The 62271-nt window shown below is 34.5% G+C and overlaps 1 protein-coding gene across 1 annotated transcript; it reads left to right on the top strand.

Annotated features, from left to right (window-relative positions):
- Window positions 1–1573: 1573 nt before the first annotated feature.
- On the top strand, window positions 1574–43616 carry LOC133333304 (uncharacterized; the record flags this gene model as incomplete). The annotated part of the gene is made up of 3 exons (XM_061541619.1): window positions 1574–1649; window positions 38345–38739; window positions 43411–43616. Coding segments are annotated over 3 exons (677 nt in total), but the record flags the coding sequence as incomplete, so codon positions are not given.
- Between the last annotated feature and the right edge of the window lie 18655 nt (window positions 43617–62271).

Raw genomic sequence — 62271 nt, 5'->3', positions numbered from 1 at the left:
CAAGGGCCAACTGAGGTGTGGATTTATTAAAGAATATTTTTCAAGGGCCAACTGAGGCGTGGATTTATTAAAGAATATTTTTCAGGGCGAATAGACCCTACACAACTATGTATTATAGCTTTGTGCAGCCCCAAGAGTTTTTAACGCCGCGACATATTGGTCCTAGACCCACCTTTAAGTATACCGATCGTCATATCGCAACTAGCTGAGTCGACTTAGACATGTGTGTCGGTTCGTCCGTCCGTCCGTCCATTATAATTTGTAAACACGATACAGGCCACAGTTATGGACCAATCTTCACGAAATTTTGCATATAGGATGGGTTCTGGCCAATAAAGACCCCTATTGTTTTTGGACCAAATACTTAATTTTTGTGGGTTTTTCTGGTCGCTCTAGAGGCCGCAATTATATTCAAAACATCACGAAATTTTAAATGGATAAGGGGATCAGGCCAAGGAATAAGTATGACTGTTTTCATAAAGTTCAGTCAATATTTAGCGGGTTAAATGGACCCTGACTTTTGTGCGAAAAATGACAAAATTTGTAATTCTATAGCGTATATATTTACCCCTGAAGGACATAGACCCGAGAAGTGGATCCAAGAGGAGTCGTCGGCCTTTAAATTGATACCAATTATATTGTCGTATGTACTCGGATGTGGGTGTTACCCGTAAATATGTAGAGGTGCTTACGTATTTAGATATTTTTTAGCAATCCATTACCACACTATAGGGTGGAAATATAACGCTGATCGATTTGAAATTTTTCATGGGGTTCCAGTTATGGTTAAGGACAGCGCTTATAATTTAAAAGAATATTATTTCAAGGACTACCAAGGGCGTGGATTTTTAAAATAATATTTTTTATTACATCTTGAATTTTTAGCGAATACTTATTGAAGAAATACCAAGCTTTGAACTACCCTCCAGTAATAATTTGGATATAATAGTCTTCTTGTGAGATTGAAGCCCCACCCCAAATTAGTATCTTCCTCCAGGTAATGAAATTAACACCATAACGAACTCGAAATTGTGCTGGAGGGCTAGAGGTCAATTTACCGTGCAATTCTATTAACGACAGACTATAAACAACTCCCAAGTCAATTGAAAAGAAAAAATATTTTTAAAACCAAAAACACAGTATTCAACACTATGTTGGCTTAACATTATAACCTTGTACGTGTTATATTTGACTGTTTCCAATTCCCAGACATGATAAATTTTTTAGCCAGACAAGGGGTTACTCTAAATATACAATATTACATATTTCGTCATATACAAACACACACACACACTGCCACTTAGATAGTCAAGCATGAAATGTTAACGAATATTTTTGCATTGCAGGAAAAGTCATGTTGGGGAAAAAGTGTATCGGAAAATGAAGTTTGCTGGTGTTAGTTGGTAATGGTGGGGACGATGATGGTTGAATATATAATGAACCCAGACATAACCTTTATTTTTGAGAAGAAGAAGAAGAAACAGCAATAACCGTCATCAAAAGACCCACGCACCCACACACACACAAACTCAATTCAGAGAATTTCAGTTTTTGTTTTTACTTTTTGCTGTAGTTGTGGAAATGGCCCCTGGCAGTTCATTAGAGTTTTATCTTGAATTTTTGGCTGCTTTAAATGATTTACATTTTGGGTACGTTACATACCCAAAACGTAACACAAAAGCGTATATACTCCCTCACTAAGTACCTTTGTGTATGTGGCAGTGTGTATTTTTCAAGCAAAGGATTCAGTAGCTTCATAAAGGTACTTTTGTTGTTTTACCCTGTGTGAATATTTTATTTCCACTTACTTTTTGGCCCTTTTCATCAGTTTGGTTAGTCCTTTTATGAAATTTCAAACATTATGGGGTTAATGAAAACCCAACATTACAGGGGACTGAGTTTGATGTTGCTAATATCGGCAACAAGGCAAAAATATTCTATAGACTGTTGCTACAAAAAAAAAAAAAAAAAACATGAAGCTACAATTTCGTTAACCCATTTCAATTTCTCATGCAAATAACTTAAGTTGAACATCCGGAGAAAGCACCAGAATAACAAAAAAAGTATGACTTATGCAGATTTTCCCCAATTTTATTGCAACCAATCAACCAATTGAACAAATACAAAAAAGTCAATTGATTTCCAGTAATTGGAAATGAGGAAGTACATGTGTACATAGTTTATATTGCATTGGGTTAACCTCAATATTATGATTCTTGTATTATGGGGTACACTTGCATTGAGTTCAGTTATAGGGTTGTGGAATGTGAATTTAAGTAAGTTTGAGGTATTATTTGAGAATCCGTATTTTAGCCCAAGTGTCACAAAAATATTGGCATTGCATTGTTGTAATTAATCCCATGATTGATGGGGATACTTGTCTTGAACTGCAAAATCATGTTAGACACGAAATGTTTAGAGTACAGACCTGGAGTGACTGTGTTGGATTGCAGGTAGTTAAACGGTGGGCATCAGCAACGTACACAGGATGGAAAGTTGGCGCACATCTGTCTTCCTTTTATTCGAGCTGATGAGCACGGCGTCCGGTATGCGAGTAGCGTAAGGTATTTGGAGAAAAAATAAAGTCCGAGAGATTGAAGATACTTCTTTACTTTAATCGGTTGATAAAGAGACTGACAGCAATCCTTGGTAACGTCAAACGGAATTTGTGGACTGACTGATACTTGAGCATAAATTCGGTATGTACCATATATGAGGGGATGTTTGTTACCTGTGCATCATATAATATAGTAAACCAGTAAGGAAAGTGTAAAAGTCGGACGGGGCCGACTATATGATACCCTTCACCACTATGGGTATATTAAACAGGACAATTAGCATGAAATTGGATGAAATAAAGTATGTGATATTTATCTATATGTGAATCTACCTAGATCGTGTAAATCGACTTCAAACAAATATAAATAGGTCATCCGTTGTCTGTACTTCTAGAAAACGCAACTATATAATTTTATGCTCAATTTTGTACGATGTGCAAACTTTTATGTCAATCTGACTAACATGAGGAGTTTGATGCCCAATTTACTTGAAATCGGGCGAAAATATACATATATGGTGCGTCAATTACTTAAAATCAATTTATAATAAAAAGGGCTATATCTATCTAAATCTGGACCGATTTTCACGAAACTTGGCAGACATCATTCTAGACCTAAATGATTAGGCTGTATCAAATTTCGTGCAAATCAAAAGATATATATGGACTTTGGGGCACCATTTACATGAAATCGGACGAAACTATATATGGGAGATATATCTAAATCAGGACCGATTTTCATGAAACTGGGCAGACATCATTCTAGGCTCAATTAAGTACGTTATACCAAATTTCGTGCAAATCGAAGGGTATATAGGGACTTTGGTGCACCATTTACATGAAATCCGACGAAACTATATATGGGAGCTATATCTAAATCTGGACCGATTTTCTCGAAAGTTGGCAGACATCATTCTAGGCTCAATTCAGTACGTTATGCCAAATTTCGTGCAAATCGAATGATACATAGGGACTTTGGTGCACCATTTACATGAAATCGGACGAAACTATATATGGGAGCTATATCTAAATCTGGACCGATTTTCTCGAAAGTTGGTAGACATCATTCTAGGCTCAATTCAGTACGTTGTGCCAAATTTCGTGCAAATCGTAAGATATATAGGGACTTTGGGGCACCATTTACATAAAATCAGACGAAACTATATATGGGAGCTATATATAAATCTGGACCGATTTTTTCGAAACTTAGCACACATCATTCTAGGCTTAATTCAGTACGCTGTGCCGAATTTCGTGCAAATCGAAAGATATATACGGACCGTTTACATTAAATCGGTTAAATATATATATGGGAGCTATATCTAAATCTGAACCGATTTTTCCCAATTTCAACAGGGTTCGTCCTTCGGCCGAATAAGTGACCTATGCCAAATTTCATCCAATTCGGATCATAAATGCGACCTGTACTTTGTTTACAATTTAACATGGACAGACAGACGGACGGACGGACATGCATAAATCGACTTAGAAAGTGATTCTATGTATATTCTCAAAAGGAACCATGTGTCTATCTCGATTATTTTTGCATGTTACAAACATATGCACAAAGACATAATACCCTGTACCACAGTGTGCTGAAGGGTATAAAAACCAGTAAAAACCAGGGTTAGAAGAAATTTATTTCGTGGCGATACCGGAGCAACTGTGACAAAGGGACAGTAACATACTAATTTATTCGGGACGAAACGTTCGTACTATCACTTCAATTGAAGGACTTGTTTTCTGTTAACACGGCATTGTTCTCGGAATCAATTTTCGTATAAAGGATTCCTGTCCCAGAAGAATTTATTGTTTCTAAAATGATATTGGAGATTTAGTAAGTACATAAATAAGGCATGCAGGGTCTGCGTGTGAAGTTCAGTAGAGTGCTTGAAGACAGTCGGATCCCTTATTTTTTGAGTTGATTTGCCTGTTTAGTCTTTGGGATAAATACTGTACTTAGTGGAGGTGGTCTCCGTACATAATCAACATGCAGAAAGGAATCTGTTTTTTATCTAGACCAACAGTTGTTTTAGCAGCATCGTGGATATTGTGGTTGTGTGGTATGCCTTCTGCATACTCTCCGAATGACACAACCTACGGTGTTCGACCAGTATGTGATAGACCAATCAAAGTTGGTGCTTTCGTTGAACTTGCACAAATACCTTATTTTTCAATCTGTAGATAACTTCTTGATATTGATTGTCTACGTATTCGCCGTGTGATGCTGCGGTGCTATTAGACTAAGGGGTTTTCGACCCCAAAAAACGGATTGTGGGTACCCTTATATGGGAGCTGCGTCTGGCAACTGTTCCGCTGTAAAATTTTGGATAATACATAACAATGTGCTAGCCTGAAGTCTTCGGAAAATTCGACATAGAAACAAAGGCGTTCGTTGCTCTCCATGCCATGAAATGCCAACGTCTTTCTGACTGGCCAAAAAGTGGAATTAATGGGTCATCCGCCATGGCAGCCAATGAAAAATAAATACTTGGTCGACTATTTTCGTCTACACAAGATTATTCTCAGAATGGCGGATGAATACGTTGATTGAGGCATGGCAAAGGTTTAAATTCGCTATCATGTTGCAAATATCTAATTTCAATTTCCGCAGTTCAGTGCATTTCTGACAAATTGCTTCGCGCATTCGAGGCATAACTTATAATTATTATCACTTATTGGGCGTCCGATCTTGCAGCAAGAATTCATGATGCACCTCGCCTTTCCATTCGATGAAAACTGTGAGCCAAATATTCACAATTTATTCAAATTCAATTGCTTTGCGGGCTCTACTAGACGTTTCCATTGGGTTGATTCGATTTGAAGTTATCATAGCCATACGTGCATACCTGTTTTAAAGTTGACGATGTTTCAGGGTATTATGTGCTTTGGACGTAATTTTTGCCCAAAATGTAAACATTTTTTGTTCAAAATGGAAGAAAGATTTTATTGTTTTTGTTATTATAAGACCCCACATATTCTCGGTTTACAGAAAAAAAAATGCGTTCGAAGTTTGAGAACCACTATTGCCGAAATGGTTGGAAATTCAACATCTTTGGAATAAGAAATGTGGTTACCAAAAGTGTCGCTATGGAAAATATTGCAACACATTCATTATTATTCATTGTGTCTCTTGTAGTTAGTTTGTTATTGCACACCGATAACGAATTTTTGACTTTGTTATATATTCCTTTACTAATATTTTAAACAATTTAAGTACCAATATTTTTTATATTCCCTCCCAACTTTAACGTTTCCAAAACATTTTCCGCTTATAACTGTTAACATAATAAAAACTTCATTAAAGCAAAAAAGCAAAACATTATACCAGTTTTTCCCCACTTTAATTTTCATATCAAAAAAATATATATATCGTTATTTTATCTTCAATTATTTAACATTTTAAGTAGATTCGTAACGATATTCTCTGTATCCCCAACAGTTTTCTACGTCATTTAATGCATAACTAATTTCATGTTTTTTTTTCGTTGTTGTTGTGGTTTTCGTTCCTTTTGCTGTGTTCTGTGTTAATTCTAACGTTTGATGGTGGCCTTTGATGTGCCTGTTCTGTGCCTTTAACCGACCGCAATTTTGTTAATGGTTTCGATTGGCATCGTTGCGTTGCTGTATGCTTTGGTTGCCTGGTGGGGAGGTACAGCTTATTCCGCTTTCCGTTGAGTGTCAAATAAAGGAACGGAAATAGCATTGAGCGCACACCAAACGCAAAAAGTGAGGATTTTGTCATAAACTGCCTTTTTGATGATAAAATGTTGTCGGTGTGTGTGTGTATTCGTATGCTCTTGTCGAGTTTTGCGTGATTACAATGGATTTATTCGTGGGCTTGTTAAATTCCACCACAAAACATAAAAATAACATTTGTATAAAACAAATCGCTAGTAATTTTATGCATACAAAAATGCATGAGGGTGAAAGTTTCCGCTGAAGTTTGTTAGAGGGGTGGACAAGTGGTTCGGTACATTGTGTGTTCCAAATTGTAGGAATTTCATTTGGTAGTTATTGTGCATGCAATAAGCATGCATATATTAAAATTTCGATGTAGCTGTTAGGTATGGCAGATAATATGTTCCATCATGGCGGAGTTGAATTGAACATAATTTGTTTATGGGAACAAGTAAAACTGACAATAAGTGTGTTCGGACGTGAGATCTTTCTTTAAGAGAGCAGATATAAAACCGAACTTATATAGAATACCAAAAGATATTCACCATATCCTCGAGAAACATAAAATATGAATTCAATTCAAAATATCCAGCTGTTTGGGTATATGTAGAGCGTTTAAAATTGATGCAGTCGGAATTTTATATGCCAGCTATATCGATATTTGAACAAGTTTGTATCAAATTTAATTTATGTCATTCTAGCCTAAAAAATATATTTAGTACACAATTTCAAGTTCTTTGGACAATTTTAGCCCATTGCCGTACCATTTACCTAAAATCGGATTAAATATATATGAGAGTTATATTTGACTCCGAACCGATTAGAAGTGATCTTCATTAACTACAGTTCTAGATAAGAATGCTGTTATGCAAAGAAACAGTCGTTGGACGCGGTCCATCAAAATGTTGTCCAATTTTCAGCATCACGTTCGAAAACATCATCCTGAATCTACGTTTCACATTTGAAGTATAAATTTGCGTCAGTGTTGGCTTTGGCGGATGTACTCAAGAAGTACAAAGCCGATATTATTGCCTTACAGGAAATGCGATGGAAAGGGACTGGCGTAAGTAAATCAGATGATTACGCCCTGTGTTATAGCTGCCATGAAACGAGACGTGTATTTGGCTGCGGATTTATGGTTAACAGGAGAATAAAAGACGTCGTCTCCAAATTCACTCCAGTAGATGAGCGAATTGCTATAATCCGTTCTTCTACATCAGTCTCATTTGCGCCCATGCTCCGAACGAAGATAAAGATGAACAGACCAAAGACATATTTTACGAGCGCCTAGAAACAGCATATGACCGTTGCCCTGGTCATGACATTAAAATGTTAATACAAAAATCGGAAGGAAAATATATTTGGCCCCACCGTCGGAAAATTCAGCCTCCATGAAGAAACATCAGACAACTGCATGAGATTGATTGACTTTGCGGCAGCAAAAAAAACGTGGTAGTTAGCAGCACCAGATTTAAGCATCTCGATATATACAAGCCCACTTGGATTTCTACCGATCGAACAACTAGAAATCAAATCGATCATGTTGTGATAGACGGAAGGCCTTCATACAGTGTTTTAGACGACCGATCGATCCGGGGAGCGAATATCGATTTGGACCATTACCTTGTGACAGCCAAGGTACGCACCCGCCTTAATGTAGCAGCAAAGGTGCGATCTAATGTACTTTAATGTACTACTCCGCTCAACTTAACCAACTGCTTGACGAAAGCACCCCTTGTCCCGATAATAACATAGAAGCACCATGGCAGAGAAATGCCCACTCCCTAAAAACTACAGCAAAAGCAACACTTGGGTACAAAAGACCACCATCAAGAAACCCATGCACAGTTGTCCCAATTCAATTTTTTTGGCCAAAATTATTTAATACAACATAATGTATACTTTTCGTTTATAAATAGATTAATATTTATTATAATAATATTAATATTTATTGCAAATCCGTTAAAACGCGTTTCTGCAATCATAAGGTACAATATAGTACTATTTATTAGGTTTTTAGATATGCAAAGGCATACAAATGTTAGGGTACAAAATGTGATGTTTTAGTACAAACATGAGTTGTAAAACAAAATAAAATGCGGTAACATAATTCAAAATTTACTATTTTTAAAAAAGTATGACTTAAAACAGTTGTTTCATACTATTAAGTAAAGAAAATAAAAGAACTCTATTAAGTTTTAAATTAATTAATTATTGAATATATGTAGATATTTCGATTTCCAGAACTATATTTTCATCGCCATATTCTTTTTCGAATTCTTCATCTGTGGTTTCATCACAACCAGTATCATTCGCGGGCCGTAATTCACAGTTTAGTTCACAAACTAACAATTCGATTACTTCAGATGGCAGGTTTAACCGTGGGCGTTTAGGCGTATAGATGATATAAATGGATCAGATGTATCCAATGCTCTATTAAATAGCGTGTAATAATCTGTCATTTTTATATATTTTGTTTCTGCATTCAGCAGCATCTTTAAAATATCTTAAATCGGACGGTACGGCTATGTCACAGTGTGGGCCAATTTTCAAAAAATGTTGCAGAAATGTTTTTTATACTATTAAAACCTTAAATATCAATTTTAAGAAAAATCGGATGAAACTTTTTCTTTATCCCACATTTTCAGTTCAATACTATATACAATAAAAACATCAATTTATAAAAAATTTCAATCAACTTAAAGTAGAAAAATACATTTTTTTCTAAAAAAGGCAAAATAAGGCAAAATATTTCATCTGAATATGATAGTACATACCCCTGCCAGCTTCCAAAATTTTTTTGGAGGAGACGATATTTTTACATTTTTTCTAAAGTTTAAGAAGATTTCAAAAATATTTGTAAAAAATAATTTTCAATATACACACAATATATAATAACAATTCATAATAACTTTGGTCTGAATTTCGTATACCCATTCGACCACACAGCACACCAAAAAGTATATATTTTACAGCACACAGTTTGTTCTATTTTTTATACAAAAAATTTTCAACTTTAGCATTACACCAACGAGCGGCTATTAATGGTATTTAGAAAAACCAATTATTTTCTGATGGTTTGAAGTGTTTTTTATTATTCCGCGCAAAAAAATTATAAAAATATGAAACTTCAAAAAAATAATTTTGGCCAAAAATTTTGTGATTGCGACAACTGTGCCATGGTACGATCAGGAGTGTCGTAATGCTACTGATATGAAAAACGCAGCGTATAGGGCAACCCTGCGGACAGTAGCAACGCGTAATGCGATGAGTTACTATCGGGAGAAAAGGAGAGAGGAGAAACGTATTTAAAAAAAAAAATAAATAAATAAGAGAGTACAAGAAAAACGTAAGCCTGAGTAAATCGAGATGTACAGGAGCCAGAATGAAGTCCGAAAATTCTACCAACAGGTAAAACACTAAACCGGAGGCTTTGGTACAGGCACATTCTCCGGTAGAGATGAAGAAGGAAACCTGATGACAGATAAAGACAGCGTACAGACGATCTGGAAGGAGCATTTTGAAAAACTTCTGGTATCAAATAGTAGCGGTGAAGAGGATACCCCAGAACCAATAACAGATGACGGTATAGAGTGTATACCACCTAGCCATGATGAAGTCAGAATAGCAATCAATCGGCTGAAAAATAATAAAGCAACAGGTACTGATGGGTTACAAGCCGAACTATTTAAGACTGGTGGTCAAATGCACCGGCTCATTTGTACAATTTGGCTAGAGGAATGTATGCCAAATGATTGGAATCTTAGCATCCTGTGTTCAGTACACAAAAATGAGACAATACGATATGTGCCAACTATAAAGGAATAAGTCTCCTTCCCATCGCATATAAAGTGCTATCCAGTGTACTGTGTGAACGACCGAGGCCAATGGTCAATGACGTAATTGGACCATACCAATGTGGCTTCAGACCTGGCAAATCCTGGAAAAGACCCACGAAAAACACATCGACACATTCCATATCCGTTCAGAGGTGTATAAAGCCATGTCTGCGTTTGGCATTCCTGCATAATTCAGCTATGCAGGATAACTTTAACAGGCACAAGATCAGCAGTTAAATTCGAAAAGGACCTCTCCGAGCCCCTTAATACCCAACGAGGATTCAGACAAGGTGATAGTTTGTCGTTTGACCTTTTTAACATCCTGCTGGAAAAGTGTACAGAAATGGCACTCCGATGACAACAAAATAAGGGGTTGGACATTGAGAGCGGTAACAGCCACCTTTGGACAAATTGAGAAGAAGTCTGCCAAAGTGCTAGAAAAGAGAAATTTCACAGAAACAAGTTTTTTTTGTGTGAAGTTCGTAGTCCATATAAAAACATAGTCCCATATAAAGATGTCCCGTATCTGTGGTTGGTTTTTGAACCACTTTGTGGGGTTAAAGGTTCAGTTTTAGATATAGCTCCCATACAATGGAACCTTCTGACGTTCGAAGTTTTAATACGATCTCGACTTAAATCACTCTTTAAAATGTTCATTCTTTAAAATGTTCCATATATTTCAGTATATTTATAAAAATTGGGTAGACAGAGTTAGGTATAGATCACTAATAATGGTGCTCAAAATGTTGCCAAAATTTAACGCTAATTTTGTATTTCTGTTTCCCCTTAGAAAATGGTCGGTACAGGTCTATATTTTTAATATGTCCCCTATATAACGACGATACAACCAGTTATTTTATTTAACTTTAATACTTAGCCACACCTTTCAAAATCATTCTGTGGACTATAGTATATACTGGAAACTTCATTGCAAATAAATGGTGGAGGGCATACAAATTTCACGTTGTACATTTAACTTTTTTTCTTGATCATGTCCTTCTGAATGTTTGTCCGACGCTTTAAGAATTGCACCAGAATGAAGTTAAACTCTACTAAATTCCACCTTTAGTGGAATTCAACGTATTGTTCAGATCCCCTGTGTAATAATAGCTCGAAGTTCTTATTAAATGTCCCTAAATAACCTAATTTTCTCAGATACACGTGTTTCTTTAATGCATTGCCTACGCAACATTGTGCCCCTAATATTCCCCTATACCAAACAAAAACGGAATAAATTTATAAAATCCCCAAATATCCTATGGGAATTGGTTTTTTATGTTACATATTTTATTTTTTTCAAATTTACTTCGAAGTTCACTTTAGTTGTATTTTTTATTCCTCCATTTGCCCTTTTATTTTTCATGTTTTATTGTTTGGTAACAATCTAAATAAGTGAACATGAAATATCAATGCAATTGTTTTCATTGCTACTGTTGCTGATGATTTGTTGTGTTGACGTGTGAGTGAGACTGTGTGTTAGTAGTGGTAGTGTGGGAAAATTACCATTTTCTCTGTGGGGAAATGATTTCAGCTTATCGCACCGTCATTCATACATTTCAAGGAACCTACAGATATACGCATAAATGCATACAACGAAGACGACACCTTCATTAAGCCAACGACTCGACTCGTCATTGCTTTCTGATGGAATTTCATGCTCACATTACTCATATGAGACTCATATCCATAATGTATAGCGACTGGCTAACTGACTGACATTCATGCTTCTGCCTTTGACTATAAGGTATACACGAGTATGTGTAAGAAGCATACAAATGTACACACATATCTACATCCGCACATATTACACATTTATTATTATGTTCGTTCGTTTGTTTGTTTATTTCTGCACTTTACTGGTATTCGTTGCTAATGTCGCTGATTGTTCCTGCTGCCGTTGTTTGTGTTGTTGTTGCTGTTCTTGGTGTTATTATTATGATTTCAGCGAATCCCATCTGTTTTGAATTCATAATCTCGTGTATTGTTTGATTTCTGTTGTCATTGCTGGTGTTGTTGCAACTGATGTTATGCCATAAGAATATTCGTGTGTATTCCATACGTGAGAGTATCAGTGTGTGTGTATTAAGTGTGGAATTCCCAGGAAACTAATCGTTCTATGGAAATTGAGGTGTGAAGTCGTACTTCTATGGAAGATTATAATGCACTACATTACAACACCTTTGCTTGAGTATCTGGTGATATTCTTGCCTTCACTTTTCAATCTAACATAACATGCTTGGATATATCTCTAGATCTTAATTATCATTGTCTCAGAGGAAAGTCTGAAAAATTATCCGAAGTTCATCACCAAACTCTTAGAAAATTTAATTCAAAATGTCAAAGTGGCTACGTTCATAGGAAATAAGTGTATAGGCTAATTTGGTCTCTTAAATAGGTGCAACGGCTCGTGGCCAATTGGAACTAAGACGGTTGTACTGCCCTGATCTTAGTTTTGCTTAAATCTTGTAGTTTTGCTTAAATCCGTCTCTGAGTATAGCGTACATACGTAAACTGTGTCTAATAGACAAACAACAACTTAAATCGGAAGGGAGGGTTTATATGGGATTTATATCAAAACTTGGACCCATTTCCCATATCAATAAAAAAACTATTGGAGCCAATATTTGGATGCCTATGTTAAGTGGTTCGCCAGTTAATGAATTTATACACAATTTTTGCGTAAATACTTAAAATAGGGGTACCATTGTATGGGGGCTACCAGAAAACGTGGAGCTACATCGATGAATTTTTGCATGAATATTCAGTACCCAAAAAAACTCTCTGTGCTGCCAAACTGCAGTCAATTTGATGGTAAAATGTGTCTAATAGACAAAAAATACCATAAATCGGGAGGTACGGTTATATACGGGCTATATCAAAACTTGGTCCCAGGGAACCGATTTTCCATAGCAATATTCGCTTTGATATTAAAAAAATGTGATCCAAATTTTGGGCGCCTATGTTGCCAGTTAATGAGTTTATACCCAAGTATATACCTACGTCTTTAACACCTTGACGTATCAGTTAGTGCAACGGAGTTCGTTTCCAACCGTTCGCAATTTGCACAAAAAAAACCGGTTATGATGCTTGCAAACGAATGCAAAACGAAACAAAATGTGAATGTGTATAATAAAACTATTTATTTTAGATGTTGTTAGATGTTATTATTTTTAGAATCGAAAAATAATAAAAATTAAAAAATTGAAATGCAACAGTGATAGAGTTGGTCTGGCGGAAAAACAGCCCACTCTGGGGAACTTCCTGTTTCATTCTACAGTTCTTCGACTTTCTGTTCCTAAATTCACCATATAACTGGCGTCCAAAAATAAATTTGTTTCTTCTCAGCGCCTTTCGATAGGTCAAGAGCCAATATAAATGTTCGATTGCACGGTTTGTTCTACTAATATATGTAGGGACAGCGTGTAATAATGTGTAGTTCTGTGCGGCTTTGCTTTTGGCGGCAGATGTGATTTACCTTTATTTGACACTCTTGTAGCATGTACGATTTACCTCTATTTGACACCCTTGTAAGGCTTCAGTAGCGGGACCCTCCACTTTTCAGTCTTCAGGATTTATGTGCGTGGTTAATGACAAATTGAGGTGTGATGTTAGTTACTAGACTCCGGCTTCATATAGTTGCTACAGCATTACCTCATAAATTCCGTCCGTTTTCTGCAACATCTCCCTTTGTAAGTGGTGGTAGTACCTCCTGGGCTGGGAAGGTTCTTATACGAAGTAACACACTCCTCTTAGACCTGTTACTCACGGAATCCATCTTGATGTTGGGGTACCTGCGCCTCATCTATGGTTGGGTAGGGCTCAAGTGTCTACGCTCTTGGCTCATCAGGTTCTTGATGTGACAAATAAATCCGAATCCATAGGTTTGGATATCTAAGAGTTTTTGTTGACACCTGCAATCATCATTCTTCGTAAATGTTTCCGGTACCTTCGGGATGTTTCTTATGTTTTGTAGCGCACAACTCTTCTCACTTTTTACCTTGGAGTGTTCTATAAACCGCCTGTTCGGATTCGTCGAACTTAAGAGTTCTTGCGATTTTCACTTCAAATTTTAATGCGGCATTCTTGAGAAGTTGTAGGTTCATATTAAATAAAAACAAACAAAAACGACATTATTCTCGACCGGGCCTAATTTGTATACCCCATCAAGTCGGCTGCATTCAAAATTCCTGAAGTCGATCGGTAATTTATATGAGGATTATCTTATGGTGTTGTGTGATAGAAGGATGTTGATGCTCCGGAAAAAGTATTTCCAATTATAGACACTCAAATTGGAAAACTTACACCGAATTTTGTAATATTGTCCGATATGTCAAATTATAGCCACTCCCATGACAAAATTCGGTTAAAGAAGAGGAACTTTTACGTAGGGTTAAATCAAAACTGGGTCCTATACATATTCAACTCAAATTTGTATATAAGCCAGCCTTTCAGAACCATTCAAAGCAAATTGCAGCCAAATCGGTTGGAAAATGCGGCTTCAAAGTACGGAAAATGGGATGGTACCGTTCTATTGGAATCGAACGTGTATAAATCCCCAAAATAAAGGGGTTATATCGCGGCTAAGCGTCCAGAAAAACCGACAAAAATAAAGCATTTGGTTCATTTCATCCCCCAAATATTAACCGATATTTACACAATAGGAGTCTTCATTGGCGAGAACCTGTAAAATTTTGTGAAGATTGGCAAATTATAATGGACAGGCGGACGGACGGACACACATGTCTAGATCGACTCAGCTAGTCGAGATATGAGATATGACAATCGGTAAACTTAAAGGTATGTGTAAGACCAAAATTTCGCGGCGTTACAAACATTTGGGGCTGCACAATAATAGGGAGATAGTCTACACCGGTAGAAATTACGGGTTGCCAGGTTACGCCATTTATCAGAACTGATATCCCATTGCCTAGTGCTGTGACGATGATTGCTATAAATTCAGATATATGCTAGAGCAGTATGTCGCTACATATCTCCCATCACAATACTCCAGTGTCTATTTGAATCGGAAAACTTTCGAAAATGAAGCAATTCCTAGCATATTTCCCAACAATATCGAATTGTCATCATTTAGTTTGCTGGGTAATGGAATATGTTAATGTTGTATATATGTATATACATATATACCATCATCTTTATATTGCTGGTTGCTGACATTTGTTATGCTTTCTGCTCTGAATTTCCCATTTGTTGTTCTCCTGCAGGCAATTCAATGACAAATCAACTGTTATCATCATTCTTTACCATCATAATAATAACGATAATGCTGCTAACGACGATGATGATGATGATTGTCATACCAATAATCATCATTAGCGTCATTAACATTATTGTAATTACTATTAGCCTCAGTTTTGTGCCGATATTCACGATGTTTGTTTACAAAGACTTTGCATGGTGATTACATGGCTATACAAACTAATGCAATACAGTGCACCAAAACACATGTCAATCTGCTAATCACTTTGTGCTCTTTGGAAATTGAATAATAAAAACGAAAAATATCACGTACGTGACTAAGTGTGTGTGAAATAAATGACAGATTAAATAACACCAAAGTTGTGTAGGTTGTAAAAACATTTTATAAGTTATCGGAATTGAAAATTTTATTTCTTTAAGTTAAATGGTTCGAAAACTTAATTTCTTATTTAATTTCTTAATTCTTATCAAAGACTATGAAAGTCTCCCTCACTTCCTGTCCCATGCATACACTAAAATAACACTCATTTCATTAAATTCTTTGCCAAAAGTATTTGGAATGAAATTGTTCATAAAATATTCATGGCTTATTCAAATCCCTGTGACATAAGGTGCACCTACACAATTTATAAGTGGAAATTTTCGTTCTTTTACTTTTTGTTGTTTTTGTTTTATCATTCTACTTTGGCGTTTATCCAAATAAAACTTTATTTTGTGACATCCTTGTACGTACATGAATGAAAACAGAACCATTTTTAATATAGTTTTTAGTTTTTTTTTTTTTTTTGCAAAATAACAAAATTTTTATTGGATTCAGAATGTCTATGGGGAAAAATACTCATATTTGACTGTTTGCTATGATGTGGGTAAAGTCATATGGGAACGGTCGAACAAACAATTGCTTCTTGTTTTTTTTCGGAGAGATGTAGTAAAACTTAGTAAACTTAGTTTAACTACATTGGCCTTCATTTGTGCACCACATAGTCAGTATCCGCACATTAATGTTGCATATATGGACAACGCAATGTGGAAGTAATAGTAAAAAAACAACAACAAAACTTTAAATTATTACAAAGTTAAGTGTTGTAAAACACATGGTGTCCCTTTTGTGCATGCTATACGTACAGTGGTGAAGTAGGATATTATCGGCAGGGTTGACCCTTAAATTTGCTACTATGTTCAAAATTTGTAAAATATACTAAATTACTGAATTAAAATACAAAATCATGAAATACATTATTTTTAGCCTCAATTTATTATAACTGCATAATTTAAACCAGTGAGCGGAGCTGTATAGTCGGACGAGGCCGACCATACGATACCCTACACAACTTCCGCTGAACTCTAACTCTCTGCGAATGTTTATTTCGAGTCAGGGTAATATTTCGTGATATTTTCCCGATTAGAGGTCAACAGCACCTCTTCCTTACATTTTCGAATACTAAGTACAGCACTTCTAATTACTTAACCAGATTCCCTTCGCCGTGGGTTGTGTTGTGATGCTCGGATTATATTCGACTCGAAAACACACAAAAATTAAGTTTTTGGGTCCATTTCATCCCAATACTATTATGTGATAATCACCGAAAATTGTAGGCGTTGTCCTTGACCGTAATTGGAATTTCATGGAAAATTTCAAAGCGATCAGCGCGATATTTCCGTCTTCGAATGTGGTAATGGGATACTAAATAATATCTGAATACGTAAGCACCAATTTAAAGAATTTTTGTTATTGTTTTGTTGTTGTTTTTTGTAATTAAAGAAAAGTCCTTATTTTTGATGGCGGGCATGATAACTCCTCACTGGAACATAGGAATCCGAAAATTCCAACGGTGTTAGAAAGAGTACATGTCTGGCTCTTGTACGAACTAGGATTATTGACTTCGCTCTAAAATTAACAAAATGGTGGACCTTTGAAAAAATATTTTTGGAAAATCGCCGATTTTTTACCAAAAACCAAGTTAAAAAATAAGGAAGATCATCACCGATTGGCTTTATCCTAGTTCATACGAGAGCTATACACCCCCAGAGAAACTTTGCAAAATTTGGAACCGATTGGATTATTACTTTTTGAGTTATCGTGCCCGCCATTCGCAAAAAAAAGTTTAGAGAAAAACGCGTTTAATGTTGGAGAAGCCCTTCAGCTGTCACTTGATGCTGACACAATTAATCGGCTATATCTTCAAGAGTTCTTGAGATTTTCACTTGCAATTTTGTAGAGACATACTTTAATCAGTGTAGATTCGAATTATATCAACAAAAATTTTGAACCCGAGAATGGAGGGGGTCCCCTTAAAGTCCAACCACTCCTCTTGGATATGCTATCAACTCCTCGGGTCTATATCCTTCAGGAGTAAATATATACGCTATAGAATACAAATTTTGTAATTTTTCACACAAAAGTTAGGGTCCATTTGACCCTCTAAATATTAACCGATCTTTTTCAAAGCAGCCATGCTTATTCTTTGGCCCGACCCCCTTCTCCATGCCAAAATTCGCGGTATTTGGTTCATAATTGCGGCCTCTGGAGCGACCAGAAAAACCGACAAAAATAAAGTGTTTGGTCCATTTCATCCCTTAAATAATAACCGATAGGGGTCTTCATTGGCCAGAACCCATCCTACATGCAAAATTTCATGAAGATTGGTCCATAACTGTGGCCTGTATCGTGTTTACAAATTATAATAGACAGACGGACGGACGGACATACATGCCTAGATCGACTCTGCTGGTCGAGATATGACGATCGGTATACTTAAAGGTGGGTCTAGGACCCATATTTCGCGGCGTTACAAACTCTTGGGGCTGCACAAAGCTATAATACACTGACAACATAGTTGTGTAGGGTATAAAAATGAACAGGTTTCAACAAAAAATTTAATTCTTTCGAAAAATATAGACGGATACGGAACCACTATTCCATTTTCCCACATTGTAGTAACGTAGAGTGTCAGCTTGTACTCGTTTTAGTCAAAACATATAGGAATTCCCTTGTTTTTTTATTCTACACAACAAATTTAATGAATTTCCTTGTATGCAAATAATTTATTAGCCAATGTACTGTGTTAACAAAGAATTTGTATAAAGTAATCTCCTCTTTTTTTTCGAGGGGTTTGTTTTCGTAAAGTGTAAATTTTTAACTTGTAATCCTTTTGTATGGAAACACTTATGTATGCGTACAAACATGCAAAAGAATGAAAAAAAAAAATAAAAAAACACATAAAAGTTTTACTCTGGCCAAGGACCCTGACAAAAACCAGCATACAAAAAAACGCTAACTACTGTGAATAACCAAAAAGGTTTTTATTTAAACCACTTATTTGAATTGCTTTGAAAAACATAAACGAGGGTTTAGTGATAATGCTGATAAATTTTGTATAAATATTCGTCATTTTAGGTTAAAATTTTTGATGCAAAATCGACGACTTTGGTAGTCTTTGCAAAAATATTATTTTAACCAGTATGAAAAGTTCAAAAGTCTGATGGGGCCGACTATATGCTACCCTTCTGCACAATGGGTACATACAAGAGGCGCTAATATATACAATATCCTGTAGATAGAACAGACATATCATCTTTAGATTTTTCCAAAACTTAACACACATCATTCTAGATTTATTTCAGTGCGTTTTACAAAATTTCGTGATAATTGGAAAATTTATAGGGACTTTGGTGATCCATTGACATAAAATCAAGAGAAACCAGTAAGGACAGTAGTAAAGTCGGACGGGGCCGACTATACGATACCTATCACCACTGTGGGTATATTCAATAGATGAATCCTAAAAGACGTCGAATTTTTGAAGGACCATTAACAGAACATGAATGGATCAATAAACATGTCATTTTGCAACCTATACTAAATTTTTCATTTGGTCAGATACAGGGTTGCTTCAAGCTAGATTATATTAACTTCAAAACGTTGTGCCAAATTTGTTGTCAATCGGCCTATCTTGGGGTCTTTGGTGAACCATTAATCTATAATACGAAAATATATATGGGAGCTATATCTAAATCTGGACCGATTTTCAAGAAACTTAACACACATCATTCTACTCTTAATTCAGCACCCTATGCCAAATGTCGTGCAAATCGAATGTTATATAGGGACTTTGGTGCACCATTTACCTTAAATCGGACGAAACTATATATGGGAGCTATATATCAAAATCTGAACCGATTTTCTCAAAACTTGGCGCACATCATTCTGCACCTAATTTAGTACTCTATGCCAAATTTCATGCAAATCAAATGTCATATAGGGACTTTGGTGCATCATTTACCTATATCTAAATCTGAACCGATTTTCTCGAAATTTGGCACACATCATTCTGGACCTAATTCATTACTGTGTGCCAAATTTCGTGCAAATCAAAATATATATAAGGACTTTGGTGTCCCATTTACTTTAAATCAGACGAAAATATATATATATGGGAGCTATATCTAAATCTGAACCGATTTTTCCCAATTTCAATAGGGTTCGTCCTTGGGCCAATAAGTGACTTGTGCCAAATTTCATCCAAATCGGATTATAAATGCGACCTGCACTTTGTTTACAATTTAACATCTACAGACGGACAGACATGCATAAATCGACTCAGAAAGTGATTCTATGCATATTCTCCTAGGGAACCATGTGTCTATCTCGTTTCCTTTTGCCCGTTACAAACATATGTACAAAGACATAATACCCTGTACCACAGTGCGGTGAAGGGTATAAATATATATGAGAACTATATCTAAATCTGAACCGATTTACACGAAAATAGGAAGCAAATATTTATGGGAGCTTTATCTAAATCTGAATCGATTTTTACGGAACTTAAATATGGGACGAAAATATATATGGGAGCTATAGCTAAATCTGAACCGATTTTTACGAAACTATAAAAGGCCACGAGATGTTCATTCTAGACACAATTAAGTGCGCTGTGCCAAATTTCGTGCAAATGGAAAGACATATAGGGACTTTGAAGCACCATTTACTTAAAATCGGACGAAAATATATATGGGAGCTATATCTAAATCTGAACCGATTTTTACGAAACTTAGCACATCTCATTCTAGACTCAATTAAGTGCGCTGTGCCAAATTCCGTGCAAATCGAAAGATATATAGAGTCATTGAGGCACCAATTACTTAAAATCGGACGAAAATATATATGGGAGCTATATCTAAATCTGAACTGATTTTCAATAGGGTTCGTCCATGGGCCAAACAAATGGGCTGTACCAAATTTCATCTAAATCGGATTATAAATGCGTCCTGTACTTTGTTTACAATTTAACACCAAGAGACGGGCAGACGGACAGACGGACGAATGGACATGCATAAATCTAGGCTCAATTAAGTTCGCTGTGCCATATTTCGTGCAAATCGAATGATATATAAGGACTTTGGTGCACCATTTACATAAAATCGGACAAAATAATATATGAGAGCTGTATCTAAATCTGAACTGATTTTCAATAGGGTTCGTCCATGGGCCAAACAAATGGGCTGTACCAAATTTCATCTAAATCGGATTATAAATGCGTCCTGTACATTGTTTACAATTTAACACCAAGAGACGGGCAGACGGACAGACGGACGAATGGACATGCATAAATCGAATCAGAAAGTGATTCTATGCATATTCTCAGAAGGAACGATGGGTCTATCTCGTTTCCTTATGCATGTTACAAACATATGCACAAATACATAATACCCTGTACCACAGTGTGGTGAAGGGTATAAAAATACACGCCTTTGGTAGTCCATGAAAATATATTCTTTTAAAAATTCATTTGGTAGTACTGAAAAATAAAATTCTTCAAACAATTCACTTGGTAGTACTTGAAAAAATATTCTTTACAAAATTTACGTTTTCGATAATCTTTGAAAAATATTCTATAGAAATTCAAACCTTTTGTAGTCTTTTAAAAATATTATATTAGAAATCCATGGCTTTGGTAGGCCTTGAAAAACGTTCTGCAAAAATCCACGACTTTGCCGTTCTTTATAAAAATCGTTTTTAAAAAATCCACTCCTTTGGTAGTCTTTGAAAAAAAATTCTATAAAAATTCAACGTTATTTTTAAAATTCACCCTTTGCCAATATTTAAGGTGGAATAAATGAATGGAATATCTATGCATTCTGTCAAACTTACAAGTCAAATTAAAATTAACCTACTGATATGTATATACTCATGACATTTTGTAAATGAATGAATAATAAGAAAATAACAAAAACAAGATACAAATATATAGGTAAAATATAAAATACAAGATATATAGGTTAAATAAGTTGCACAGTAAATTCAATTATTTACTTGGCCTACAACTGCATTCCAAAAATTAGCCATTTACAAATATTTTCTTGTATTTCTCCACTATGACCCCACGGCTCATCAATTTTTAAATATAAATTCCCATTGCCCAACAACAACTCGAAATGAATTTCATTTGTGTTGCTACCGACATACCTGAAATATTTAAACAAAAATTTCCATTACAAATACATACGTGTGCAATTCGAAATATGTTTTTTTTTTTTTTTGTTTTCATTTTCGAAATGTAATAATGGACTACCTTAAATTTGGGTAATGTAGTTGGCACTTAATTATAATGTAAATTCCAGGTTTGGTATTTTTAAAAATTCAATGACCATGCCAACTCGACAACCTGGGTTCATTGTCGGAACATTTTAGGTTCATTATTATTGCATTACATATGTTAGGGTTGTGAGTGTGAATAGCAAAGCGGAAACAGTACATACATACGTATGCCACAGTTAGGGTAATCACCATTATTGTATTGTATAGTAATCTAATGTGTTAGAATTTACAAATAAAAGTAATGCGGTATAGGATACATGAATTGTTTTTTGAAGTGATACAAATTTGTTGAATATCTTTTTTAATATGTGTTTCAAAGTAATTTTTTCAAGGACTACCAAAGACATGGATTTAAAAAAAAATCAAGGAATACCAATAGCGTGTTTTTTTATAGAATTTTTTTTCAAGTACTACCCAAGGCGTGGTCTTTTTACAGAATTTTTTTCAAGGACTACCAAAGGCGTGAATTTTGTTAAAAAAATTTTTTTCAGGGACTACCAAAGGCGTGGATATTTTTAAAGAATATATTTTTCCAAATATAACAAAGGCATGGATTTCATTAAAGAATATTTTTAAGGATTACAAATGGCGCTGGTTTTTCAAGGTCTACCAAAGGCGTGGATTTTATTAAAGGATATTTTTTCAACGACTACCAAAGGTGTGGATTTTTTTTAAAGAATATTTTTTTTCAAAGACTACCAAAGGCATAGAATCACTTTCTGAGTCGATTTGCGCATGTCCGTCTGTCCGTCCGTCCAGGTATTTTTGTGAACAAAGTCCAGGTCGATTTGGATGAAATTTGGGAAAGTCCACTTATTTCGTCCAAGGACGAACCCTATTGCAATTGGAGAAAATCGGTTCAGATTTAGATATAGCGCCCATATATAGTTTCTTCCGATTTTATATAAATGATGCACCAAACTCCCAATATTTGTCCGATGGGCACAACATTTTGTACAGCGCACTGAATCACATCCATACTTAAGTATGCGAAGTTTTTTTTTTGGAATCGGTTCAGTTTTAGATATAGCTCCCATATATAGTTTCGGACTAAAGGATTTGCTTTTTTAGGGAATACTAAAAGCCTTAATTTTTTAAGGACTATAAAGTCCTGAATTTTTTAAGAATAGTTTCAAGGTTTCGGTGTTTCTTTTTGGGACTAGCAAAACCGTGGTTTTCTTAAGAATATTTTTTCTAAGACTACTAAAGGCCCTAATTTTTGTAAGACAAATAGAGGCCCTAATTTTTTAAGGACTGTAAAGTCGTGATTTTATAAGAAAATTATATAAATTTTTTAAGAATAGTTTCAAGGCTTCGGTTTTTCTTTTTGGGGCTAGCAAAGCCGTGGTTTTCTTAAGGATAATTTTTCAAAGACTACTAAAGGCCCTAATTTTTGTACCACTCATAGAGGCCCTAATTTTTTAAGGACTGTAAAGTCGTGATTTTATAATAAAATTTTTGTAAGACTAGAGCCTTGGATTTTTTAAGGAGTACAGAAGACCTTATTTTTTAAGGACTGCCAAGGCCTGAATTTTTTTAAGAATATTTTTCGGAGACTACTGAGGACTGATTTTTTGAGGACTTCTAATGGTGTTTATTTTTTTTTTAGAACTACAGACGCCTAATTTTCTTTAAGAATATTTTTTTGAGGACTACTACTAATTTTACACTCCGTCTAACCAAAAATTATACCATTTACACCTATTAAACACCCAAAAAACAAAACAAGAAAGCAACAAACATATTTTGAATTGTTCCATGCCCTCTTGATCTCTTAATGTAATTTTTAATGGATTTCAATTTCAGAACAATGAAATAACGAAATGTTTTCACTTCCACATAACAATGGCACTTTAACATCCTCAATACCCACACATATACATACATTCCTGTAGCATACAAACATTGGCCATATTCACGCACTTATAAATCCATTTAAAAAGCAAGTATGTACTCTAAAAATGTGTATGTGTGTGGCTATGTAAAATCGAGTTCTTTCACAATTCCTCACACACACACACGCATAAACAAAGCCTCATACAAACATTGTTTGGACGATAGCAAGTGCTTGCAACAATTTCTATTTTATGTTGCAAGTACAACAAATACACATGAATGAGGCAAAGGCAATGAACAGCCACATGTGAATAACATTTTCCTGTGTTGTTTTTCTCTCCATTCATTGCTTTTGTTGGAGCTCTCTCTTCAAGTTAATGTCAGAAAAATTTCATTTAGGCAATCAATGATAACATCGTAATGCTGTAACGTTCATTTAAAGGGCCTTTGTGGAGAGTGCTGAATTGAACTCCAACATCAGTGTAGAGGTAGTATTATCGTCATCATCATCGAGCAGTTGAGAGTAGCAATTTTAAATATTTTTTTCTACAGCAGCAACAATAACAATGGCAATGAAAGGTATGAGAAGTACAGCAATATTGCCATTATTACTTTTTTACTATAATGTATGTGTGAATGATTTTCACAATAGGTAAATTTCAACAGAAACCATAACCAAAAGTGACTAACCGTAAAAATGCCGCTATGGAAAAATTCGTTCGTTTTTTTATTGCCAAACGTTAACATAGCACTTAGCTGTCTCGCTGCTGTGTGAATAAAATATTATTTTATTCGTTTGGTGGTTATGTTGTTGCGGAAATTCCTCGGCATATGTCCTGCCAGTTATCAGTAAATGCATTTGGTCATAACTTATGATTTATAAACGTTGAAGTACAAAAAGTTTGATAACATTTTTATGATTGCTAATTGAGTCGTAAAAATTCTGAATACGCTGGTTTTTGCGAATGTCGGTCATTTAATAATAATTGCTGTTACTTTTTTCTGGTACCATTACCTTTAAATGTTGAAATATTAAATAGATAGTAACATACTAAAAATTGTGAACAAGTAACAACTTTAGCGGCTCGAATCGAATCATACCTAAAATCGTTATGAGGCCCATATAAAATTAATCTAAATTGTTAATTTTCTCTCAGGATCATTTGTTTCCTTTGCAGACTCCTACATTGGAAGATATGTTTAGCATAAAATCTTTATGCTTTACGTATTTAAGCCCTTCCTGATAAGACTACAAATGTCGCCTAGATGTGTTAAACGTGTCCAAAAATAATTATAGCAATTGTTGCCCCTGAAGAATGTGGTTATATGGGAGGCTATCCGAAAAAAATTGAACTGTATTTATTATTTTAGTGGAGAGATATGTTATCAAATAAATGCGCTCTAAAGCCCAAAATACCTAATAAATGAGATTTACCCTTATACGGGGGCTACCCGCATAAATGAACCTAAATATATAATTTTTAGTTGAGAAATTTGCATTGTACTAAATAACAACGAATTCGGCTGAAAAGAGCGCTCGAAAACCCCAAAAATACTGAAAATTGGGGGTTACACTTACATGGAGGCTATGTCTAAACGTAGACTGTAGTACGTGACCTGCCTGCAGACAAAGAAAAAACCTTTGCGATCTATCTTTATTCGTTTAGAGGTTAGAGTGATTACAACAGACAGATAATTTAAATCGCCATACAATTTTATGTTGATTAAAAAATCGGAAATGGTTATTTCGATGAGCTATAAATGGAAAAACAAACTTTATATACCCTCCATATTATGTATGGGAAGGGTATAATAACAGATGGAGTTTATGTTAAAACAAGGAATCACTTTTTACCAATTAAAACCAGTGAGCAGAACAGCATAGTCGGACAGTGCCGATCATATGTTACCCTACACAACTACCACAAAAATTTAACTTCCTGCGTTTCTATATTCTGGGCCTGGCCAATATTTCCCGTTATTTGCACCCTCTTGACTGATAATAACCCTGACATATTTTTTAAATCTTGCTTTTCCGAGTTGAATATTTACGCCATAAAATAAAAATATGGTCACTAAATGTTCCTCGGAATATTGACCGATCATCATCTAAACAGCCGTTTTAAATATTTAGTCAGATCCCCTTCTCTACGTAAAATATGTGATGTTCTGCATACAATAATGACCTCTAGAGCGAATATAAAATCTATCAACCAGTAAGGAAAATAGTAAAGTCGGACTGGACCGACTATATGATACCCTTCACCACTTTGGGTATATTGTACATATGTATCATTACAATTGTATGTCAATGTTCCCTCGAAGGAACATACTCATGTCTTTCTGCAACCTATGATAAATTTTTAATACGTTGTGCAAAATTTCGTGTTAATCGCACAACTATTAGAAGTGTGGCGCATACATGTATATGTGGGAGCTATATCGAAATCTAAACAGATTTTTCCTAAACCTACCACACATCATTCTATACTCAATTCAGTACGCTATGCCAAATTTCGTGCAAATCAAAGGATATATAGGGACTTTGGTGCACCATTTGCATCAAATCGGAGGCAAATATATGTGGGAGCTACATCGACATCTGAACCGATTTTCACGAAATTTAGCACACATCATTGTAGGCTTATTTTAGTACGATATGCAAAATTTCGTGTAAATCGAAAGATATATAGGGACTTTGGTGCACCATATACGTCAAATCGGACGAAAATAATTATGGGAGCTATATCGAAATCTGAACCGATTTTCATAAAACTTTATACACATCACTCTAGACTTAAGTTAGTACGCCATGGCAAATTTCGTGCAAATCGCTATGCCAAATTTCGTGCAAATCGAAAGATATATAGGGACTTTGGTGCACCATATACATCAAATCGGACGAAAATAATTATGGGAGCTATATCGAAATCTGAACCAATTTTCCCGAAACTCACCACCTATCATTCTACACTTAATTCAATACGCTATGCCAAATTTCGTGCAAATCGAAGGATATAAAGGGACTTTGGTGCACTATTTGCCTAAAATCGGACGAACATATATATGGGAGCTATATCTAAATCTGAACCGATATTCACGACAGTTTACACACATCACTCTAGACTTAATTTAGTTCGCTATACCAAATTTCGTTCAAATCGAAAGATATATAGGGACTTTGGTGCACCATTTGCATCAAATCGGAGGCAAATATATGTGGGAGCTACATCTAAATCTGAACCGATTTTTCCCAATTTCAATAGGGTTCGTCCTTGGGTCAAATAAATGGGCTGTGCTAAATTTCATCTAATTCGAATCATAAATGCGACCTGTACTTTGTTTACAATTTAGCATGAACATGTGAACTCTGGAGCGACCATAATTTCGAATAATATTTTTATCGTTAGAATTCTTTCACTACCAATTTTCGCATAGTATATATACATAAACTTTGCTAACCCCCATTGGAAATTTAAAACGCATTCCAAAATCTCATTTAAGCATTTCAAAATCTCATTATCTACCCATGAATTTTCAATTTCCGTCTTACACAGAAAAAAATCTCAACTATTATGACATTTCATAGAAATCTCGTTTTTATTACGATTTACACTAACGAATCCTGTTTATATATATTCTCGTTGACATTTTTACACCTCCTGGTCAGAGGTTATTGTGCCCCACATAATTCTTTATGTAGAAAATAGAATGAAAAAACGTCATTTAGCTTTTTGTACACGCACTACTTAATTTAAGTAGTTGCATGTTTAGTAAATAGTAAACTTCAAGTATATGTGAGTGCGGATGTGTGCATGTGTGAGTGTGTCAGATGTATTATCCTGGGAGAGTGTGTTTTGCTTTACTTGGATTAAAGTAATTCATATGGAATTTATGACAACATTTAAACGAGAGATTATCCAGGAAATTTTTATCCTTTAAATATCAGTACTGAAGTACTACTTAACTACTAAATTTCGTGTTGTGAACCTCGAAGAAGTCTAGATTTATATCTCGATGTAAATAGTCATCTAGGATTTTTATACCCCACACAACTATGTTGTGATATGTATTATAATTAAGTAACAATGTAGGTGAATAAGTTCAAAGATATATATATTTTATGGAAAAATCTTCTGACTATAGAAGACCTCTACCAGAACTTCCTGAATGTAGAACACATTTTCAAGGACTTATGACTGTAGACAACCTCTAAAAGGACTTCGAACTATAAAAGATATTTTAACCAGTGAGCGGAGAGTATGTTTACCCTACACAACTACCACGAACTCTAACTTTCTGAGGATGTTTATTCCGAGTCTGAGTAATATTTCGTGATATTTGCCCCCTCTTGTCCGATTAGAGGTTAACAACACCTCTTCCTTACTTTTTTCGAATATTCAGTACAGTCCTTCTAATTACTTGTCCAGATTACCTTCACGGTAGGTTGTGTTGTGATTTTCGGATTATACCATGAAAACACACAAAAAATTATGTTTTCGGTATTTCCTTTTAATCTGATCATCACCGAAAATTGTAGGCGTTGTTCTTGACCATAACTGGAACTTCATGAAAAATTTCAAAGCCATCAGCGCGATATTTCTCCCTCTAATGTGGTAATGGGTTACTAAATAATATCTGAATACGTAAGCACCTGTAAATATTTGACTGTAACTCCCACATCTGAGTAGATACATCACTATATTTGGTATCAATTTAAAGGCCAACCACTCCTCTTGGATGTGCTATCAACTCCTGGGGTCTACATCCTCACACAAATATATATGCCATAAAATACAAATTTTGTCATTTTTCACACAAAAGTAGCAATGTACCCGTGAATAAGATCTTTATCAAAACATGCATGCTTATTCTCTGATTTCTCCATGCAAAAATTCGCGGTGTTTGGGCCATAATTGCGGCCTCTGGAGCGACCAGAAAAACCGACAAAAATTTAGTATTTGGTCCATTTCATCCCCTAAATATTAACCGATCTTTTCCAAAAACAATAGGGGTCTTCATATATTTCCTACATGCAAAATTTCGTGAAGATTGGTCCATAACTGTGGCCTGTATCGTGTTTACAAATTATAATGGACAGACGGACGGACGGACGGACGGACACACACGACTCAGCTAGTCTACCAGAACTTACTTAAAGGTGTAGAACACATTTTCAAGGACTTATGACAAACATTTGGGGCTGCACAAAGCTATAATACCCTGACAACATAGTTGTGTATTTTAATGATCTTATTACTACAAAAGATTTGTAAAAGGTCTTCTAATTACCCGTAAAGATCTTTTGAATACAGAAGTCCTGTAAGAGGTCCCCTGGCTATAGAAGACCTTTACAGGGTATTCGGTCTGTGGAGGCCTGCAAAAGGTATTCTGTCCTTAGAAGTTTACAGGTCTTCTAAGGACAGAATACCTTTTGTGATGTGTATAGAAGAACGGTGTAAGTCATATAAAATATATTTTAGCTATCGAAGATCTGTAGAAAATCTACTGGCTATTTAAGATCCGTAGGAGGTCCTCTGTGGATGGTCTTCCAACTATAGAACACCAGTAGAAGGTCTTATGTCTGTAGATAATCCGTAAAAGGTATTCTGTCTATAGATAATATGAAAAAGCTATTATGTCTATAAAAGACGTGTAAAAGGTATTCTGCCTGTGGAAGACCTTGAGGATGACATCTGACAGTAGAATCCCTGGAAAAGAACTTCTAACAATGAAATACCTGTAAAACGTCTTCTGACTATAAAAGACCTGAAAAAGATCTTCTGCATATGTAAGACCTGAAAGGAGACTTCTGAATATAGAAGCCCTGGGTAAGGACTTCTGACTATAAACTACCCGTAAAAGGTCTTCGGCATATGTAAGACCTGGAAGAGGACTTCTGAATATAGAAGCCCTGGAGAATGACTCTTGACTATGAAGACCTGTAAAAGCTCTTATGTCTTTAGAAGACCTGTAAAAGGTCTTCTGTCTATGTAAGGACTGGAAGAGAGCTCCTGACTATATAACCCCTGGATAAGGACTTCTGCCTATGAAATACCCTTTTAAGGTATTCTGACTATAGCTCTTATGTCTATAGAAGATCTGTAAAAGGTCTTCTGGCTATTAAATACGTGTAAAAGTTATCCGGACTATAAAAGGCCTGTAAAATCTCCTTTGTCTATAGAAGATTTAGAAACGGCCTTCAGACCTGTAAAAGTTCTTATGGTCTGACTATAGAAGACCTGTGAAATGCTTCTATCTATAGAATACCTATATAGATATTCTGTCCTTAGAAGACATGTAAGTAATCTGACGTCTATGAAGATCTGTGAAAGGGATATTTGTCATAGTAGAGCTGTGACTGTAGAAGCCCTGGAAAAGGACTTCTGACTATAAAATACATGTAAAAGATGTCCTGACTATAAAATACCTTTAGAAGGTATTCTGTCTATAAAAGACCTGGAAGAGGACTTCTGACTATAAAAGCCGTGAAAAATGTTTTGTGACTAGGAAAGACCTATAAATGTTCTTATGTCTAAAGAAGACATGTAAAAGCTCTTCTGCACCTGGAATGACTATAAATGACCTGTAACAGCTTTTATGTCTTTAGAAGATCTGAAAAATGTCTTTTGCCTATGGAAGTCCAGGAAGAGGACTTCTGACTAGTTTTCCTGGCTATAAAAGAAAGCTCTCATATTTACAACAGACTTAGAAACGGGTTTCGGTCTTTAGAGTACCTGTAAATATCATCTGTCCTTACAAAATCTGTAATGGGTCTTTAGTCTGTAGAAGCCCTGTAAAAGTTCTTCTGTCTATAGAAGACCCGTAAACGGCATTCTACTTATAAATGATCCGTAAAGGTGAATAGAGGGCTTGGAACATTTATTCTGTCAGTAGAATATGACAGGTATTTTAAAATCCATACATTATTTCCATATCCCCAACCCCCTATTTCCTGTGACCTATACACATTCCTCCTTGTTTTCTTCCTTATTTTTTATGTTTTGTTTAACACCCATCTTAGCTAAACATCACCAGGCACATGCGGGAAATTGTTTTAACATGTTGCACTTAGAAAATCGCATTACCGTCGTCTGAGTGAATGGGTGAGTGGCCATAAACAAAAAAAAAAAAAAAAAAAAAAAACACTAAGCTCTAGTGTTTTTTTTTTGCACTTCCCTCTCCGTTTCCTAGAGGCAAGCTGAATTTCTTGACAAGAACTAAGTGTAACGGATATTACTATGGAAATTAAAATTGAAGAAAGTGAAAATACAGTTAGTAGTTACCTAGGAGACTATTAGCTATCATGCACTCCTTAATGTATGCAGCCATCCACTTACATAGTTAATATAGACATGTTTGCATACATGGAATAGGTCATAACGAAAACACACACCTGCACACACCTAGTCGACATATGTATATGAATGGTTGGTATTATTTTACATTTATTAAATTATAATCACAGACACTATATATTTTACATTTATTTTACATTATATATTTACATTACATGGAGAATGTATATAGAACACGAACAGCAACAGAGTTGTTGGACGTATCGCAAACACTTATCTAAGCAATTAGCTAATTACGGCAATATATTATTATAATCTATATGTCTATTAAGCAAGGCGACCAAGGGAATTGAACTCATTCAAAAAGTGTATATTAGTAAATTAGATAACAACAATTTGTTTTATTTTAATTTATATTTGTCAGGGTAGTGTATAAATACGATTGCAGTTGTTATAATCGGTAAGGTAGCTAATAGAAGTCGAGCGTGGTCGAATATGCAAAGCCCTACCGAATTTGGAATAATGGTTGTATTTAAGAAAGGACGATTAATTGAAAGGAATATTGGTAAATTATTTTATGAAGAAATCTCATGAAAATTAAAAAAAAGACCCATTCTATGTGGATTTAGACATGTTTGCATGTCTATTCTTCGGTTTGTTAAAAGCATTCACAGAGAGCGGATCAACGATATTTTAAAAAATTATAAATTGCTTGTATCGAACACATCATAATAGTACATGAATTTTCAAGAGTATGATTGTAGTTTGCCCATGAAGGGTTCCCATATTTGTTGAATGTCGCATAAATAAGGTTCTCAAAATATAAGGGATTAAAAAACTTTGTATACAATTTTTGCTTTTCTATAACCTCTACCATGAATAGTTTTTTTTCTTTTTAACTCATCGAAATGATCACTATATGTCTATTGAATTACTCTAGCCTCTAAAGGTGCTGAAATATATCGCCAATTCTTTCATAGAGTTGTCTCTTTTCTGCAGGCAGGTCAAGTCTAATAATGGGTTATATCAGTTCACGTTTAAGAATAGCCCCCATATAACGGTACCCCGAAATTTGTCGACATTTTTTGTGCAAGTTTTAAGTAGAATTAGCTCTAATTTGGAGTTTTCTAACCAAAAAGTTATGATGTCGGTCCCCATTATTATCGGTGTTTTGAGAAATCTTTAAAAACATAATTGCTCATAATCTATCTATTTGTAAAGACTGTTGTTTCGCTATTCGGACCCTACTAAAATACTACAGAAAAAATGAAGAAACACGGAATATATTTACAGGGTGAGATAAAAAACTGCAACAAAGTCAAACGCCATAATTAATTTTTTTTATTTTATTGAATGAATAGCATAATTTTATAATAAGTTTAGACTTGTTCTAATTGATCACCTTTGGCACGAATTATCGTCTTTAAACGGCCAAAGAAACCATCACACGCTGCCCGAATGTAGCTCTGCGGTATTTTGACCCATTACGGGCGAAGCGCTTGTTTGAGGTGATCGACATTATGGTACTTCTTAGTATCAAAATTGCTTTCCAAAATATTCCAGACACTTTTTGGAATTTCAATGGCTTTAACCCGAGCTCATTTTTCAATATTTGCTGAATGGAATATTGCGATATGTTCAGCTCACGAGCCATTCTTCGGCCACTGCGACGCGGGTTTCGATCAAGTCGCTTCATAACTTTTCGAACCATTTCTGCTGATGTTGCTGTTTTCTTCCGTCCATGTCCTTGAAATCGGGCTACTCTACCGGCATCACGGTAACGAGCGACACGAGTGACACGAATAATTTTTTTTCTGAAAAAATTTGTACGCTTGTAAACAGTATAATGAGCTGTTACTGGAATAATTTTAACAGCTGTGGGACGAGTGGCTTAGAAATGGCAGCAGTCTGAAATCGATTGCAATTTTTTAATCTCACCCTGTATATACTTTCCATTGATACGAAATTTTCCATAGGTCCTATTAATTGACACCAATATCCAAATCTATTCTAAAACAATATGTACCACATTTGGTTAAAATCGGTTATTATTTATATATAGTCCCAATATCTTCTCAATCATTATACCCTTCACCACACTGTGGTACAGAGTATTATGTCTTTGTGCATATGTTTGTAACAGACAAAAGGAAACGAGATAGACACATGATTTTTTTGAGAATATCCATAAAATCACTTTCTGAGTCGATTTACGCATGTCCTTCTGTCCGTTCATGTTAAATTGTAAACAAAGTATAGGTCTCATTTATGGTACGAATTGGATGAAATTCGGCAGAGGTCGCTAATTTGGTCCAAGGAACACTATTGAAATTGGGAAAAATCGTTTCAGATTTAGATATAACTCCCATATATATTATCGTCCCATTTAATGTAAATGGTGTGCCAAAGTCCCCATATATCTTCCGATTTGCACGAAATTTAGCACAGCTTACTGAATTGAGTCTAGAATGAGGTGTATAAAATTTCTTGAAAATCGGTTAAGATTTAGATATAGCTCCCACGTATATGTTCGACCGATTTATTGTATATGGTGTACCAAACTCCCTATATTTCTTTAGATTTCCACGAAATTTGACATAGCGCACTGAATTGAATCTAGCATGATTTGTGTTGATTTTCTTGAAAATCGGTTCATATTTAGATATAGCTCCCATATATATTTTCGACCGATTTAATACAAATGGTGCACCAAAGTCAAAATGTATTCGATTTGGACGAAATATGGCATAACGTACTGAATTGAGTCTAGAATGATGTGTGTTAAGTTTCGTTTAAATCGGTTCAGATTTAGATATTGCTCCCTCATACTTACGCCCGATTTTATTTTAATTTGACATAGCGTACTGGATTGTGTCTAGAATGATGTGTGTAAAGTCTCCTCAAAATTGTCCGTTTTTAAAACCCAAAGTTAGGCCGATTGTCACACAATTTTGCACAACGTACTAAAGTTTTTACAACATAACATGTGTCAAGTCTGCTGAAATCGGATTTAGATATAGACTCAAAGTTAGGCAGACTGGCACAAAATTTTGCACAACGTATTTACAATAGTATAGCCATGTTTTATCATGTTTTATTGGAATCCGTCCAGATTTAGATATAGCTTCCATATAGTGTCGTCCGATTTTAAGTAGGACCCAAGGACCCAAAATATGACCATAAGGACAAAACGTGCATAAATTAGTCTAACTTAACCTGTGACAATTTTCGTTGAAATCCGTTCATATTTGGATATAGCTTCCATATCTCTATTTATCCGATTTTAAGTAAATGTTGCACCAAACTCTTCATGTTTTTCAGAATAGAATGACGTAATTGCGTGTAGAAGTACAGATGTAACCCATATAGATTTCTGACCGATTTCGTGTTAATTGGGCTCCAAATATTCATCGGGTTCCCGATTGATGTTTGCTTTAAATTGATTTACATAATCCATAAACATGTCATTCGTTTGTTACAATGGGACACTAACAAACGAAAAACATGTTTATGGAGTGATCCAAGTCGATTCACATTTAGATAAAGGTCACATATTTTAGTTCATCCAATTTCATGTTAATGGCCCTTCTGTTAGGATGCATTTTTTTAATACTATACCCATAGTGGTGAAGGGTGTCATATAGTCGGCCCCGTCCGACTTTACTGCTTTCCTTACTTGTTTTTTTATTGGTCTGTCTCAATACTCATATTTCATTTGAAAAAAAAATATTTTATATTTTTATTTTTATTGTTAGGCTTTACTACTTTCCTTTTATTAAAATTGCTGGACATATATGCCCAACTATTGTGACAATCGAATCATGACTTTGATTTCAATTTGAGCTCATATAGTCAATGGTAGATGACCATTTGCTTCGAAATTTTTTGTCTTCAGCTCCATTTACATAAAATCGGACGACAAAATTCATGACAGCTACATTTAATTTTTTTTGGCCCCATTTAAGTTTCACTTAATACATATCATTCTTAACACTAGAAAGACTGGAATTTTGTATATACCTATATTGCCTAAAATCGGTCAAAATGACCTCATTCTGAAAGAATTTTTATTTTGTAAAGAAATTGTTTTAAACTTATTTTTTAATATTTTTTGCATTATTTACAATCATACACAACTTTGTTATTATTTGTTTTCGGTGAGAGATCTCCCGAGTTTCCCTTTTTGAAAAATAAGAACGCGGACAAAATGTTCAAAAAACAGGAAGTCTATACTCTATGAGTGAAATCGACTGGAAATAAAAAAATATTTTTCCTGATTTGTGTGTTCCTTTGTGTTTCTAGAGTAGCAAACGGGTTTCGATTTTGTTGTACTGATCTGGTCATATAAGTTTGTTTGATTATTTAATATTTCACAAGAGGTCAATATGACCGATTTTAGGCCGTATAGGTATAGCACATGTGAATACGGGGAATGAAAGAGGGGAGAAAGCAGCTACTATGATTAATGAACGTAGTTCTATGTGGTGCAAAAAGTTACCAAATTTTAAAAAGCTGTGTCATAATATACACAATTGTTTTTGTACTTGAAATTGAAAAACCGTCAAAATGATCGCTTTCGGCAATCTAGTGTTAATACACGATCTTGTGTGCAGTTTTTCTAATTCCAAAGACCATGCACTGTTCTCTTCTCTTCCACTTGATGTATCTATCGAAATCGTGACCTTCCCCCTGTACGTGATCCATCAGTTGGCTCGCTTTTATATCCCTTTAGAGCTGGGACATCCTCACCCATTCTCACAACATGACCTAGTCGTGGGAGCTCGATACTTCTTACTATGTTGATATCTGAAAATAAATAGTACACCTCATGGTTCATTCGACGGCGATATTCACCGTCGACGCAGATCGCCCATAGATCTTTCGGAGACATTTTCACTCAAACACTCCAAGAGCTGTCTCATTTGCTTGAGATAGTAGCCAGCACGGTTGGTATTATTCACCCTTAAATAATTCACCTTTATTTATTTTCCATTAAACAAATCCCGTCATCCATTTAAAGTTTTCATATATAACACCATATTTCATATTTGTTTTATTAATCTGTAACTTAATATTGTGACTTTTGAACTGTAAAAACACAGATAGTGTGTGACCCCATGGCTAAATGTGTCAATGCCATGCCATAAATGTGCAATTTGGCCAACAACGACCATTACCCTCGGAGAGTATATCTTTTAACTATTTATTTTTTGCGTTGAATGCGATTTTATTTTATGGATGCACCATAAAATAGCACAGCTATCTTTTAACAAAAAAATATATATTTAACAGCACCGTCTGGATGGGCGCACCATACTTTTCACGTAACTATGGATACATGGCAAATTTTTATTTTTTCTGGTGTATGGCATTGTTTACTCTCGAGTAACGACACCTTTTGCTGGTTCGCATGCATTATGGCAATTTTTTTGCGCATCCAAACACACACACACACCTACATATGTTTTTGAGTATGTGTGTATTTGCGGAAAATGTAATAAAATTGTAGCCCGAATGCAATTGCGTTTTTTCGTTTCATTTATTTATTTTATGACATACTGGCAAAAGAAGACCATAAAATGTTTAAATATTCTGCCAAAACTTCCGTCCGTCCCGCCGACGACCCATCAATCACAAAATGCAAATATTAAAAATATTTTTGCAGTTATGTTTGTTTATTTATACACTTGTTGTTATCGAAACCATTATCGCGGTAGTTAAAATATCGCCAGTGGCACTTTTGTGGATGGAAAACGAACAAAAAAAAAACCTGTCAATTCATTCATTTGTAATATTCAGTTTATGTTCTTTAATTATAGGTAGTCTACATGTGGTAGGTGTATGTATAAGTGACACAGCTGATGGGTATATGTGTAATATAGTCATCAATTATACATGACTAAGCTGCGGTTAACCAGTTTATAATTCTATCCAGATTTTCGTATTGATCGGAAAATTGTAAGCTTGTGATTAAACAATCACCCGAAAAAGGACGAAAATATATATGTGAGCTATATCAAAATCTGAACCTATTCTCACCAATTTTAATAGTTCGTCCTTAGACCAATTAAGAGACTTTTACCAAATTTCATCAGCATCTGGTAATCATACCAAAAAACACATCGAAAGACAGATGGACGGTTGTTCACCCTTAATTATCCTTGTATAAATATTTATACCCTACACAACTATGTTGTCAGGGTATTATAGCTTTGTGCAGCCCCAAATGTTTGTAACACCGCGAAATATTGGTCCTAGACACACCTTTAAGTATACCGATCGTCATATCTCGACTAGCTGAGTCGATCTAGACATGTGTGTCCGTCCGTCTGTCCATTATAATTTGTAAACACGATACAGGCCACAGTTATGGACCAATCTTCACGAAATTTTGCATGTAGGATGGGTTCTGGCCAATATACCCCTATTGTTTTTGGAAAAGATCGGTTAATATTTAGGGGATGAAATGGACCAAATACTAAATTTTTGTCGGTTTTTCTGGTCGCTCCAGAGGCCGCAATTATGGCCCAAACACCGCGAATTTTTGCATGGAGAAGTGGATCGGGCCAGAGAATAAGCATGCATGTTTTGATAAAGATCGGTCAATATTTAGCGGGTCAAATGGACCCTGACTTTTGTGTGAAAAATGACAAAATTTGTATTCTATGGCATATATATTTACTCCTGGAGGATGTAGACCCCAGGAGTTAATAGCATATCCAAGAGGAGTGGTTGGCCTTTAAATTGATACCAAATATAGTGATGTGTCTACTCAGATGTGGGAGTTACAGTCAAATATTTACAGATGCTTACGTATTCAGATATTATTTAGTAACCCATTACCACATTAGAGGGAGAAATATCGCGCTGATGGCTTTGAAATTTTTCATGAAGTTCCAGTTATGGTCAAGAACAACGCCTACAATTTTCGGTGATGATCAGATTAAAATTTTGGGATGAAATGGACCGAAAACATAATTTTTTGTGTGTTTTCGAGTAGAGTATAATCCGAAATTCACAACACAACCCACCGTGAAGGTAATCTGGACAATTAAATAGAAGGATTGTACTGAATATTCGAAAAAAGTAAGGAAGAGGTGTTGTTAACCTAGGGGGCAAATATCACGAAATATTAATCAGACTCGGAATAAACATCCTCAGAAAGTTAGAGTTCGTGGTAGTTGTGTAGGGTATCGCATGGTCGGCCCCGTCCGACTATACTGCTCCGCTCACTGGTTACATTTCATTTTAACACTCGTTTTTCTGTCACTGCTTAATACAATTCATTTTCCCATTTCTTTCTTTATTTTCATTGCAGTCGAAGTTCTCGCAAATATCGTCACGTTCACGAAAATCCACTGGGTATTATACGCAACACTTTGAATAGCGGCGGTTTTGGTCCACAACCACCCAATCTCAACAATGAATTGGGAATTCCACCAAATGCCGGTCCGATGAATGCATTTGCTGCCACGTACGGTAGTAGGCCATTGTCACATCCTGGTGGTGGTAGTGGTGTTGCAGCTGCTGCGGCAGCCGTTACCGAGGCTCAACAGGAGAAAGGCATGTTTTCAGTTAGTCAACTAAATATTGAATTGACTGAAGATCATGTCTTGCCAAATGGTAAAATTGAACTGACATGTCTGGCGACAATACCATCAGCTGTGGGTCCGGGTGAGGAATTTGCCGATTACAAGACATACAGTATAAAGGGTAAGTGAAGGATGCCATGTGGAGTGAGAATGAATGAAAATATGGTTTTTGAGAAAGTTTTAAGCAACAGTTTTAAATTTAATGATTTCGTCCGATTTCATGCAAATTATGTACATTGAAACCTACGTCTGTCCGCTTAACACGAGATTCTGCACAGGCCATCGAATTGAGATTTTATTGGTGATTGCAGAAAAGCTAGGTTTCAAATAACACTCCATTTTAATGTTAATGATCCATTAAAGTTCCTAAGTCTGTCGGATTGACAAATAAAATTTCCTCGGGAGACAGAGTGGAATGTGTGCACATCGAGCATATTGTCTACTCCGATTGAGACATCTCCAGAACTAGTTTTTAACGTTTCAGTTGCATTTTCTGGCGACAAAAATCCTTCACCACGAATTTTTCCCCAATGTGCGGAAATAAATAGAAGTCTTGGAAGCCAAGTCCGGGATGTAAGTCCGATGTCGTTTGCAATGGGGCAAAAAGGAGCCGGCTTGAGTCGTTTTTTAAGAGATCGCATTGTCATGACTTTAGGCAAACAAATTATGATGTACTAATCAAGGTTTACCTTCCTCAAGCGAAATAATTGTCACGTTATAGTTTTAACGAAGTACAATTGATCCCATGCTTGTTCGATTGACACGAAATTTTGCACATCAAACCGAAGTGTGTATAGAATGAAGGACATATGCCTCACTCTGCAAATCTGATCCGATTTAGAAAATATCAAAGATATATAATTTTTAAGGACTTTCTGTAAATAGTACATCGCAGACACATACAGAACTTAGGTGTACCAATGGTCTAAATACCTGCTCGATTGACATGATATTTTGCATAGACAACCGAATGTCGTGTGTAAAGATTGATTGAGGCCAGTTTATGTAAAGATATGCATTAGATTTATAGAAGATTCTTAGAAACATGTCTTGTATATACCAAAAATGATGTAGGGTACCTTCTAGTCGGGTCTATACTTTAGTCCTGTCCGTACTTATTTTGGGCTCCATAATCTTGTCATTCGTTTGCAAACACCTCGAAAGATTCGTCGGAGACCCCATTAAATCGATATATTCTTTATCAGAATAAAATGTTACATCGAGGTTGAAATTACGATAAAGATCCCAATATTTAAATTCGAGCTTTGAAATTTGGCACTGACGTTGCTATTTATCCCAGGATGATTAGAATAGCAAATGTCTGTCTACTAACATCGGTGACTCATTTTTGAACCGAAAAAGCGTATTTTTCGGCTGTGTTGGCTGTAATGTAGTACTTTGAGTTCCTATTGAGAAGCAAATCTCTGCACAAAAAATTATAAATAAAGGTTAATTTTTTCGGGTAGCCCCCATATAAGGGTACCTTCAAATTTTCCGTATTTTGGGGTTCTTAAGCGCGTTTTTCAACAAAATTTGCTGTAATTTGGTATTTTGTAGTCGTATATGGTAACAAATCTTCCTATCAAAAAATTATTAATATTCGCCCCTTTTTAGGGGTAGTCTCCATATAAACCCCTTTTTATACCCTCCACCATAGTGTGTTTTTTTCGTTTGTAACTCACCGAAATAATCATTTCCGACCATATAAGGTGTATATATTCTTAATCAGCGTAAAAAATATAAGGGTACCACCCAATTTTCGTTTTTCAACTCAATTCGCTAAATTTTGGTACATTGGGTTATTATTATGTACTAAATCCCACCACTAACAATTATAAATATAGGTCCATTTTTTCTGGTAGCCCCCATATAATGGTACCCCTTTTTTCAGTATTTTGGGGGTTTTGAGTTTGGCTGTAATTTAGTACTTCGAGTTCTTATTGGGTAGCAAGTCTCCCCACAAAAAATATAAATATAAATCAATTTCTTCGGGTAGCCGCCATATAAGGGTACCCTCTAATTTTCGGTTTTTTTTCGGTAGAAAGTGGCTGTATGCATATTCTCGAAAGGAACTATGTGTATATCTCGTTTCCTTTTGCCTGTTACAAATATATGCACAAAGACATAATACCCTGTACCACAGTGTGGTGAAGGGTATAAAAAAGTGCTATGTTAGGCCTGACCGAACTTTGGATACCCGCCATCATAGATATATACAAATATATGCACCCGCCATCATAGATATATACAAATATATGCACAAAGACATAATACCCTGTACCACAGTGTGGTGAAGGGTGTAAAAAAAACTGGAACCTGACGATAATGAAATATATCGGCCATCATTTGGGCATCTCCCCCATGTAACGATACCTCCTGTAGGAAAATATTGAGATACAAAACTAAAATATTGGTTTCGATTTTGAGCTATATCGACCATTCATTAACCATAGTCCCTCATATAATGATGACGCCTTTTAGTCTGATATAACTTTGCACTCTTAATTGCAGTAGTTTGAGGATTTTACACACATGTTCCACTCTACCTTGCATTATCAGCATCTGTCCAGGTTTTGGGCTTTTCAGATTTTAGGAAGAATTCTCCTTAAAAATCGCTGAAATTTGTATTTGGTGTACATAATGGTTTACATAAATCGGTTTGTAGAATTGTCGGTATAGGTTCACTTTTTAGTATGTTCCCTATATTTTCATTTCAAGTACCTTTCAGTATATCTATGATGGCGGGTATCCAAAGTTCGGTCAGGCCTAACATAACACTTTTTTATACCCTTCACCACACTGTGGTACAGGGTATTATGTCTTTGTGCATAGGTTTGTATCAGGCGAAAGGAAACGAGATATACCCATAGCTCCTTTTGAGAATATGCATAGAATCACTTTTTAAGTCGATTTATGCATGTCCGTCCGTCCGTCTGTTGGTGTTAAATTGTACACAAAGTACAGTTCGCATTTATAATCCGATTTGGATGAAATTTGGCACAGCTCAATTGTTTGGCTCAAGGACGAACCCCTTTGAAATTGGGAAAAATCGGTTTAGATTTAGATATAGCTCCCATATATTTTCGTCCGATTTAATGTAAATGGTGCACCAAAATCCCTATATATACTTCGATTTCCACGAAATTTTGTATAACGTACTGAATTGAGCCTCGAGTGATGTCTGGCAAGTTTCGTGAAAATCGGTTCAGATCTAGATATAGCTCCCATATATAGTTTCGTCGGATTTCATGTAAATGGTACACCAAAGTCCCTATATATCTTGCGATTTGCACGAACTTTGGGATAACGTTCTGAACTGAGCCTAGACTGATGTCTGCCAAGTATCGTGAAAATTGGTCCAGATTTAGATATAGCTCCCATATATTGTTTCGTCCGATTTCATGTAAAGTGCATCAAAGTCCCTATATATCTTTCGATTTTCACGAAATTTGGTACAACGTACTAAATTGAGCCTAGAGTGATGTCTGCCAAGTTTCGTGAAAATCGGTGCAGTTTTAGATATAGCTCCCATATATAGTTTCGTCCGATTTCCTGTAAATGGTGCACCAAAGTCGCTATATATCTTTCGATTTGCACAAAATTTTGTATAGTGTACTGAATTAAGTCTAGAATGATGTGTGTTAAGTTTCGTGAAAATCGGTTCAGATCTAGATATAGCTCCCAATAATAGTTTCGTCCAATTTCATGTAAATGGTGCACTAAAGTCTTCATATATTTTCGATTTCCACGAAATTTGGTATAATGTACAAAGTTCATATGTTGCATAGCGTACTGAATTTAAGTCAGAATGATGTGTGTTAAGTTTCGTGAAATCTGTTGATATTTAGATATAGCTACCTTATATTTTATCGATTGATTTTAAGTTATTGACGCACCAACGAACCAATATATGTCTGATAGGAACAAAACGTACTGAAATAAGTTGAACCTAAACTGGGATAAATTTCGTTGAAATCGGTCCATATTTGGATATAACTTCCATAAATATTTTCGTCCGATTTTAAGTAAATTGTGCATCAAACTCCTCATGTTTGTCACACTGACATCAAATTTTGCAATTGTACAAAATTGAGTATAGAATAACGTAGTTGCGTTTTTTAGAAGTACAGAAATAAGTTGAACCTAAACTGGGATAAATTTCGTTGAAATCGGTCCATATTTGGATATAACTTCCATAAATATTTTCGTCCGATTTTAAGTAAATTGTGCATCAAACTCCTTATGTTTGTCAGATTGACATCAAATTTTGTACAACGTACAAAATTGAGCATAGAATAACTTAGTTGCGTTTTTTAGAAGTACAGACATAGCCCAACAGATGACAACGGATATTTGTTTGAAGTCGATTTACATACTTTTGTCCCATTGTAACAAACGAATGACATGTTTATGGATATATCTAGGTCGTTTCACATTTAGATAAATATCACATATTTTATTTCATACAATTTCATGATAATAGCCCTGTTTAAAATACCCATAGTGGTGAAGGGTATCATATAGTCGGCCCCGTCCGACTTTACTACTTTCCTTACAGGTTTCACTTGTTATTTGTTGTGTTTTTCCTTCCTCGGTTTTTTTTTCATTTTTTTTTTTTTATCAAAAATTTCCCACATGCAATTTCCTTCGTTTTAAAAAATAATTTTAAAACATATTTACATTTTCGATAATAAGTTTAACTGTCAATCTGTGCAGACAAATTATTATATTATGCAATTGTATATAAACAAACTCTTGTTTGTCTCTCATTGTCGCTCATTCATTATTACAGTTGATGTTCAACGTTTGGAGACGACAACGTTTTCGACAACAACACAAAGTATAGGCATGGCCGCACTGGGCAATGGAGTGACACCATCATCGGCGACATCTACACACAGCAGATACAGTTCTCAAATGTTCCAGCACAGTCTATGGATGCAGCTGTGTTTGGCAATCATCTTTATGCTGTGGCGGACGACACTACTACGACATTAAAGTCATGGTAAAAACACACAGACAACAAATTCAGGCCACCAAATATCCTCCCAGCCCCCCCACACACACACACACAGAAAATAAAATCCCAAGCCAATAATAATTAAATTTGTAAATGTATATTTTCGTAAAAGATGAATGGACCCAACCGTAACCAACCAAAATATCACAGCAAAGTAAGCAGACTGGCCAACATCCCCCGATTACCCATGGGTAATAGTGGGCAAGGATGGCAAATGGTGGTGGGCTATGTAGTCATACTCCGATATATGACCACCGAGTAGAAGGATAAATTATTAAACAAAAAATACAACAAAAATGAAAAAAAAATATTTACAAAACAAATTAATTTTGTGCAAAATGCATGTAAGTACGTAGGTTAAAAAAAACGAAAGAGGATAAAGTCAAATATTTTTGTTTCGCTTACTTTTTTACCTTGGTCATTAAGTGCCAGTGCCATGAAAAGAGAGAAAGAGAAATAAAACTAAATGAAAAATTGTATAAACGAAGTATGAGGGAAAAAATTATGAAATTAATTAACACAACAAAGTCAAAGAAGACGAAGAATAAGACAAGTAAGAAAAATAAATAAATTGTATGCATGAGCAAAGGAAAACATAAGGTTCCATGGCTGTGTACATTGTGCGGGGGAATAATAAATATTATAATTTTTTTTCTCATGCTCAGACAGAGAATGGTAGAGAAAAAGAGTAATACATTAATTTTTACAGCTGTAGTTAATATTTAGGGAATAATATTTTTATTGTGTAGTTATAGTAATGGTAATGACCACCAAAGGTAACCTTGTGTTTTTCTATTGCAGTGGATTACAAGTGTAAGTAAAAAAGAGAGTACCTTGAATAAAAAAAACATGAATTTGTTGAAATGAAATTATTTTGTGTGTAGCCTTTGATTTGGGATTATTTCAATAAATTCAAAGAGTTTTAATATGAAATGTTAAAATAGTAGGGACATTTTGCCACATATGTTGTACTAAGTGCTGAAATGTAGGGGTATAACAACTGTTTAATGATCTTGTACAATCATGACTGCGGAGTTGTGACTAGACTCCAACGTCCACAATTTTTTTCTTCGATTCCGTCTGTTAATTCTTACATAAAGTTTTTGACAATAATCGATAATACATAGGGTTCAGAATTTTGTTCCAAACATAGCCGGATTTTACACGGGGAAGGGGATCATCATGCCTTGATGATGATCGGCCAACATTTAGCGGTTCATCTGACACATAGTTTTATTTTTCGATTCCGTCTGTTAATTCTTACATAAAGTTTTTGACAATGATCGATAATACATAGCATGGTTACTTGCGCAAGCAGATGCTTCAGATCCATATAATAGCACGAGTAGTATCAACGTCTTGTAAAGTTTGAGTTTGGTCTGGCGGGAGGTGGTCTTGTTTCTAAACTGCTTACTTAGACCAAGGGGATCACCATGCCTTGATGATGATTGGTCACCATTTATCGGTTCATCTGACACATAGTTTTATTTTTCGATTCCGTCTGTTAATTCTTACATAAAGTTGTTGACATTGATCGATAATACATAGCATGGGTACTTGCGCAAGTAGATGCTTCAGATCCATATAATAGTACGAGTAGTATCAGCGTCTTGTAAAGTTTGAGTTTGGTCTGGCGGGAGGTGGTCTTGTTTCTAAACTGCTTACATAGACCATTTGTTGGCCATCACAATCCTTCTGCGAATTTCAAAACTGATGTCATTCATTTTATTTATGGCCGTACCACGGTATATAAAATCTTTAACTACCTCGAAGCTGTAATTCTCAAGTTCCACAGTTGGTCCGAGTCTACTGGACGTCTTTCGCGTTTATACCATCAGCTTGGTCTTTTCGCCGTTTACTGCCAGACCCACTTTGGCAGACTCCTTTTCAATTTGTTTAAACTGGCTGTTACCACTCTTAGTGTTCGACCTATTATGTCGATGTCATCGGCGTAGGCGAGTAACATGTGTTGTTTGGTGTACAGAGTGCCATTTTTGTTTACATTTGCTTCTCGTTTGACCTTTAACATCAGGATGTTAAAAGGAACACATGACAAACTGATCTGTCTAATGAAAATTCATGACTGTTTTGATGATGATCGGTCACCATTTAGCGGTTCATCTGACACAGAGTTTTTCGTAGGATAATTACAAAATGTTAATTCTTTGGGGTATATTTTTACTCTAGATCTAGGGTATCATAGAGTCGGTTTTGTCTCATGATACGGCTTTGCTTACTTCCGTTCCCTCATTTAAAAGCCCCGCCCTATTTGATATTGCTTCTAAAATCATATCAAATCGGATGGGGCTTATACATGAGGGCTCCAACCGTATTTCTGATGGTTGAACAGCATCTTTGCAGAGAGTTTTCAGTATAAATACATGTTTTGATGTAACTTCCATCGAAGTGTATGTAAATTGGCATTCTTGGTAAAAAAAATGTTGCAGATAAGTTTCGATATATTTGTATGTTTTTACATGTCCCAAAATAAAGGTCCTCTGTATGTGGAACTAACTGTAACTTGATACTCGGGGTTTTGGAAGCTTTGGCTATCTATGCAGAAAATTCTCAATATAGGTCCACGATTTGACAAAGTTTCCCCCCATTTTTGGTATTTTAAACGTTTAAACCGCTGTTGGCATTCCGGTTAGATTTGGCTTTTACGGTGATGGTATTTCTGATGGTTGAAGAACAGTATCTTTGCAGAGAGTTTTGGGCATAAATACATGTTTTGTTGTAACTTCCATCGAAGTGGATGTAAATTGGCATTCCTGGTAAAAAACTGTTACAGATAACTTCGATATATTTCTATGTTTTTACATGCCCCCATATAAAGATCCTGACACCTTTTCTGTATGTGTAACTGTATTTTGATACTCCAGGTTTTTTGGAAGTGTTTGGCTATCTATGCAGAAAATTATCAATAAAGGTCCGCGATTTGACAAGGTTTCTCCCCATTTTCGGTATTTTGAAGATGTAAACGCAGTTTGCCAACGCTTAGATTTGGCTTTCACCGTGAAAATAATTTTATCATAAAATTTGTAATATATGTCTGTGCTCTTTCAAATGTTTTCACAAAAGTGTCTAAAATGTGTGGTTATTTATAGAAAATGTTCGATACAGGTTAATGTATCGAACATATCTGTATGTTCTGCATTTTGAAGTAAAATTCGGGTAGTATTTTTCAACGGAAGTGCCTTTAATTAAGAATTCTGGGAAGTTGGGAAACAATTTTGCAAGCTATGTCGGTATAGCTCCCATAAAAAGCTACCGCCTTATACTTCGGAATTTCATATTACTGGTGATTTAAAAATTCAACTTTTCAATACTAGTCCTTGTTTTAATGGCCCTCTATGCAAACGCTCCGCTTAATGTTCGGTACCTTGGTAATCATAGCTCAGTGCTCCAAACTGAGTACCTGTAATTATGTATTTAATATTTCCAGTGCATATACAACCTAGCGACCATTTGGTTCAAAACGCTTTTTCATTGGATGCCACGTTAGGAACGTCATCATAATGACCCATCACTGTTTTCGCTGGTCAAAGAGGGGCTTATGTGTGAATGTTCCCATTGTCAAGGTTCACAATGATTAGTCTGCACTTGAACGCCTTTTCGAATTTCTTCCTTGTGCACCGATCGGATAGCAACCGTTTTATTTTCAAACACCTTATCGCCTTCGAAGATCTCCAAGAATTTGGAGTGTCAAGTTACAGCTACTTCGCTTGGGAAAGTGGGACTATTTCCTTCATAAGTACATTTATGGCATAAATGAGTCTAAGTTCTCTAATGGGTTATGTAGTAATAGAGTTTTTGTTGGAATGCTAATGTGTCTCGAAAGCGGATGATCAGATTTTCGTATTTTTACGATCAAAGAACTTTGTATTATTTTTATTTATTAATTTTTTTTTTTTTTTGAAAACTAATCAAAATCGAAACTGCTTTTTATACCATATATTGCCAGGGTATTGTAACTTTGTAACGCCTCGAAATGTTGGTCCTGGTCCCACCTTTAAGTATACCAATGGTCATATCTCGAATAGCTGAGTCAATGTAAAAAATGTGAGTCCGTCCGTCTGCCCATTATAATTTGTGAACACGATGCAGGCCGGCAGTTATGGAACAATAGTTACGAAATTTTGCAAGTACGATAAGTTCTATCCAAAGAAGATCTCCACTATTTTTGTTAATTTTATTTTAATATTTAGGGGATGAAATGTTTCTAGTCCATTTCATATCCCAAATATTAAAGGATCATTTGTTTCCTTTTTTATGGTCGCTCTAGAGGCCACAATTATAACCCGAACACCACCAGGAAGAGAGTGTGGCCAATGAATAACCATGACTTTACCCAGATTTTCGAGTGAACAAAATTCAAAAATTCTCCTGAAGGGCATAGACCTGATCGTATATCCTAGATTAGTTGTTGATACGAATTATATTTTTGTATGTACTCAGTTATGTACGTAAATATGTAAATGTGAAGTTTTACATGGGTCATGGTTAAGGACGACGCCTATAATTTTCGGTGATGTTGAGATGATATTTCCGGAGTGCAATAAACCGAAAACATGATTTTTGTCGGATTTCTAGTCGATCTAGAGGCCATTATTATATGCATATATTTAACACGGTAAAGGGGATGCGCCTTAATACTTTGAACGGCGGTTTATATGATTGACTGAAACGATTCTAGGCTACAAACAAAATAATTTCTCAAACAAAATTTTACTATTAGAACAAAAATATAATAAGAGGGGAATTTAAGCGAATTAAGGCAACAAAATGTCTCATGACGTGTAATTTAGTTGTAAATATAAAGAAAAATATGTCCTAAAATTGTTGACAAACTATCACTATCATATATAGAAGAAATTATGATTATGGAAATTATAGAAAAAAATAATTTTTTTTACAATTATCAAAAAAATTATGAACATTAGAATAAATCCCAAAATTATTTAGAAATGAAAAGAAACAAAATAACATAATTTTATATTAGTTCTCCGTAACTTAAAATTTTGTGACAAACAAGCCCCCAACAAAATTATTATATCCCAAAAATTACAAAAAAACAAAAATAATGTTTTTCTAGAACTCCTTAAAACCAAAGAAGCTTAACAAAAAACAATCAGTGTTAAAAACATTAACAAAAACCAAACACAACAGACAGTAAAATTAAAAAAATAATATTATATACAAAGAAAATAAATACGAACTACAAAAATGTTTGCAGGCAACTAAATATATGTATGTATGTTTACCACAACAGACAACCAAATAATAAACAAAAAAAAAAAATATATATATATATATATATATATAAAACCACACAAAGAGGGACATTAAATTGCGTTTTATTTTATATTGTTTTACTTAGTATTCTGTAAATTATATATACATTTATATAACAGTGGTACGCATAAGTTCCAATGAAAAAAAAAAACTTGACTAAATCCCAAAAAAAAAATAAAGGAAAACCATACAAAAAACGAAATGAAAAAAATCGTTGACTAAGGATCTTGTTTCAATTCTAGTGTATGATTAGTGTGTAATGCAAATAGTTATGAATGCTATGAATATGGTATGTAAAAAGGAACTAGTAAAATTCTCTAATATATGTAAACCAATTTTTTATACGAATTAATTTCAATTGGAAGATAAATAGCTTAAGTACAAGATTTATGGTAGATAAGAAATATTTTTCCAAAAGAAACTTAATTTTTAATTTATTAGATTATTTCATATTTTTCTGTGACATTAAAAAATAAACATGCCTTTCTTTAATATATTACTGATCTAATTTAATTGTGCTAAAAGTAAGATGACCATTTGGTGATAAATCAGATTGTCATGTTATTTTGTTTTGAAGGGAATCGTTTGACTATAATTTTGAATTTGTGTACAGATTTGGACTTAAACAATTTATAACACAAATGCAAGAGATATTAGCTTCAAAAGAATTCGGAAAAATTTATTAAGGAAACGCACCACATTAGTTTTTGAATTATCGTGCTCGCCATTCGCAAAAACGCTGTTTGGAGAAAAACGCGTTTAAAGTGTATGAAGCCCTCTTGCCGTCACTCGTTGAGATTATCACTTGAATATATATATGGACATTTTTGATTTCTTTGAAACCGAGAATCGGGAGGTCCCCTTAAGTGATTATCATATTTAGGTCAACTCAACATTCACTGGTCGTATAAAGAATTACATTTTAGTGCAGTTTCGTTTTTTATTTGACCGTTTGTGGAGTATTTGGTCTGTCATGATCAGTGTTGTCAAAACGTTATTGCGAAAAAAATTCTAGATTTTGTTAAAAAAGCTAAAGGGTGCTAAAATTTGTAGAATTGTGCTAGAAAAAATTAATATAGAAAATACGGCAATAACTTATAGAAAACTAGGCTGGACATAAATATGGAGGGTATGTCCAAACTCCACCAATATAGCATATTTTCGGGAAATATGCTTTTCACTCTTTAAGAATTTGGAATGCCAAGTTACAGCTACTTCGCTTGGGAAAGTGGGACTATTTCCTTTATATGTACATTTATGACATAAATGAGTCTAAGTTCTCAGATCGAAATGGGTTATGTGGTAATAGAGTTTTTGTTGTAATGGCTAATATATCTCGAAAGCGGATGATCAGATTTTCATATGTTTGTATTTTTTTTTTTTTTTTGTGGAAAAACTAATCAAAATCGAAACTGATTTTTATACCCTACTCAGCTATGTTGTCAAGGTATTACAGCTTTTTGAAGACCCAGGAATTTTGGAAAGGCGCGAAATATTGGTCCTGCACCCACCTTTAAGTATACTGATCATAATATCTTGACGAGATGAGTCGATGTAAACATGTGTGCCTCCGTCTGCCCATTATAATTTGAAAACACGATGAAGGCCACAGTTCCATAACTGTCACGAAATTTTGCAGGTTCTATCCAAAGAAAATCTCATTTTTTTTTTTTTTTTTTTGATAACGATATTTAAATATCGCTCTAGTGGCCCCACCAGGAAGTCATGAATATCGATCAATATTTTGCGGGTCAATTACCCAGACTTTAGAGTGAAAAATGACAAATTTTGAATTTTGGGGCGTATATATTACTTTTGAAGGACATAGACCTGAGAGGTTGATATTATATGCAAGAGGAGTTGTTTACTCGTGTATTGGAGTTATACGTAAATATTTAAAGGTGTCTATGTGTTAAAAGGGCACTAGAGGGCGGAAACGTCGGGGGCTATGGTCAAAAAATCTGACTTTATTTTTGTCAGATTTTTTAGTCGCTCTATAGGCCATTATTGTATATAGAACGTGATCTATTTTACACGGTGAAGAAGATCAGATCAAATATTAGAACCGCTGTTTAGATAATGAACGATCAATATTTTGAGGGCCAGATCAACCAAAACCTAATGTGATCAAATTTTTCTTTTATGGCTTAAATATTCACCTCGAGAAACAAGATTTTAAATGATGGTGCAAATATCGCGAAAAGATGCCCAAGCTAAGGAAACTTCGTTTTTTGTGGTAGTTGTGTGGAGTATCATATGATGACCCGGTCTCGATTATACTGCTCCACTCACAGGTATAAGGCCTGTGTTTTGTAGACGGTTATTTTGTTGGAAAACTATGCAATTTTTTCTATCCCAGAGAAATTTAAAGTAGATTGAGATGAGACTCTTTTAGATGATAATAAAAATCTTCTAGAATAAAACGTTATTAGATTTCTGTAAAAATCCAAACATTTGCTTTAATTATAACCTTTTTTTAGAATATTGGGCGTATGAGGTATGTGATCCGCAATACATAATAACCATACGCATTGTTGTACCTAGGGAAATAATTGTAATGAGGCAGCTTCAAAAAAAAAACAAAGGCAAAAGTGAGTATACACAACAATTTGTACAACAACAACAATAAAAAATAGTTGATTTACAATCAAAAATTCCTTATGGGTATATGAAAACCCAGAAGAACAGAGACCACATATCTACCGTTAAGTCGAATGAAGCATGCGTCTTTTTATACCCTCAGCCATAAAGTGGAGTGAATGCTAATATGTCATTCCATCTGCAACATCTCGAAATATTCACTGAAGCCCCACAATGTATATATATTCTTGAGCAGAATAAATAATAATGTTAGTACTCCAGATCAGATAATGACATATACCAGATCACGTGTTGGTGTAGCCCCCATATAACGATACTCCCCAATACTCGGTATTTTAGGGATTTTGGAAAGGTTTCTCAACTGAATTGGCTGTAATTTGGTAGTTTTGGTTCTCATAATACAATACATATCCATACCAAAACATATTAATACTCACTTTAGATTCAGGGTAGCCACCACATAACGGTATTCCGTTATATATACACGTTTTTTCACCGAAGTCTCTGGGTTGCATAGATATAACGGTACCCCTTAGTATTCTGTATTTTAAGGATTCTGGACACGTTTTTTGTACGAAATTTCCTGTAATTTGATATTTTGGGTTCTCATTGTATATCATTGAGAACATAAATCATCTGTTTTCTCACGTCTTCTTGTGTATGGTTAAGGTTCTATCATAACATGAGTTTCATCCTAGGAGCCCCCATTAATTTTTAATATTTTTTAATGTGATCCTCATGGTAGCGGTTATAAAAAGTTGGACCGGGCCCAACTTAACATCGTTTTTACTTAATCCTACACATTTTCTTGAACCATAATCAAAGATTTTTTGACCTCCAAATATTTCACAAAAATGTCAAGCATAAAAGGCAAGTCAGAGGAAACATACATATCTACGATTATACGACGGATTTCGTCGTTGGTTCATAAATTGGGCTCATTATGGTACAAATAAAATTATTCGTGGTAGACAGATTCGGATCGTTAAATTTGTTTACAGGATTTTCAGATAAAACGGTCGATTTTATTGAGTGCTCAAAAGGCAACTGGAATAGGTTTGAAAATTACACCCTACTGTCCATTTTTATGTACATTTAGGTCAAGGTCATATCTTTTTATTTTCTTAATTATCAAATTATTTTTTCTCAATTTGCCTCTACTGTAACTATATTACTATTAAAATATTATTTAAGAAATTAAGTTAGCAAGGTCTCTAAACACTATAGTAATTTAGTCAAACCAATGAAGAATGGACAAATGTAAAAGAGGATTAGAATTAGAAATGATTAGTAAATATAGATAAAATATAAAGTTTAGAAAAAATGAACAAAAAATATATTTCTATATGCTTTATGTGTCTATAAATATAATACCTATTTATATAGAAAAAACAAATATTACATCTAATGTACGTAAGAATGCATCAAATTAATTGTAAATATTGGCAGCCATAATTTGCACTTTTATGAATATCTACCCCCAAAATAATAACATATTTAAATTTTGAAAACGCTTTTTGCGATCCAAAGGGAAATCAACTAATTTAAACTATTTATGTCCAAAAATCGTAAAAAAATACAAATAAGAAAAACACATCTCTAAGATAAACTATTAAACTAAGAAGTAGTTTTAGTAATTGAGCCTGCAAAACAAAAACAAACAAGACAAACTCCCTATTTTCCTTATATAAAAATAAAAATGATTATATAGAAAATAAAGCCCATTTGAAAAACAATATTAATTTTTATTATTACAAAAATATATATATATATGAAAATAAAACGTAAAATGGTTGTTTGCAGCAGAAAAAAATTAACATTTAAAAAAATATAGAAAAAAAAAACATTACCCGAATAAAACCAACAACATTCTAAAATTAAAAAATAGCCATACAAAAGAATAAATATTGACGTTTCAAACAAACAAATAAATAAATACATACATATATGGTTTTTTAAAACTTGAAATCCCCAAAAAGATTTAGTAAACAATATTTTTTAAAATTTAATTTAAAAACAAGTAAATAACAAAAATTGTTAAGAAAACCAACCAAGAAAAAATTATTCATATATAAATAATAACAAATTAACATACAAATTAAATAAATATATGAAGAATGAAAGAAAGAAAAAAACCAACAACCAAATATTTATATATATAAATGGCTAAAATGTCTTATGCAGGTATTGACGTCTTCCTATGCTACGCTGTCTATTATTAACTAACATATATATTTAAAAATAAAATAACAAAAGAAAAATACAAAAAAAAACGATAACAGAAAACAAAATATTAAATTAATTTATACATTTACAATTTAGACATTTACATTTATAGATATTTATACAGTAAACAAAACAACAAATAAAATAACAACATAAACTAAATCAATGAATGATGAACAGAAAACATAAAAACTAACAACACAATTTATATAAAAAAAGAACGTAACAAAATAAAATACCTAATTTTTAAGGCAAGATTAAAACGAAAACATTAATTTATAAATGTTTTTTACAAACAAAAATATAAAGACAAGAAACAGAAAACCAATTTAAGTTAAGTAAAGTTAACCACCACCTAATATTTTAAGAAAAAAAAACTACTATGGACATGTTGTTTTAAAGGTATTTTATTTTATATTTTCTATTTATTGCTGTTTTACAAAAATTTTAATTTATTTCGTGTTATTGAAGTAATGTGATTTTGTTATAAATGTGGCGCTATTACCTGGTACTTGGGGCGTATGAAATATTTAATTATCGTCATACATCAATTATACGCATAATTGTACGACATCAAATGGATTCCATATCATAATATTAGCAAATAATTAATTATGATATAAATTGAAATACAATGCAATGTCCCTATACCATGCTTATATTAGTTTCGAACTTATACCATGAGGTAATTGGTATATATTTTGGTTTTTCCATTGGCAACACTTTAAAATATTCGCAAAGACATATATAATATATTTATACTCTGGATGAGAGAAAATTCTATGTCGTTTCAGTCATGCCTCTCTATGAAGGCCCTATCATATTTTTTCTTCTGTAATTAATTATACCCTATACAACTATGTTGTCAATGTATTATAGCTTTTTGTGCAGCCCCAAGTGTTTGTAACGCCGCGAAATATTCGGTCAAATGGATCCAGACTTTAGTGTGTCAAATTACAAAATTTGTATTCTGGGGCGTATATATTTAATCCTGAAGGACATAAATCCCAGAAAGTGGATATTATATCTACGAGGAGTGGTTAACATTTAAATTGATAACAATTATATTGCTGTATGTACTCCAATGTGCGAGTTATACGTAAATATTTAAAAGTGTCAATGTGTTATGATTACTATATCGATAGAGGGTGCAAATATCGCGCTGAAATTTTACATGAATTTCTGGTTATGATCACGGAGGACGTCTATAATTTTCGGTGACTTGAGATGATATTTAGAAGATGCAATAGACCGAAAATTTTGTTTTTGACAAAATTTCTAATCGCTTTAGAGGGCATTATTTTGTGCAGAATATCACATATTTCACATATTTTACTCAGAATATAGAACCGCAGAAAGGTAGATTTTCGTTGTAGATGTATAGGGTATCATATGCTCGGCTTCGTCCGACTATACTGTACTGTTTTTTTTTATTTTAATGTAATTTAGCTTTTCAAGTTTGTGGAGGATGTAATTACTGGCATAAAATTTCTTGGGATTTCAAAAACTTTTTATAGAATATGTTCAATATAGTTTTCCGTTTAAATGTCCAATTTTGTAACAGAATTCGATATAAATTATCATTTAAGGTTTTAAGAAGACAAAGTAAAATTTGAGTATACGCGTATGTTCTTGGTGTAGGTGAAAGATCTCGTAGCAGAATTTTATTTTGTTGTTACAAAGGTTCAGGCAATATTTCTTCAATCGATATTTTGAATGAACTTGCCGCATTTCAGTTTAAATGCGGGTAAAAAAACTTTTTGATTGGCGATTTAATGAATTTAAAATGAAGGTCTTTCTAAAAATTGTCAATAGAACCCCGTTGTTATACCCTACACAACTATGTTGTCAGGGTATTATAGCTTTGTGCAACCCCAAATGTTTGTAAGGCCGCGAAATATCGGTCCTAGACCCACCTTTATGTATACCGGTCATATCTCGACTAGCTGAGTCGATCTACACATGTGTGTCCGTTCGTCCGTTCGTCTGTGCATTATAATTTGTAAACACGATACAGGCCACAGTTATGGACCAATCTTCACGAAATTTTGCATGTAGGATGGGTTCTGGCCAATGAAGACCCCTATTGTTTTTGGGAAAGATCGGTTAATATTTATGGGTATGCTATAATGGACATGTAAAACTTCATTTTTGTCGGTTTTTCTGGCCGCAATTATGGCCCAAACACCGGAAATTTTTGCATGGAGAAGGGGATCGGGCCAAAGAATAACCATAACTGTTTTGATAAAGATCGGTCAATATTTAGCGGGTCAAATGGACCCTGACTTTTGTGTGAAAAATTACAAAATTTGTATCCTATAGCGTATAGAGTTACCCCTGAAGGACATAGACAAGAGAAGTTGATAGTATATCCAAGAGGAGTGGTTGACCTTTAAACTGGTACCAATTTTATTGTCGTATGTACTCGGATGTGGAAGTTACACTTAAATGTTTACAGGTGCTTACGTATTTAGATGTTATTTAGTATCCCATTACCACATTAGAGGGCAAAAATATCGCGCTGATCGCTTTGAAATTTTCCATGAATGTATAGTATTGGGATGAAATGGACCCAAAAACTTAATTTTTTGTGTGTTTTCGAGTCGAATATAATCCGATAGCTGTGTAGGGTATCGTATGGTCGGCCCCGTCCGACTATACTGCTCCTCTCACTGGTTTATGAATTATGGAAGTCCATAAGTTTCATTCAACCCTGACATAGACGATATATGTAACTCATTCAAATAATCTCTTCCGACCGAATGATATTAAATATAGGTTTTCTAATATGAAGGTTATTTCGGTCTAGATATGCGTTTCCGACCGCCTCACCATTATAATTTGTAAACTCGATACTGGCCACAGTTTTGGGCCAATCGTTACATTACGTTTTGCATGTAGGGCCAAAGAAGATCCATTTTATTTTTGGTAATTATCAGTTCTTATTTAGGGGATGAAATGGACCAGAAATATTAATTTTTGTTCTGGTCTGACCAAATGTTCTGGCGGGTCAAATGAACCAAAACGTTGGAGTGTCAAACAAAATTTGAATCTTATGAAGTTCGCTTTCCCTCCAGGAAAATATGGTTCAGAAAATATGCCACAGAAGAGCAGTTGACCTCAAATCGGTCAAGAGAGTGCAGATCCGCAGAAACTTAGAGCTCAGTGGTAGTTGTATGGTCCGCACAGTCCGAAAATACTGTGTCACTTATGATTGAATATAGCATGGATGGATATAATACAGTATTTCCAACATTTTAAAAATTTTTTTCTCAATATGGTTGATATACTTCGGTATCCTAAAGGAATAATCCTAAATGTCCTCAATTGGTCTTCAGCTCCTGAGTATTTTATTTATTATATACACAATCGAAGGACACTTTTCTGTAGTTGATCAAAATCTTACTACTTCTCCCTTTCTGTAGGACCTCAGCTTATGAGAAACTTTTCAATAGAAAAAATTGTACTCCACATCTCAGGTCCTCAGATTCTGAAGACTTTATAGAACAAATCGTTCTAGGGTTCTGTAGAAAAAAATGTACCCCTAGGTTTTATAATTTGTACATACAGGGTGGCCTAAAAAAGACTGACGTATTAAAAATGGTTCTTTTTTGTTTTCAATATTTTTTTGTTTTGTCTTTTGCATGTTACTTACTGGTTTTTGGAGATAAATCCTGGCCACATATGATGTGCAGAAGCGCGTCAAAATCATGGAATTTGTTATTCTTCTGGAAGGTCAATTATTACAACTCAATTAATTATCGTTGTCATTTTAATGTCCGAACAGCACCCAGTCATAACATGGTTGGTAACTTAGTCTCCCGTTTTGAGGAACATGAAAGAGTGTTAGATCTTCCAGGAAGAGGAAGATGTCGATCTGTGCGCAATGAAACATTTTTGGAGGCTGTACGATAGAGTATAAACGAGGATCCATCTGTCTCTACTCGTCGTCGTTGTACTCAGTTGGGAATCTCCAGAACATCCCTGAAATTAATTTCGAAGCGGAATCTTAAAATGTTTCCGTATAAAATTCAAATGGCACAGCAACTGCTCCCCAAGACCATCAGGCACGCCTGCAATATGCTATTCTAATAATTTCCAGAAATTGTGTTTTTGCTTGGCCTCCACGTTCACCAGATTTTACCGCTCCAGACTTTTTTATGGGGCTATTTGAAGGGAGTTGTGTATATCAATAAACCCCAAACAATTGAAGAGCTTAAGCACAACATTCAAACAGAAACTTGGAACCAGAAACTCTACGGTCAGTAATGGAAAATGCGGGCCATCCTGCATTTCCACGATGGCATTGGAAATGGAAAATATATATACTCAGGCATATGTCTAATGAGGGTGTATCCAATTTGATAAGTTAAAAATGTGCATCTTCGAAATATCTTCGTTTCATTTCAATACGTTTCAGACAATTTCGAGCCGATTTACAAATGTCAACATCGAATATGGTAAATATCGGCCCAAAATTTTTCTTTTAATATATAAATAATAATTAATTATTATTATTCTCATCACATGGTGAATGGTATGAAAACTTCGATTCGACTAAGGTTTTTACTAGTTGTCCTTAAAGTGTTTGCCCATTAATGTGTCTAGCATGTGTTTTTTCTCAAAATTTCCATACCCATAAAGTTTTGCGGTAACAGCTGTTTTCCCTATTGTACTATTTAGGAAATTTTACTAACTTTACTACTAAAACTTTTTAATTTATGCCACATAATTACAAAATCACATAGATTCACATAATTATCATCTACAAAAAACAAATCGAAACGACAACATATCATTTCCCTTATTCATCTTTCATAAACAAAAAAAGCTATCCCTCCAATTCCTTTGTTATGATAATAACGAAATATTGAAATAATACTAAAACATATAATTACATACAAAAGAATAAGAATAATAACAAAGTAAAACAAAACGACGACGATGTCGATGTATCAAATCAACAAACCAATTACAAATAAAACATAACAACAACAAAAATATATCCCAACAAAATCCCAAAACATATTAAGTGTCATAGCAATACGCAAAACATATCATAAATGTTGTAATTTCACTGTGTTATTCTCGTGTCGACGATTATGAAATGAGAATGCTGTAGACTAGAATGTCGATGATGAGCCTTATAATAATAATGGCGACAATGATGATGATGATACTGGCCCAGTCAACCAGCCACTCAATGATGGCCAATTTACAGCATTCCACAATTTTTATTCATGATCATATCACACACACAAAAATGTATGTGAATATTATTGTGTTATACAAAGCAAATAACAAATATAAAAACAAAAAATATAATTGTATAAAGCAAAAACAAATTGTGAAAAAATAAAATCTCATATAAAATTTACATACATACATATTTTCCGTATACATATACATATATCCACACAAGTATAATTATGAAAGTCAATGTTGAACAACAACAACAGCAAAAACATGAATATTCCACAGTTTTATTGTGAAAACATTTGAAACCCGAAAACAAACAAAATGGAAATAAATCCAAAAGGGAATATTTAACAAAAGACATCCTGAAACATGAATTAATTTAATTTTTTTATTTTACACATATTCATGCGCACACGCACATTCATATACACCGACATACTATGAATCCCATTAACAGACGGGTGCAGAATAATGTTAATGAATGAACGATAGAATACCGTTTTAATATATGCGGAAGTTGTGAATAAAATGTGTGAACAATATTATTGTGGTTAAAATAATATGGAACAGTGACTCAAGGTAATGCAATATTTTAGAAATTTAAATATTTTTAAATAATGTATAGAATAATATGAAATGCAATATTTTAGAAATTTAAACAAGTTAAAAAATGTCAGTCGTGCCGACAGATACATACACACAGCCTCTGGTTTGCCTAGGTGTTCGGAATTACGCGCAGTTTTTTATATATCAGATATGTTTTTATATTTATCGGTTATTCAATTTGTTTCAATTTAATAGAATTTACAAGTGTATAAAATATTGACCATTTCTGGGGGAGGACTTGATACAAACTTTGTAAATATAATAGAATCGCCAAATATTGGATTTATAAATACTAAACATTTTGACCATTTGTGCGGGAGGTACCAAAAGGTCCCTTATACAGACTTAATCTAGGCTTGGTAAAGATAATATGTTGTGCAAGGTTTGGTTCAAATCGAACATTCCATTCGCAGGAATTGGATTTAAAAATATTTAAAATGTTGACCCTTTATAGGGGAGGTACCAGGAGTAGTGTACCAATGGATATGATCTTCGGACTTTATCTATGCTTGGTAAAGGTAATGGGTTGTATAAAATTTGGTTACAATCGGACATTTCATTCGCCTAATATTGTATCTATAAATAGTGATTTGTTGACCCTTTGTGGGGGAGGTTCTAGAATGGGTAGACCAATGGCCCCATGATCTAGGCTTGGTAAAGTTATTATGATGTGCAAGATTTGGTTCAAATCGAACATTCCATTAACCTGACATTGGATTTAAAAGTATTTAAAATTTTGATCCTTTGTGGGAGAGGTACCAGATGGAGTGCACTGATGGATCCGATCTTCGGACTTTACCTACGCTTAGTAAAGGTAATAGGTTGTACAAAGTTTGGTTCGGACATCGGACATCCCATTCGCCTGATATTGGATCTATAAATATTGAAATTATTGTAGGGGAGGTACTAGAGGGGTGAACCAATGAGATAATAGCTTGTGTATAGTTTGGTTCAAATCGGATCTCCCATTCGCATAATATTTTAATATTATTTTTTGCACCATTTTCACCATTCCTCATCTTCGAACTTTAACTAACTAAAGATGTGCAAAGTTTGATTAAAATCGATTACTCCCTTCGAGAGCTATCGAGCGCACCAACCATTGTGTAAAAGCAATAGGGCTGTTACAACAACAACAACAACCGGCCAGACAGACAGACGGACGGAAATTTGTAAATCGAATATATGTATATATAGTTTTCATACGAATATACCAACATAGCCAAGTTCGCCTGTTTATCAGTTCACATCTCTCGAAATATTATATATAGTACTTTGAAATTTTGCACATACGTTACTACTGACCTCAGGAAGTATTGTTATCGGTCATCGTTTTGGGATAGACCCCATATAAAGATCATTTTTTAAATTCTGAAGGTTTTAGTGGTATATTCTAATCGATAGGCTGTAGTTCGGTATCCATGGCATTTAGATGGAAAACAAACCTTTAATGAAAAATTGGAATGATTCGGAGTAACCCACATATAACTGGGGTGGCAGTGGTCCCATGTCCTGCCATATTAATTATATATTGAACCCAAGTCTCGCCCTTCCTGTTAGCCGAGGGTCATTTCAGTAGTTAAGAGAGGGCATTTTTGATAGAGATCGATTAACTCATGAGTCGTGACTACTAATAACTCTTGGTTTGGGTATTTGGTCTGACTCAAAAGTACTGGTTGAAGATCGGTATGTAGATTTTTGTATATTTTTGTTCGACATATTGTGTAGATCCGCTCGTCCGGGCTTTAAGTTTTAAGGTTTAGAAGCTGCTTTATATTTGTAGCATATTTTTTGGATTTTTCCAATCCCTACTTGGTTATGTTGCTCGAGAAACTATTACTTATTTAATAATAGTAACCCACCGCTTGCTCTACTTTGTCCCCGATAGTTATGTCTATGATTGTTTGGTCTTGTCTGTGCGAAGTTGTTCTCAATGTTGTTCCTTACCATGGTGTCGACAGAATGGGGGAATTTGGGAAGAATTTCAGTATTATGGGGATATAGGGCAATTTTTCGACCATAGAGCATAGATTGATTTTTTCGGTCTTCATGGGATGTCAAGTTGTCCTACTAAAATAATCAACCAGCCCCGATATAAATAGCTTTTACGACTTGAGCTATTTTTAATTCCAATTTTTTTGTGGAGGGTATAAAAAGTCCCGCCTTCTTTTAGTTACTTCGGATCGTTCATATTATATATATCCTTGAGCCACTGTTTATTAAAATGTCAATATTACCATATATGTGTGTGCAAAGGCAGAAAAAAAAAACTAAAATAAATATGGAACCGAGGAACATATATACACGTGTACAAATGGACTGAACATAACACCGATCCATCATTATTTACAAACATATTAAGAGAATGACAAAATAAAACCTATACTAATGGAAACAATTTTTTTCTGCGTTATTGAGTTTTGTGGAAAATTCTATTTTAAATTTAACACTGAAATTATAAAAAATAAAAAGAAAAACAACAAACGTATATAATGAACGTTGTATGGCAATACAACATCATATCATTGAACAAAGGAAACAAAAACCAACAACAACAACAAAATCAACCTTACCTTAATATAAAAAATATACTTATATTAACATTAACATGCATATCATTATACATAATTATTTATGTTTAACAAAATAAGGACATAAGTGTACTCATTAAAAAAAATACATACACACATACAACATACATACATG

The sequence above is a fragment of the Musca vetustissima genome, unplaced genomic scaffold (genome assembly GCF_032173495.1).
Source record: "Musca vetustissima isolate MV318-11 ecotype Yass unplaced genomic scaffold, APGP_CSIRO_Mvet_v1 utg30379, whole genome shotgun sequence".
Lineage (NCBI taxonomy): Eukaryota > Metazoa > Arthropoda > Insecta > Diptera > Muscidae > Musca > Musca vetustissima.
The sequence above is the reverse complement of the archived record's forward strand: the minus strand, read 5'-3'. Positions and strand labels throughout refer to the sequence as shown.